The sequence below is a fragment of the Lycium barbarum genome, chromosome 1 (genome assembly GCF_019175385.1).
Source record: "Lycium barbarum isolate Lr01 chromosome 1, ASM1917538v2, whole genome shotgun sequence".
NCBI lineage: Eukaryota > Viridiplantae > Streptophyta > Magnoliopsida > Solanales > Solanaceae > Lycium > Lycium barbarum.
This window is the reverse complement of record NC_083337.1, coordinates 15,838,772-15,910,860: the sequence shown is the minus strand read 5'-3', so window position 1 is coordinate 15,910,860 and position 72,089 is coordinate 15,838,772. Positions and strand designations below refer to the sequence as shown.

Here is a 72,089-nt window from a genome sequence, read left to right as displayed (position 1 = left end):
ACAACTCATTTTAAAATGTTAATCAAAATAAATAATTGAGTAGAAACTTAAACTAACTTGAAAGAGCAAAAGAACTGGAAAAGAAAGATAACTGAAAAAGGTTTAGAAACTTTGTCGAACTTGTTTAGAAATTTTAATTCTAATTTGGAGATGTTTTCTGGGCTTATGTCCTAAAAAAAACAAATACTCCAACGCTTAAGCATATGGGGTTTGCGACGCGATACTTTCGTTTCCTTAGGTCGCCTAAATGTACTTCTACTACGTCTCACCGTAGGACTCACCCCTAAAATGTCTCTTAACTCGTTTGTCTGCGGTTAGAGAAGATTTAATTTTCACATAAAATTCATTGTACCATGTTAATTTGATTGGATTTTAGAAAATTTACCTAAAAATCAACATAAATTTGTACAAAATCTAGTTCTTATGTTTTTTTTTTTATAAAAGTAATACCGACATAAGTTGCACGAATAATTATATATTATTTTATGAAAATAGAATGTGGAATAAAAATGCCGATATTGACAAATGCACAGATTAAAATTCTAAATAGAAAAAACAAACTCTCATATATAGTAAGAAGTTTTTTATTTAAATAATAATTATTTTAAATTATACCTTGTCTACTGATTTGTGATATATCAGCCATTCAACAAGAAACAATCTTTACATTACAATTCTTTGCATTATTAATCTGGTATTACTAAGAGCCCGTTTGGATTGGCTTATAAGTTGGTCAAACCAGCTTATAAGCCATTTTAACTTATTTGGGTGTTTGGTAAAATAGAAAACTACTTAAATTAAGTTAAAAAGTGATTAAAATAAATCAAAATCAAGAAGTTGCTCAACCCCAATTTATATATATACATTTTTTTTTGGCTTAAAAGCCATTTTGGTTTGACCAACAACTTTATCCTTTTATCCCTTATATTTTCTGTTAATTCCAATACTACCCTCACTTCTAAAAACCCTTTAAGTACTTTTATCCAAACACGTAACTGCTTATTTATAAAATAACTTTCAGCACTTAAACACTTATGCTTAAAAGCCACTTTTTTCCAGCCAATCCAAACCAGCTCTAAATAATGATGATTACTAATAGCTTGTTTGGCCAAGCTTCTAAAATCAACTTATTTTAAAAAGTACTTTTGTTTAAAAGTACTTTTCAAAAAAGTACTTTTGGTGAAAAGCAGTTTGTGTTTGGCCAATTAATTTAAAAATCACTTTTGAGCATTAGTGTTTGGTCAAGCTTTTAAAAAGTGCTTCTGTATGTATTTTTCTCAAAAGTACTTTTCAAAAAAGTGCTTTTGGGCAAAAGCTATTTTTTTAACTTTTGAAAAACTGCTTTTTCTACTTCCCCGAAGCACTTATTTTCTCCCAAAAGCTTGGCCAAACACCTCACTTTTTTTCAAATAAGCACTTATTGAAAAAATAAATACTTTTTGGAGAAAAAATAAGTTCGGCCAAACAGGCTATAATACTTGTATTGATGCATTATTAAAAATAATATTTCTAGAAAAATATGACCTATTGTTACACGTTATTACTTTATCTTTGTACTAGATGGCGTATGCTCGTGCTGTGCATGGGCCCAATATTTTAGATTATAATGTATCTATGTGTATGTAGTTATTTTTTGATATTGCTTGATTTTTTTAATATAGGGTCTACTTTTTTTATATTGCTTTTTTTTTTTTTTAATATGGGGTTCACCTTTTTTTTTTTTTTTTTGTAACATGAGTTGGAGGTGAACGACGATACCACCTCCAATGCCCGTGCTGCGTACGGGCCCAACACTTTGGATTATAGTGTATTTATGTGTATGTAGCTTTGTTTGGGTAGTGTAAGATATATATACTATGTTCAAAACACGATTAATATAATATTGTAGTTTGTGCTCCGTATCCAAAACTTTATAATATTAGTGTTTGCTACGAATACAAAGTTTGTAAAAATTTATTAATACTTTTTAAAAGAGAAGACTTGTTTAAAACGAAACTATTTTCCTCTCTTTCAGACAAAATAATAGCAATATTTAAGCATCAGTTAATACTTTAAATTTTAATTCGATCAATTTAAAGGTGTAAACTATTCTATTGTTAACGTATATAGATTGGACCTAAACAATTCTTATTATTTTTTTTTTATCAAATTTTGATTTGGATAATTCTAATTCAAATTATTAAATTAATTTTACATATTTAAAATGAAAAAAAGTAGAAATTTGATTTTCTATTTAAACGAAAAACTATTATTTTTTAATTTTTGGTGAATATTCTTGGTTTAACTCATTTTACTTGTCATTTTGTCTTTTGCACGTTTTTTAAGGAAACGTCAATTAGAATTATAATTTGACTAATTTACCTTATTTATTATTTGATCTCCATTTAATATTATTTTTTCTTTTACGACATTAATCTCTTTTCACATTTATTAGAGTAAGAATAAAAATTAAAATATAAATATTTTAATTATATTTATTTTAGTAAACATAACAAATAAATGATATGGCGGAATAGCAAATACAACAGTTAAATATCTAGATTAGATCTCAGGCTAATATAATAAAAGAAAGGAAATTATATGGTTTGACTAGTTAACCTTTTGAAGAAAAGCAATAATATGGGGTCCACGGTTTTTGCTGTACAATAATTTCATTTTCTCTCACTAATGGGTTGATACGCATGTGACAATGAATCCACCATTATTGATTTAATGAGAATACTTTGGGAATTACATGAATAATGTTTGATTTTTTAATATGGGGTGCACGTTTTTTTTTATATTGCTTGTTTTTTTAATATGGGGTCCACTTTTTTTTTTTTTTTTTTGATATTGCTTAATCTTTTTAATATGAGGTCCATCATTTTTTTTTTACATGAGTTTGGAGGATTTTTTTTTTTATATATTTTTTTGATTTTTTTAACATGGGTCCACTCTTTTTTTTTTTTTTTTTTTTTTTTTTAAGTTGGGAACGGACGATGATCCATCCCCCAACCCATGCTTATATATAGTATAAATAAATATGTTTGTTAGTTATATTACTTATATGAGACTTCTTATGATAGTTACTGATTCATTTAGGTAACTTGACATAATAGTGTGAAATAATTATAGGTCAACTGATTCTCTTTTCACTTGCAAAGTCGTTCAAAGGCTCCTCGGCATTAAAAAACTTATCACTTTATCAGCCACAATCTTTATTTATAACTGCCCAATGATTAACCTAATCCATGTCCCACCTTTCTTAACAGCAATCTAAGAGCCATTTTTTCGGCACTCAGCCAAGATTTTTTTTTTCCAGTTATTTTTAAATAAAATTGTCACCATCAATTATGCATAGTTTAAATGTTTTAAAAGAAAATGAAGCATAAGAAGAATTGATTTTTATTTGGATGGTGATTTATCACCGATTACTCCACGATAATGTTACCACACTTCCGAGTGAAAGTTTTAGACTTTTCAGCATTATTGAGGGTGCCTATGTGGTTATTAAGTCACGATGCTATGATACCAAGTGACGAAGTTAAGACTTGAAGCTTATGAGTTCAGAATTTTAATTCTTTTAATTTTTTAGACTGCAAATTAATAATTTGTACATATTCAATAAATTTCTTAAAGAAAATATAAAATTTGAAAGGAAAAGAAATTCTGAGTTTGACTCATCCCGTAACTTATACTCTAGCTCCGCCCCTGATGATACTAGTAGTGAAGTGGCAACCAAATGATAGTTTCTTGAATTTAATACAACGATATACTCAAATGGGGTCATTACCAAATAACAGTTTATAAAACATGTTAATTTACGATGAAAGTATGAGTCCACTTCCTGATGTGTATGTTTTACTGTTCTTTTTTCTCCCAAGATATATGGCTTCAATTTCTAGAACTAATTGGATAAGATATAAATGATGATGTGATATGACTTATCTGCGCGACAGCTTATTTTCTACTATTTGTATGCCTTTGCCGCGCCGCTTTTTAATTTGAAGAAGTCGACATGGAAAATTGGAAATGAAAGTTTATATAAAGTAGAAATTGATGAAGACTTGAAAGTGACTGAATAAAGGTCGGTGTTCCCCTAGTTTATTTTCCAATGTACTCTACACTAATCATAAAGTCTCCCATTTGTTTGACTCAAAAGAGTGAATGTTGTTATGAAATATTGATCACGCTTAACTTTAGTTGTAAAAGAAGATAAATGGTCGATGTAATTATAACTGAGTTATGAATTTGAGGTTGATTCACAAAGAATGACGTTAGTTTTCAATCTACTTAATTCCCAAGTTATCAAGTTGAACGACTTGATGGTTGATTTTGGATTTTTAAATCATAATTGCTGTATGGACAAAAATTTCGCCTAACACATGGACTAATATGTGACTGACACGTGTTAGTTAAAAACAATGAAGTAGAAAGATCTAATGGTAATGCCGAGAATAGCATTCACGGAAAGGTAGCTAATACCGGCGACATGGCCAACGTAGAAGAACATCAACGGGAACAACATATGAGACTCTCTTGATTACGCATTAAATGGAGTTAATACGGTAACGACGAAATGGTTTCTGACTGCCAGAATCAAGGAATTAAATGACAATCATTAATACAACAATTAATGATTGCCGTTACATACACACAACGGGAAAGCCACCATATAGGACCAAATACTTATAAATAGGACTTTTGGCTTGTGTTTGGGCATCGAATACTTATTGAAAAAATAGATTATTCTTGATTACTTTCTACTTATTACTATTATTATTACTCTGATTCTCTGATCATCAAGCTCTTGTTCATTCTTGGCAAAGGAGAAATCCATTACTGTTATTCATCACAATTGTCATAAATTTACTTTTTCTCTTTATTTGTTTATTCTTTATCAACCTTTAATAATTTGTTTGTGTTAATTCTACCATTTTATCAAATCGCTAAGCTGGAGTGTTGGAGACATACTCTGGAGTCTAAAGGGTTTAAGCTGAGTAGGACCAAGACAGAGTACTTGGAGTGTAAGTTCAGTGAAGCACCTCAGGAGGCTGACTTGGAAGTAAGGCTTGGTACCCAGGCCATCCAGAAGAAAAGTAGTTTCAAGTACCTTGGGTCTATTGTGCAAGGCAGCGGGGAGATTGACGATGATGTCACACATCGTATTGGGGCAGGGTGGATGAAATGGAGGCTTGCTTCCGGAGTGCTATGTGACAAGAAGGTGCCACCAAAACTTAAGGGCAAGTTCTACAAAGTGGTGGTTAGACCGACTATGCTGTATGGGGCGGAGTGTTGGCCAGTTAAGATCTCTCACGTTCAAAAGATGAAAGTTGCCGAGATGAGAATGTTGAGATGGATGTGTGGCCACACCAGGAGTGACAAGATTAGGAATGAGGATATTCGGGATAAGGTAGGGGTGGCCTCGGTGGAAGACAAGATGCGAGAAGCGAGATTGAGATGGTTTGGGCATGTGAAGAGAAGAGACACAGATGCCCCAGTGCGGAGGTGTGAGAGGTTGGCCATGGATGGTTTCAGACGAGGTAGGGGTAGGCCGAAGAAGTATTGGGGAGAGGTAATTAGACACAACATGGCGCAACTAAAGCTTACCGAGGACATGACCTTAGATAGGAGAGTTTGGAGGACCCAAATTAGGGTAGAAGGCTAGTAGATAGTCTCGTTATCCGTTCTTATTAGTAGTTGCATTATTGCAATATAATTTTTTGTGCTCCGATTTCTGTTATTATCTGTTATTTCCTGTGCTTTGATTATCATGTGTTATCTGCTCTGATTTCTGCTATTATCTGTTATTTCCTGTGCTTTGATTACCCTGTGTTATCTGTGTCGCTTGCATTATTTCATTTCCATATCGCTTTGAATCTCTTATCCGAATCTCTTAACCTTATCTGACTTCTTTTTATGCTTTTATTGAGCCGAGGGTCTTTCGGAAACAGCCGTCCTACCTTGGTAGGAGTAAGGTCTGCGTACACTCTACCCTCCCTAGACCCCACGATGTGGGATTTCACTGGGTTGTTGTTGTTGTTGTTGTTGTTGTTGCTACCAACTGTGGTTAACCTTATTCAACTTCTTAACTATTTGGGCAAAGTACGATTTTTGAGTTTGGCGTCATCTGTGTGAATTCTACAGTTGCCTTGTAGTTTGGTCTCTATTTACTCAAGCATTATTACTTTGATATTTTCTTTTTCTTTTTTTTGCATGACAAGAGCTAAAAAAAAAAAAAAAATTTATCAAAGCCCACCGTTGCTATCAAAGTCTAAACTGGGAGAGAAGCTGCTGATCTACTTCGCCGTCTCAAAGAAGTATCGGTAAGCACAGTCTTCATACATGAAGAAAAAGGTGAACACTCTCCAACTTATCATGTCCAAAAGAAAGAGAAAAAAAAACACTTGTTGACATTGAGACTAGATATTCTCATTTAGAAAAATTAGCCTCAGTTGTAATTCATGCTGCAAGAAAATTAAGATATTACTTTCAATCTCATCCTACTTCCGCAGTCGTGACGTCATTTCGCACCCCGAAGTATTCTTCATAGGCGGGAATCATTAGGAAGATTAGTCAAATGGGCAATCAAACTTAGAAAGTTCAAAACAACCTACCAACCCCGAAATGCTATAAAGTCGTAAGTCTTAATTGATTTTATAGATAGTTTTAGTTCAAAGGTATCTTTAGATCTTGAGAAAGGGGCCATTATGGCTTCGGGATCATTTTATAAGATTTGGACCCTATATACAGATGGGTCATTAAATGAAAATGGTTTGGGATTAGACATAATTCTCAATGTTCTGGCCAAGGAAATTTTACACCAAGCCATAAAATATGCAAAAATAACTGACAACGAGGCCGAGTTTGAGACTGTTATTGCAGGTTTCAGATCCAAATATCTGAACACTTCCGTCGAGATTTAAGGAATTGGTACTATTAAGGTATGATGGAAAAGAATCTCAAGAATTTGTTAGGAAAATACAAAAATATCAAAAGTATGCAATGGCGATACACAATCCAACAAAATTTCTCCATTCGATTATCTCCCCGTAACCATTCATGAAATGGGGACTTAACGTTAAGGGATCATTCACAAAATCCCAAAGGCGTTTACGCAAACAAATTGAGCAAACATAAGTGATGAATTTTCTCCGGAAAGACATCATATGCCGTTTTGGTAATCCCGAAGGAAATTAGTTGTAATAACGGAACTCAAATCATGGGAACAAAAATCACCAGCTTTCTCGACAAACTCGAGATAAGAAGAATCAGGCGTTCACCATATCATCTATCCAGCACTAAGCAAACAAGATTGACAAACAAGACTACAATCAACATTTTAAAAAAAATTGTTAAATGGATTTGATTAAACTCACAAACGACAAATGGGGAGGTACTACAATGATAAAGCTCAAGTACAAAAAATCAAACTCGAAGACTTGTTTTTTTTACGACCGGAAACCTCAATAACTGAGATCCCGAGTGAAGGCAAGAAGATCATCGCCAACAATTGCAGCACAAGCAATTTGAAGCTTTGTCATTCCCAACAACATGGATACATTTTACAAGCTGAACTCTTTACCCGGGTTTCATCCTGACCAGAGTTTCTCGGGAAAGCTCTTAATGATGCAGTAAGTAGGGTATACATAATACATTACTTGAATATTCATACTTCATACTCGAACAATGGGGGACTATTAATAGGGACTGCTAGTTATCCCGATTAAGACCTCCGAATGGCGATATGTATGGAATGTAAGTATGAAAATGTATTTATTTCATCAGCGAAATTGCAAAAATCTCAAGAGTACAGTACCTTCAGAGTACTTTTTCGATAATTAGTATTGGTTTCGAAGTCGTAACTCTGACTGGTTAGCAAACAATTACGTTTGTAATACCAGTCGGATATATAACACAGTAAACATTGCACAAACGTGAGCCCAATTCATGGAGCAATTATAACTCCAGTTATTTAAAATTACTATTTGGTCAATGATTCAATTCCGTCAAACTCAATATGTAAAGCTAACACCCCAATGGTGCAATGAAAATGAGAAACCGCACTCAAAATATGATTCAAACAAAAAAGTTCATTCATTTAAGGGGGAGAAAGTACAATAGAAAGACACCCGGAAGTACTAAAAGTATAAATGGATTAACTCTTCTACTTAAAGATAGCAGGAATCTAAGAATCAACAATGGTGAGACAACAAGAATCTAAGAATCAACAATGGTGATCATAACTTCAAGCACCAAGATATAATTATCTAATGACACCACGAACCAAATCATCACACACTTTTTCAAGATTCTTAACATTCTTGGAGGAGAGAGCGATTCTAATCCCGGGAATCCTCTCCGAAATCTTCTTAATCTTCAAGACATGATATGCAGCTTAAAGCTCATTAGTGATAGCGTGAAGAGATCTGGTCAAATTGAAACCTGGAGTGAGAACTTCCTCAAAAGCCTTTTTTCGAGAATTAAGGATATCCACATTATGTTGAAGGCTTAACAGCTTACACCGGGAGTAGCAACGTTCACGAGAAGCTTCAACACTTCTAAGCCGATCCTGAAGATCAGCATAGGATGTGTTCAATACTTGTATTGCGTTATCCCGATGCCGTAACGCACCAACAACATCTTCCAGGCTTAGCATTAGAGCAGCTTCAATAGAGTCAGAATCACGAAAGTCAGACTTAAGATTTTTTTTTTTATATTAAGCTATTCGTTTTCCTTTCTCGTTTTAGCAACATGTGATGAAGAAGTCGCTGGGGCATGACCTTGTAGAAGCATCTCAGAAAGGTGAACCAAAGATAACTCCGCATGACCAGGAGACATTCCTGATAATAGTATAGATCCCGAAGAACTTTCCTGGTGGAGATGATTGACACTTCTCGGAGACCCACCCCTTACCGAAGACTCGGGATGAGGTGGAGGAGGAGCAATAGAATGACGAATACCAACTTGAACCTCTTCGTCATCATCTTCTATTATAATTACCTCCGTCTTTTGTTTTTTTCTCGAGGGTCCGGTCCTTTCTAAAGGAAGAGCTGAGGGAAGACTACAATAAACCCATAATCCAATCAAGAATGTCTGTGACCTCATTCGGGTTAACAGGATTAAGCATTGGGTTCCATGTCTACGGGAAAACATTTTCGGAGGGGCGATGAAGTAAATTTGTTCGAATTTTGATAAATCAATACAATTGATCCACATCGCCGGAATCAATAGAATCGATTAGGTTACGTTCTCCATGAGGAAACAAATGGATCAAACCACCCCGAAAAACAAAGAGAATATACATGTGGATCCTTGGTAAAAGGAAGATTAGCCTTAATAGCTAAATATTGAAGGCAATAGAATAATCGCCAAGTATCAGGCGCAATTTGGCCAAAACATACGTTGTAACGGCAACAGAATTCTTCAGTAACAAGAGGAATAGGTAACAAGAACCTAATAAGAAAGGGGAAAATAGGAATTAAAGAAAAACCATCATCATGGTGATGAAGTTTGTTACATCCCGTGTTTTCGTGCGTCAGAAAGTGTGCGAGTAAATGATATTAGTAACGGACACAAGGTTATTCCCCAAGCTTATAGGTGGTTAAAGTGATGGTACACATGTACCGTAAGGATTTGAAGTTAAACCAATCGAAGAAAATAAGTTTCGTCGAGGTTCAAAATTTATTTGAATGGAATACGGTCCAAGCTATGATATCCCGTATTTTTGGACTAGAAAATTTAATCGTCCAACATGAGCAAATTTACCCGAGCCCGGAGAATTCGATTATATCCAAGGATAAAAAAATCAGGAGCTCGGTGTATACAAGGAATGAAGTCCCAAAATTATTTAAGACGAAAAAGTGTGACGACGATGATTGAAAATAATATTTTATTTGTAGCAAATGAGGCTATGGACTAGATTTATACCACATGATTATGATAATGAGTATGGGAAGTGTGTTAAAATAATTTCTATTTAAGTCAATTGAGATCAAGGAATTAATTATGTGTGCAATTAGTCATATATGGAGTGTAGTGGAGACAAGACATTAATTAAATAATGGATAAGTGTTGTAAAGTAATTCCACCTGTTGCATGGTAAAAGAGCACATGGTGACTAATGTTTTAATTTGCTAGTCGTGGCATTTTTACATGAGAGCAAGTAAGGACAGCTTATATGTGTGTGGACCCCACTTAATTAAGAAGGAATATTGCTATGTGTCATCTTTGTTGAATAAGAGTTTTAGGAAAGAAAAGGCAGCAACCTTTCAACAAATACGTTAGTAATAGGAAGCCATTTCTTTTGAATAGTTCACACGCTAGAAATGAAAATGGAGCAGCAGCTTTCTTAACATTTTTGGACAATTTCTAAAAGAGGAAAGTGAGCAGGCGGCAACATATTTCCCTTCTTGGAAAATTAGCAACGTCCATATTGTATATACAACAATGTTTTCTTCATTCGAAGGAAGAAAAATCCATCCATTTTCAAGAATAACGTACGGGTTTTGTTATCTACCCCGACCTCATTGTTATATTTTGTTGCGTTGTTGAATCCGAGTTTTCTTCAAAGTGAAGTAAGATGGAAGACGAGTAATTCTTGGATTATAAGGTAAGAATTCTCCTGTTTAGATACATTTAAATTCGTCCAGGTCATAGTTAAATTGAGAAACGGGAACTACGAAATTAATTGCGGGAAAACGGATAAATTGTTATTGTTGTCATGTGGACCGTTTGGTGGTTGTTATAAATTGTATGGTGTGCTGGAATATCGTGGGATTGGCTGTAGTTGTTGTTGTTGTACTTGTTGTTAAACTATGTATATAGGAAAATAAAGAAGTGTATACAGGTATCGGTATAGGAATGTATATTGGGCTGCTTTAGAAGTGATTTAAGAATGTATTTAATTCTAATTTGATAGGAAAATATTGGTATTGTTGCTGTTGGTATTTTGATTGATGTTTTGGCTAGATTGGAATCTCGAGGATTATTAAGTTTTCAGGGGAAATGCTGCCCGAATTTTGTTAAGTGATGTGCTAGCTCAGGCTTTGGATTTTGAGCATGCTATAGTTAATACTTGATATCAATAATGTTGTTGTAGAATGGGAAGCCCGGGATCTGATTTGTGGTTAGCTTGGAGCGGATAAGGTATGTAAAGCCTATCCCTTCTTTCTTTTGGCATGTCCTAGATGTAAGTAAGATATGATATGAGTTTTGGGGTAATTCTATTCACAAGTTCCGAGTATGATTTATGATTCTTAATCACTTCTTGATGTTAGAACTCTCAGGATAGTCGAGCTATTGCCCTCGAGTATTTTATATGATTGAATAGTAAATGATGCATAAGAATTCCTATTCCTAAAGGATTCTATAATGAATAATGTCCTTAACGTTTAAGCTGTCTCGTATTGATTTGATACATGTCTATGATCCCTGAGACTTTCCTTTATATAGTTCGTAATGACATTTAGAGAGAACTTAATATGGCTATCATCCTGACACTCGAGAATTAAGTAGTCTACTTATCTATTGAGTCTCAAAAGATGATTGGTATGTATATGGTTACTCACTACTCTGCTCGTGCTTACTGTTACATCTTTCACTGAGTCCCGGGCCAGGACATGTTTTCGTTCACAGATCCACTACATTATTCACCGAGTCCCTCACTAGAGGGCCGGGACACGTTATATAATGTATATGATGATATGGGGATGGCGGCCAGGATGACACATGATGATCTTATTCACCGAGTCCCTCACTAGAGGGCCGGGACACGTTATATATATATATATATATATATATATATATATATATACATGATGATGATATGATTTTATTTACCGAGTCCCTCACTAGAGGGCCGGGACACGTTATACATATGCATATGAACATGATGATTCTCTAATGGTGACATTAAGTTTCATAATAAGTTAAGTCTGATATTGACACCATGATTTATGATTCAAAGGTAAGCCTTGTGGTTTTCTGGTTATTGTACTAGTTTTCTGTACTCCTCACTTCAGTATGATCCTGTTTATTGTATTTATGCTTTACATACTCAGTACATATTCCGTACTGACCCCCCCCCCTTCTTCGGGGGGCTGCGTTCATGCCCGCAGGTACAGATGCTCACGTTGGTAACCCGCCAGCTTGGGAGTCCTATTCATCTATCTTGGAGAGCTCCCTTGTTCCGGAGCCTAGATTTTTGTACAGAATCTCTGTGGTGTATATGTATTTTATCCAGGGGTACGGCGGGGCCCTGTCCCGTCATATGATACTGTTGTTACTCTTAGAGGTCTGTAGACATATGTGTGGGTTGTGTATCGATGTTGTTCAGTTGTGTCTATATGGCTTATGTTTTGGGACGTTCCCATTCGTAGTGGCAGCCTTGTCGGCTTGCGTAGATATATATATATATATATATATATATATATGTTTTGAGAAGTAATGTGTTATGATAGCCTTGTCAGTTCGTTTATGGCGGGGATGTTCCCTTATATATTATGAAAGCCTTGTCGGCTTATGTACTATAATGTTTGTTGAAAGTTGTACCTCCCGAGGAGACAGGTTGTTGTGATACGTCTAAATAATGCGACAGTTTTGAGACAACGTCTTGCCTTGGTATTGATAAGTCTGTATTATGCTAGTTGTGGATGATTATAGTTAACAGGTACATACGAGTGTCCAGCTCAGGGACTAGTCACGGCCTACGGGGTTGGGTCGTGACAAAATGGTATCAGAGAGTTCGTCCTCGGACTGTCTACAGACCGTGTCTAGTAGAGTCTTGCTTATCGTTGTGTTGTGCACCACATCTATAAACAGGAAGCTACAGGACATTTAGGATGTTACCTTTTTTTCATATCTAAGATCGTGCGATAGAGCCCAATCCATAGGAAATGAAATTCCTTATACTAACCTTTGATTTCAGCAGGAGAATGGCATCAACAGAAGAGAGTGATTGATGATATTGGAAGTTATAAAGTACGCTGGTAAGCAACGGTACAGAAGATGTATGTCGGGCAAGGTACTTAAAGTACGATTGAAATGTAAAGTCGAAAGTTGAAAGGAAAAGTAAACAGGAAAGTGTAACAGGTGCAGTTTGAGTTGGACATACGAGGTAAGTTCATCATTTTCATATTATTGTTAATATTGGAAGCCCTGTGTGGCCGTGATATGATATATATATATATATATATATATATATATGTTGGCCCTGTGAGGCATTGTTGGTATTTCCTGCGTGCAGGTTCTGGGATAGTAAGAAATACAGAGGGAACTCTGTCAAAATTTTCCTACGAATATAAAAGGAAGGAGATATTAGTTTGTAATATGTTTTGAAAGGTTGTGTCAATAGTAATGATAAGAGTTGACTAAGTGGTGAGTGTAGTTGACTGCGAGAAATAAGTTAATCGTTGAATTGATGGTAATTGTAATTATGAGATCAATATCAATATAGTAGAAAAGAAATGCTAGGACAATTTAGAAGGGTTTGTGATAACAAGAGGTGATTTAGAAAAGGCTAGCAAACCTTGATAGGGTGTTATATGAGGTACCGGCTGAATTGATAAGCAGGATAAATTATGACGAGTTTATAGTTAAAAGAAGTAGTAGTATGATTAAGATGGGAGTACAGAGGAAAATGAACTGTGACGGATGTGAATGTATTGGTAAGACGGGTTGTGAGGTAGTGAAGGATACGATTGACTAGGAAGGGTAAAAGGTTAAGTATGCTTACTCCACAGGGTGTAATTAACCCATAATAAGAATCGTGAATAAGATTAAGAAGTGTTGCACTATGGGATCGAATACGAACAGGATATAATGAAAATAATAAGGATTGTTATGAAAATAAGTAAAGCCTAGTGAGGAAGTGGCCAAAGATATGACGTGATCCATGTGACTAGAATATAAAGGTAAGTGTAAAACGAAAAATCGAGCTATAGAACAAATAAGAAAGACTTATCAAGTTCTGTAGGGAAAGTTTAAAATAAAGGGTACACGATAACGGAAAGGATAGCGAGTACGAGAAAAGAAAGAGTAACTGAAAGGAGGAAATAAGAAGAAAGTGAGATGACAGTGTAGCAATAGGTTATGACGTGTACAGCCGAGAACACGAGTAATATAAGTGACGGAACTGTGAAAGGCCAAGTTATAGAAAGAGGAGTAACGGGGTAGAATGAGTGCTAGAAAATGACTGATATGATAAGAATAGACGTGGAGGAACAAAATACGCTTTGAAAATGAGAAAAGGATTATGCGGAAGTAATGTGTTCCGAAGGATACAGAGGTAGCATAAGATTCCTCGTGTACAGAATAAAAGATAGACATAAATGGGAGAAATAATAAGGGAATTCTAAAGGAAGCATCTAAGACAGACGTAATTAATTGAGTACGAGCATGCAACGAAAGGGGAATATATAGTTATGAACATAAAGGTGTAGTACGATGACAAAGTGATAAGATAAGGCTATCATTAAAATGAATTCGATATGATTTTAAGTAAGTTAGAAGTCGGTGCTGAGCACACAACAAGGATAAAAGAAGCATAAGGCATAGAGGAGTACTGCTTGTACACGACTTCACCTCTAAAATAGCGGAAATCCTTAAGGGACAAAGACGGTAGGCTTGAGGAACAAATGGTGTATTATAAATTCATCAAAGGAAACAAATGATATAGGTTGGGATAAAGATAATATTTCAAGAAAACTTTGGACACTTATCGTCGGAATATAAGTGCAGATTAGAACGACTACAAGTACTAATTAACTATTGATTGGAATGAGTGGAATGTGGCCTTGGAGGAGTAGTTACATTGGTCACATTACTCGAGTACAAATTATCAGATGACATTTTGCACTATATATGGAAAGATTCTCGTCGCTTCGTGATTTAGTCAAGGTTTCGTACGTGGATAATCAAGTTATAAATTATAAAGAAAGATATGGATATGGTACAACACCAAGTGGATTGGAAAAAGAGATTGGAGACAGGGACATAGAGCAAAGTATAAACGGATAATTGTATAAGTACACCCTTAAGGAAGGGAAGCGGGTGAGAGAAATGCAAGGGTGAGATGGAGACAATCGACACTGCAATATATTTGGTATGGATGCTTGAGCTTCAAGCAAGATTCCTTGCTGAGACAAGTTAGTAAGATCTAAAAGCCAGCAATAAATGGATAGAAGTTAGGAGGGTATTTGAGGCAGTGTTGAGAATTATTGGTAGAGATCTTGAATGAAATGACATCAAAAAGTGGGTGCGTGTAAAAAAGAAAAGAGTACGACGAGAGAATGGTAATGAATAACTTAAGAGATGTCATGAAAGATAGCAATGCTATACTGGATTAGAGGCTAAGATGTAGGCAATAGAGTTGTTCGCTAATGATACTGCGACCTGTAAGCAACAAAAGGGAAAGGAATAGAAAATCTCCTATAGCAGGATATGAGAAAATCCAAGAGGTGAATAAAGGAAGGGAAAGGAGTATGACAAGATAGGCTACGAGCGAATTTTAGTACGGATGAGTTATGTAAAGCATAATGAACCAGGAGAAGGAAAGACTATGTCTAAGATTGAATATATTTTATACAAGTTGTACAAGAATAGTTATGCAACCTACGAATATTTGTATGCTAAGAATGAGACCAAGTGAGTACTTGATAAGAAGAGTAAGAATCCAGTAATAATAATGCGGTTGTGATATTTTGGATATATTAAGGAAAGGTGTAAGATGGTGTGAGCCAAATTACCGAAATAGAATTAGTGCTGAGGGCAAATGGGACATGGCCATGGTTGAGCCAAAGATTTATCCCAGATTGTAAGCTAAGAGAGGAGAATACAAGGTAAAGCATGAAGACTTGTGAGACGACGCTAAGGTATTTCTTGGGCTAATTTGAGTACCCTTGCGTATTCTTGTAAAGATTGCACATGATGTGTGACAGGAAATTTAAGAGCAAAACCCGACTAAAGAGGAAATACAAGAGTTAGAGTTAAAGTAAAAAAAACGACACGAGATAATGTGCCTAGAGTGTTGCAAGTTGGGCTAAGGGAATTATAAAATGGTTTAAGCAAGACGATCAGAACTAGCTGGTTACTAGAAGATGGTGAACTTATATGTCAAATTCTTTCAGAATGATACCAGTTGACGATAGTTACAGCACGGAGCAACTATGCAAAGTCATTATATGAGGGAACTCCAGCGCTACTTGATAGCCAACTCTAAAGATTGAGATTAAGAGCTAAAGGTAGAGCGACAGTTAAAGTCTTTTAAAGAAGTCGAGAAGGGATACATGAGGCCGAAGTTTCCGGAATATGGACTGGAACAACAGTGCAATGTAAGGTTATTAAAGTAAAATAATGTTACACCTTGGAAAATTTCATTTTATTCGTAGGGTCTGCGAAGGGTCTACAGGTTACCAGAGGCATGAAACACTCCAAGGATTGTAAAGTCTAATAAGTCAACGAGGGACATCTATGTGGTATAAAATCTTATGTAAAGATTAAGAGATAAGAAAAAGTGGACGATACATCTTAAGGGGGTAAACTTATAGAAGGAGAAGGAGTCGAGTAAACTTATAGAAGGAGAGGAAGTCGAGTTATGACTAAGTGCACCAGGGAGAGAATAAGAATTCAACAAATGAGCTCCCAATGCACTGCGAAATAAAGAGGAGAGTAAAGAACGACGTGGAATTATTACCTCGAGAGGCAAGAGCAAGGGAAAATATTACAAGAACGGTTACTTAGAGATCTGGAGTGCGTTATAATAAAATGAAGAAAATCGACCAATGAAAAAGGCATGCAAAAGGCATAATTCAATAAAAAGAACACTTGAGAAAGTATTGGGAGTGCAGGACTAGTTCAACATTCGAGGACGAATGTTCTAAAGGGGGGAAAGATGTTACATCCCGTGTTTTCGTGCGTCAGAAAGTGTGCGAGTAAATGATATTAGTAACGGACACAAGGTTATTCCCCAAGATTATAGGTGGTTAAAGTGATGGTACACATGTACCGTAAGGATTTGAAGTTAAACCAATCGAAGAAAATAAGTTTCTTCGAGGTTCAAAATTTTTTTGAATGGAATACGGTCCAAGCTATGATATCCCGTATTTTTGGACTAGAAAATTTAATCGTCCAACACGAGCAAATTACCCGAGCCTAGAGAATTCGATTATATCCAAGGATAAAACAAATCAGGAGCTCGGTGTATACAAGGAATGAAGTCCCAAAATTATTTAAGACGAAAAAGTGTGACGACGATGATTGAAAATAATATTTTATTTGTAGCAAATGAGGCTATGGACTAGAGTTATACCACATGATTATGATAATGAGTATGGGAAGTGTGTTAAAATAATTTCTATTTAAGTCAATTGAGATCAAGGAATTAATTATGTGTGCAATTAGTCATATATGGAGTGTAGTGGAGACAAGACATTAATTAAATAATGGATAAGTGTTGTAAAGTAATTCCACCTGTTGCATGGTAAAAGAGCACATGGTGACTAATGCTTTAATTTGCTAGTCGTGGCATTTTTACATGAGAGCAAGTAAGGACAGCTTATATGTGTGTGGACCCCACTTAATTAAGAAGGAATATTGCTATGTGTCATCTTTGTTGAATAAGAGTTTTAGGAAAGAAAAGGAAGCAACCTTTCAACAAATACGTTAGTAATAGGAAGCCATTTCTTTTGAATAGTTCACACGCTAGAAATGAAAATGGAGCAGCAACTTTCTTAACATTTTTGGACAATTTCTAAAAGAGGAAAGTGAGCAGGCGGCAACATATTTCCCTTCTTGGAAAATTAGCAACGTCCATATTGTATATACAACAATGTTTTCTTCATTCGAAAGAAGAAAAATCCATCCATTTTCAAGAATAACGTACGGGTTTTGTTATCTACCCCGACCTCATTATTATATTTTGTTGCGTTGTTGAATTCGAGTTTTCTTCAAAGTGAAGTAAGATGGAAGACGAGTAATTCTTGGATTATAAGGTAAGAATTCTCCTGTTTAGATACATTTAAATTCGTCCAGGTCATAGTTAAATTGAGAAACGGGAACTACGAAATTAATTGCGGGAAATCGGATAAATTGTTATTGTTGTCATGTGGACTGTTTGGTGGTTGTTATAAATTGTCTGGTGTGTTGGAATATCGTGGGATTGGTTGTAGTTGTTGTTGTTGTGCTTGTTGTTATACTATGTATATACGAAAATAAAGAAGTGTATACAGGTATCGGAATAGGAATGTATATTGGGCTGCTTTGGAAGTGATTTAAGAATGTATTTAATTCTAATTTGATAGGAAAATATTGGTATTGTTGCTGTTGGTATTTTGAAGATGTTTTGGATGGATTGGAATCTCGAGGACTATTAAGTTTTCAGGGGAAATGCTGCCCGAATTCTGTTAAATGATGTGCTAGCTCAGGCTTTGGATTTTGAGCATGCTATAGTTAATACTTGATATCAATAATGTTGTTGTAGAATGGGAAGCCCGGGATCTGATTTGTGGTTAGCTTGGAGCGGATAAGGTATGTAAATCCTATCCCTTCTTTCTTTTGGCATGTCCTAGATGTAAGTAAGATATGATATGAGTTTTGGGGTAATTCTATTCACAAGTTCCGAGTATGATTTATGATTCTTAATCTCTTCTTGATGTTAGAACTCTCAGGATAGTCGAGCTATTGCCCTCGAGTATTTTATATGATTGAATAGTAAATGATGCATAAGAATTCCTATTTCTAAAGGATTCTATAATGAATAATGTCCTTAACTTTCATAAGCTGTCTCGTATTGATTTGATACATGTCTATGATCCCTGAGACTTTCCTTTATATAGTTCGTAATGACATTTAGAGAGAACTTAATATGGCTATCATCCTGACACTCGAGAATTAACTAGTCTACTTATCTATTGAGTCTCAAAAGATGATTGGTATGTATATGGTTACTCACTACTCTGCTTGTGCTTACTGTTACATCTTTCACTGAGTCCCGAGCGAGGACATGTTTTCGTTCACAGATCCACTGCATTATTCACCGAGTCCCTCACTAGAGGGCCGGGACACGTTATATATATGTATATGATGATATGATGATATGAAGATATGGGGATGGCGGCCAGGATGACACATGATGATCTTATTCACCGAGTCCCTCACTAGAGGGTCGGGACACGTTATATATATACATGATGATGATATGATTTTATTTACCGAGTCCCTCACTAGAGGGCCGGGACACGTTATACATATGCATATGAACAGGATGATTCTCTAATGGTGACATTAAGTTTCATAACGAGTTAAGTCTGATATTGACACCATGATTTATGATTCAAAGGTAAGCCTTGTCTTTTTCTGGTTATTGTACTGGTTTTCTGTACTCCTCACTTCAGTATGATCCTGTTTATTGTATTTATGCTTTACATGCTCAGTACATATTCCGTACTAACCCCCCTCCCCCCCCCCCCCCCCTTCTTCGAGGGGCTGCGTTCATGCCCGCAGGTACAGATGCTCGCGTTGGTAACCCGCCAGCTTAGGAGTCCTATTCAGCTATCTTGGGGAGCTCCCTTGTTCCGGAGCCTAGATTTTGGTACAGAATCTCTGTGATGTATATGTATTTTATCCAGGGGTACGGCGGGGCCCTGTCCCGTCATATGATACTGTTGTTACTCTTAGAGGTCTGTAGACATATGTGTGGGTTGTGTATCGATGTTGTTCAGTTGTGTCTATATGGCTTATGTTTTGGGACGTTCCCATTCGTAGTGGCAGCCTTGTCGGATTATGTACTATAATGTCTGTTGAAAGTTGTACCTCCCCAGGAGACAGGTTGTTGTGATACGTCTAAATAATGCGACAGTTTTGAGACGACGTCTTGGCTTGGTATTGATAAGTCTGTATTATGCTAGTGGTGGATGATTATAGTTAACAGGTACATACGAGTGTCCAGCTCGGGCACTAGTCACGGCCTACGGGGTTGGGTCATGACAAAGTTTTATCCCGTTGTCAATAGCAGAAATGGCATCAAGATCTAAGTTGCACTCTTAAGCAACTGAAGTGATATTTTCAGGAGCAATAGAGGAATCGATGGCCTCTATAGGAGAGGAATGGTGAAAAACTCAAAATCATTAGAATAATCAGAACAAGCTGGGAGAAAGGCGTTAGCAAAAGTTTCCAGTCCAAAAGGGTCGGATGGAATTCCAGAAGGATTTTTTCAGAAGAAGAAGACATGGTGTCAGAGAAAATATGAAAAGATTGCAGAAAATATTGCTTACTTTAAGTGACTAGAGAAAGGAACGAAGATTGTATGATATTTAATCAATGATTCACTATTGTGTGATATATGATCAATTATTCACTTTCTTATATAAGTCCAGAAAAGAAGACGGAGAATTGGAACTGACGGTTCCAATAAAAAGCAGCCTTTATGACAGGTAATTATGAGGCGTTACGCGAATCAAAGAGACTCATCAGAAAAATAACTGTCTTTTCAATCTAAAGTACGTTCTATTTTCCCGCCAAAACTCAAGTGAATCCACGGGAACAACGGTTTTACCGAGAAGAAGAAGGGACTATATACATACATGGCAACAACTCATGTAATGAACATAAATGCAAAAATGAATGACGCAAGCATAAATTCGGAAGTACAACGCTATAACGGCAAGACATTGATTACAAGCGTTACAAAAATTGTTCAGATTCATGCAGTTTAAATTGCATGATGACCCTTCAAATACTAAATGTGACAAAAAATTCCGATCTCTTGATATTCCCGATTCAGTTAATATTATGTTCTTGAATTCCGATTTAAAAAAAATGAAATTAGGGACTAACGGGATAACATGAAATAGATACTGTTTCCAATATTCATAGAGGAAATCTTTATTTCCAAGTATTTGGAGATGCTGAGCATATATAAGCTCCATTCACCAAAATCATGTAAAAGAATCGGCAACATAAGGTATCTTTACCTTTTGTGTTTTAAGATTACTTTGTGATTGAGCAGCAAATATAGTGGTTAGACTTTCTTTTTTTACAAAGTAATGCAAATCTCTCATTATGAGTAAGGCTCTCTTTTTCAGCATTATGAGTGAAGAAATTTATTCGTAATGAATGATATGTTCAAATCATCTTCCCGAAAATATTTGGGGCAAAATTACAAATCTTCTTACAAGTATTCCGAGGTTGAAATTTTGGAACGGATTGATCACTCGGGAAAGGTTTTAATCGAAGGAATCTTACAATAGGTTTATTATAAAAAATAAAAGACGAAGTATGGATAAACAAAGTTCCATTCATTACAATCAACCCATAACAAAATTCTTATAAAAGCAATTGCCAGACACTAGCAGAGCAAAAGTAAGAGAAACGATTAAATATTGGGAGGAACGGAAATGTCAGGTGAAGAAGTGGAGAGACTAACATTTTCCACTACATTCCCAACATCAGAATCAACTGCTTGATTTCAATTTGGGACTTCAACGGATACAGGATCCTCTGAAATGATATCAGTATGATCATCATCAGATGGATCCTTCTTTTCAAAAATCAACCCATTACCTGCATCCCAGGAATCACTTTCTTTCTCAATATATTCTTCATCATATTTTCCTTCGGCATTTTCATTTCCGAACATTTTGCCAAGAAGATCACGAGCATCTTTTAGTTTTTATTCAGCAACAGCGAGGGCATTAGCATGATCAAATGAAGAAAGATCAAGGCTTTTTAGAAAATTAAAGCGAGTTTCAAAAATAGCCAAGCTAACAACATTTTGCTTTTCCACGACATGGGCATCTTCCAATTGCTAGGACTTCTGCTTATATTTTTCTTTCCTGTACATGAGTTGCCTCCCGCGATCTTGCAGATTCTCAAATTTTCGCAAAACCTTTGTAATAAATCTGTCCTTCTTCTCCAGTAATGTTTTCATTTCGAGATCTTTCTCAGTATACACATTCCCCATAGCAGCTATGTCTCTATTACTCTGATTTAAATCAATCAAAGCTCTAGTAAGATCCCCGGAATATTGAGTGCTTTTCACTTGTAATGATTTAAATTTAGCATCAAGCTAGCCGTATTCGACATTCCGGGAAGATAACGTGTCTCGGAGATTCCGGATTTCATTGCTTGCTTTCTCGAATTTAGTCTCACTTGCATGAGTTTCACTCTCAAAATTGCCGATGGCTATATCCTTCTCGAAGATTTCTCCTTTCAATTTTGGAAGGTCAGATACTTGGTCTTGAGGGCGCCTCACTTCAGCTTTAGCTTCTTTTAACTCCTCATCGGAGTGAATTTGCTTTGCCTTTAAAGTTGACAATTCCTGAGTTAGAGCGATGTTGTCCTCATTGAGCTTGTCAATATGTTTGGATTCACCCTCAGAACGTTCAAGATTTCCCGCCAAGTAAGTCTGAGCTTATGAAAAAGTTATCAAAAGTTATAGCTCATAAAAAAAAATCTAGTGGAAGAAAATTTACAAAAATGTACCTGGATCATAAGCCCAAAAGCAATCATGTTCATCTGATATGTGGGCATATCCTTTAGAACGACATGTTCTTTTGGCCCTATGAAACTATTGGCAAAGGTGCTCATCACATGGGGATTAGCCAATAAATTTGCCTCATCAGACAAATTGAAAGATCGATTGTGATTTACGGTGAGAGGGATAAAATACTGCATCCACTTGACTGCGGGATCATCAGCCCGAAGAGCTTCATCACCAGGGTCAACTTCATGCGAAAGATTATCTTTTTAAACAGGTCCTTTTCCTTCTGCATGATCAGAAACTTGACCTGAAGGAACAACAATAGTGTATGGGAAGGTTTTAGCTTTGGAGGAATTAGCAATCTCTTCCCGAGTAGCATCAGCTTTAGAAACATCCGTAATATTCACCCTGACAGCCTCAGTTTCGGAGATACTAGTGGCAATTTTGCTTTGCGCAAATATCTTGGCTGGTGATTTATCATCAATATTCACCACCTCATGGAGAGTGGTCAATGGATCCTTTTCATGAGAAGAAACTTCAGGAATGCCAGTTAACTTCTCAGTCTCCTTCATCGGAGAGTCCTCTGGGATATTGGTCACATCAATAAAAGAAAGATTAGTTCTTCTTCCTCTCCTTAAAATTAAAGACGACTCTTCCTCAGAATCAGTGCTTTCGAATCTATGCATACCTCCAGTCTTCTTAGTCATGGAAGGACTAGAAGAAAATTGTTTCTTCAGTCTCCTCTTTTTATAGATAGGTTCCACCTCTGCGTCCGACCTCCTTTTAATATTAGAATGGATATTGTCTAATGTCGAGTCTTCATCGTTTGGAGAATCAAGGCCTTTGACGATGTTTTTGTCTTACTAGAATGGCCTGGAAAAATTACGACAATAAGAATAATTATGATCAGAAAAAAGAAGATTAATAAAAAGTGAATACCTTTACTTTTTCCGGAGTCATCCACAGTACGAATGCCCCGTTGCACAACCATTGATTCCTAAGTTCTAACACTCGCCGAATATCGAATTATTGTTTCCATAAATACTTGAATATTTCTCGGAACATTCAGCTCGGGATTAAACGCTCTTGCATTCCATTTTTCCGGAAAGGTCACGGGATCACTACTCACTAATTGGCGAGTAGGAATAAACACAAATTCTTTAAACCATAAATGGTCATGGCTATGCTCAGGATCATCAAACAATTTATTTAGGCCCTGGACCCTGAACATTATCATAGAACCCCTTATAAAACAAAGGGTGTTCAGATATAAAATATGATCTAGGGTAAGATTAATGTTGGCAATTCGAGCAACATGTTGGTATAATTAAATCAAGCGCCAAACCCAGGGAGTGAGTTGCCCCAACACAAATTTGAAGACGCCGACATAACTGGTCGATCAACGGAGTTAACGATAAGTTAAACCCAATGGTAAAAGGGTAAAGATACACTCCAGAAAACCCAGGCAAACGAGAAGTGGCAGGTCTATCCTGTTCATGAACAATGATTTCCACAAAGTGATCCTTCCAATTATATTTCTCGATTACTGAAGGAACAAGTTCCTCGGTAATATGAGACTTAATCTCGGAAACTTTAGCCATTTTCTCCACATCAGTTTCATCTTCATTTGCAATCTTTAAATCACTAGTATGAGTAGGGTTTTTGGGCAGTACACTATCAACAGAGGGAAGATCTACCATTTTGATCTCATCATCACCGACACTAGAAATGACTGAAGATGGAGCCCTAGAAGCAGCAACAGCGGTAATAGCGTCGCCCATGAATTTTCTAGAAGGTAATCTTCTCTTAGGATTTCTAACACTCACATTGGGAGGGAAAGCGTCAACAATAACAGTCTTTTCTGGTGAAATATCTTAAGAAGATAAAGGGGAAGACATAGTTGAAAGTCAAAAAAGTCAAAGAAATCGAAGAAGAAGAAGTTGAAAAGATATTCAAAGATTGAAGTGTGAATTGGAAGCTAAAAATGGGAGGGAAAAAATTCGCTTTATAAAGGAGTCATTATTGCATTGGGAACCGCGTGAGAAAATGAAGGGCACGGTAACGGCCACGTGCCCCACATCTGACTTCATCATTAATGCAAGTTTTTTCGACTTCTACGATTATGCCACGTACCCATCACAGTAGTGGGCATGATCTAACGTCAGTTACAACGTTTTTTATTCACAACAAAACGATTCAAATGTCTAATCAATGAAAGATTGATGAAGATCAGCAAGACAATTCTTCGGGAACATCTATGAGATGAACCTAAAAAATTGAGGGACTATCTGTATGGGTAAAAATTTCGCCTAACACGTGGACAAATATGTGACTGACACGTGTTAGTTAAAAATAATGGCGTAGAAAGATCTAATGGTAATGCCGAGAATAACATTCACGGAAAGGTAGCTAATATCGGCGGCATGGTTAACGAAGAAGAACATCAACGGGACCAACATATAAGACCCTCTTGATTACACATTAAATGGAGTTAATGCGGTAACGACGAAACGGTTTTTGATTGCCAGAATCAAGGAATTAAATGACAATAATTAATTCAACAACTAATGATTGTCGTTACATACACACAACGAGAAAGGCACCATATAGGACCAAATACTTATAAATAGGACTTTTGGCTTGTATATCTGGGCATCGAATACTTACTGAAAAAATAAATTATTCTCGATTACTTCTACTTATTACTATTATTATTACTCTGATTCTCTGATCATCAAGCTCTTGTTCATTCTTGGCAAAGGAGAAATCCATTACTGTTATTCATCACAATTGGCATAAGTTTAATTTTTCTCTTTATTTGTTTATTCTTTATCAACCTTTAATAACTTGCTTGTGTCAATTCTACCATTTTATCAAATTGCTACCTACTGTAGTTAACCTTATTCAACTTCTTAACTATTTGGGCAAAGTACGATTTTTGACTCAAACAATTGCATAAACTCAATACAAATAAATAAAATAAAACAATCTTGCACAATAAATAAATAAATAAATAAAACAGAAAAAATAGGGTTGGTGGAAGTTACAAGGTTAAATGACCTAAGTTAATAATAAAAACAACAAAAAAATAGATAGCGACAAGAGAGGTGCTCAGATGGAAGCACCCTTCACCTCTAACACGAAAGTTGTGAGTTCGAGTTAACAAGGGAGCAAAATGAGGAGCTCTTGCAGGAGGGGTGAAAAAAGAAAACAACAGCAACAACAACAACAAAAAACCCAGTGTAATCTCACAAGTGGGAACTAGGGAGGATAGTATGTAGGCATAACTTACCCTTGCCTTGTAGAGATAGATCGTTGTTTCCAATTGACTCTCGACTAAAATAAAGAAAAGAAAATTTGTACCACTCATAAAGCGGTCTTAAGTAACAAGGTTTATAAAATGTTTAATTGCATCGAGTTAATTAAAGAAATAAAAAATACAAATTTATTATATAAATAATAATTATGAGATTGGTTTATTGTGAGCTTAATTAAGATTAGTGGATGAATTTAAATTTAACGTAATTGTTGATGAGTTTCACATCAGATGAAAAAGGGGATGTGTGATCTCTTTATATGGCCTTGAGCAATTATTTCCTCATGAGCTGACTTTTAGGATTGAATTAGCTTCAAGATAAATTTCTTTACATGATATATCGGAGCAGGACCCATCTCACTTGATGTTGAGCCCCATATTAAATTGCCCACACACCAAATATCCAATCCTGGATATGAGGTGGGGTATTGAAGAGTTCCCATCCGAGCCAAGTTTTGACTAAAACCTAGTCGAGTCAGGGCAAGATAAACTACAAGGGAGCCTTGGCTCGTTGTCTTGGTCCAACTAAAATTATTACTGCCACCACTTAAACCCTTTTTTTAAATGATTTTAACCTTCAAGTGCTCAATGGCAATCCTAATCCATGCCCCACATTACCTGGCAACGGCCCCGGCATCAACCACAAGTCATTTTCTTAGAGTTTTCGATTAATATTTTCTTGGTGGAAGAGGCAATGCATTTGACGGAGAAATAAAGTATAACTTCTGAATGTCAAATTGAAATAATTAACCAGATAACAATCATGCAAAATATTTAATGTTGTTAGAAACAAAACATATCACAAGAAAGGTACTAATATATTTTTTGAACAGTGATTTGTCACTGTTTATTGCAGTCCAGATCTGGTGTTACTACTTAGCAGTACAGTAGTACTTACTAGTGTAAAGTTTTGATTTTTCGTGATGCATTATTGTAGATGTTGATCCAAAAGCTATTTCTTTTATTTATAATTGTTGCTATGCTATGAAAAGATCAACAAAGTGTTCATTACCAAATAGTCATTGACAGTTTTTTATTTAAGGATATTCCTAGAATATTTGACCTATGCTACTTACAATTACCAAAAATTCTAAGCGGAAACTAAAAGTGTGGTTGGTTGAAGAGGCAAGTAAGTCAGAAAATTCAAAGAATCAACATCCCCTGAATCATTAGATTTCAAAGGATATATAAGGGTGTCAGAGTTTGGATTTCATATAGTTTAAAATAAAAATAAAAAAAGGGATGCACTGTATCAAAATGTACGAAGTATAATAAATATTACAATTTAAGGAGATATATTTTTCTTTCAAACTTTTAACTATTACTTAATATTAAAAAATTTAAGTTTAAACTCTCAGACACAGTTAAATAACGTGACGAAGGGATTTGTGTTTGTTTTTTGTTTTTTTCTTTTTTCTTTTCAAGAATGGCTTCTTTTCAGGTAAACTCATATTAAAAAATGATATTCTATCTTTAAGAAGTGATGACGTTAGCTTGAAATCTTGAATAATGAAGTGAAGACGGTGTTTTATCTTCATTCTTTTCTTTTCTATGCTATCGCTGCGCCATTTTTAAATTTGGAGGATTTAGGGGTAGATTTATTAGACTTTGAATTTTAAGGGTCAGATTTATAATTCTTCACATTTTATTTAATTTATTTAATTAATTTATTTAATAAGTTATTTTAATTGAAAGTGCAAGAGGGGTTTTGGGGTGTGTGTGTCGGGGGAGGGGGGGGGGGGGGATAAATTGTAACTTTTTCGCTCAGACAGTCGACTATCTGAACAAACTAATCGACTATAAAGTAATGTAGGAATAAAAGTGCAGAATTTAAATGACACCAAATATTTTATATTAGTTCAAATTCAATGTGAATCCTAGTCCAGTCCCCTTGGGTTGTAAGGGTGTTCTCTGCAGCTCTTTGCAAATGGTTTTGGTACAATGATTGTTTGAATGAAGCTCCTACATCTGCACTCAAACACTCGTAATCTTTTTGATACAATGCCTCACAAACTATACTATATCTCTCCTTTCTTTTTGTTCACATTAAATTACTCAGGAATACAATGTTTATGAAAAGTAACTCTTGAATTTATAATCCTTAAGTCGTGTAGCCATTAGACTCTTTTCAGCAGAGATGTCAACCCAATAGAATTGATCCTTGTAAATTAGGAATATTGAGGATCCTAATTTCCAAGAATAAAGCAAGAGCTTATTAATTCTGTAACGCTTCTTTCCTTCTGTAGCATCAGCCTTATTTAATTGATACTTATTTCCTTGTGTGTGCTGATAGCTATTCAATGTTGTACAGCTGCTTTCCTTGTGCGGTATTGACCTTGTTTGAATGGTACTTGTTTCCTTGTATATGCTGATTTGATTCATACCTCGAATCTTTATGATTTGAGCTGATTGATTTCTTGAGTAAAATCTGATCCTTATTCCAAAAATAAGCATGGGCTTATTTTCTTTGTTCTTCATGATAATTTCCTTTGGGAAAAGGACACAAATGGCCGCTAGGCCCAATATAAACCCACGCCCTAACCTAAGTTTTCCCAAACCCAAAAAGTAGTCCCTAAACAAAATCCCATCCAGTAGCCAAAATCTGTAGCAAGCCTTTTGTGGGGACTAAATGTCACCACAAAAGATTTTAAAAGTACCCACTAAAGGCTGGCCGGACCAATAGCTGAAGTGCTTTTTTAATTAAAAAATAAAAAAGTCAGACTTTTTGTGGCGACTAAAAGTCGCCATTAAAGGCTTGCTATAGAAAAATTAGGCTTTTTAGTGGCAACTTTTTTAGATCCAAAACGTTTATAATAAGTGTATATTTAGTGAGAAATATTCCAAAAAACTCTGAGGTGATTTTTGTATATAATATTTTATCATTTGTGTATAAAAATATGTATCAGTACCTATCTGTAATGTATAGAAACTGTATAAAATATGAATCACTAAGGTATGTATCATTTTTGTATATAATATGTATCATTTGTGTATATAATGTGTATTATAGAATAGAAAATTGTATCATTTTGTATATAATATGTATCATTTTTGTATAGAAAGTGTATATATAATTCCAGCATGTGTATATAAACTGTTTCAGTCTTGTATAGAAAGTGTATCATAAGTATAAAAAATGTATTATAGAATCCGTATCATTCTGGTATATAATATGTATCACTATTGTATATGTGAAAAAAAATCATATCATTATTGTATAACATGTGTATAATAAATATATAATTAACGTATAATTTATGTGTAATAAATGTATAATTAATTTCAGCATATGTATGTAAACTGTATCATTCTTGTATATAAAGTATATATATAATTCTAGCATATGTATATAAATTGTATCATTCTTGTATATACTACTAAATATACACATATTATACATATTTTGGGATATTTCTTACTAAATATACACATATTATACATGTTTTGGGATATTTAACCTTTAGTGGCGACTTTTTTAATTTCCATTAAAAAGCCTGATTTTTCTGTAGCAGGCCTTTAGTGGCGATTTTTTTTTTTTTTTTTAAAAAAAGCGCTTGGGTTGCTGGGCCGGCCAGCGCTTGACATTATTTTGGACCGGCCGGCCATTTTTTGGCATTATTTTGGGCCAAGCGAACTCCTGGGGTATTAAGTCCAAATATTAACCAAATGTGACATTACTTTGAGCCATTGGACACACATTATCCTTTTCCCATTTCCTTTTGCAACAGACTGAGCTTCACTTGGGCTTTTATTCCTTCGCAGCTGACTATACTCTTCTCGTCCATTGGGCTTTTGTATGTCCAATGGATTTGGTGGACCTTTGAGTTCCTTTGAATATAGTACCTACAAAAACAATTTGTCATCATTAAAATCATAGCACTAACATTAATATGCCTAATATCTAAATTAAAACTACTGAATTCAAATCAACTCATTTGCTCAATAAAATTCGTCCCTTGGGGGTTGTACAGCAAATAGATGAAAATTTGATACAATTATATTTTTCAGTGCACTGTTTACTCAACATAGCGTGCAAAAAGATTTTGCTAAGACAATGCTTGACTTGTCTCAATTGGATTTAATTATGTGTATTTGGATTTGGTGGTGGTAATTTTAAACGTTACTTTTTAACCTGAATTGATAATTATTCACCACATTCAACAACGTATGCAAAATTTTGCTCAAGTGATTTAGACTTGTTCAATTCAATTTATCTTGCTCAAGCAGTGGCGGAGCCAGAATTTCCGCCAAGGGGTTCAAAATATAAAAAGTAAATATAAGAAGAAGTCTACGGGGGTTTAACATCTATTATATATACATAACAAAAAAATTTAACCTTATAAAAATAATATTTTTTTCCGCCGAGGGGGTTCGGATGAACACCCTCGGCTCTATGCGGCTCAGCCACTGTGCTCAAGTGGTGTCGAATTGTTGCATAGTTCAATTTAAAAATTGAATTTGTATCTCAAAGTGGTTATTTTAAAGTCTCACTTTCAATCTTTAAATTAATACTATATTTTTATTTATTTAGTTTATTTATTTAGATTATTAATAAGTGAAAGTTCAGGGTACGACGAAGGATATTCCGGTAATTTTATCTGATCCAACTGTTTTTTCTCCTTTTATCGCACTAGATTTTTTCTCACTCTAAAACCTCTGGAAGTCTCCATCTTCCTCTTCACCCTCAATTCGTGTCTCCGGAAGTGTCCATCTTCGTTTTCACCCTTGAGGTATGCTTCTTCCTCTTGCCCTAATTTTCTTCAAATTTACCAATTTTATGGTTTAAATTCATTGTTATTGTCAAAATTTCCATGAACTCTCTCTTCAATGTTCTTTGGCTTTTTTTCCATTGTACTGTTGAGCTATTGTCTGCTGCTTCTTTCGATTTTCTGGTGGGTTCTTTTGGTTGCTTCCTTTCTTCTTATTCTTTTTGTTTGTTTGCTTAGCTTTCTGGTGGTGGGTTTACTTTAAAAAGTCAAAATTGTAAAATTTTGAAATGACAAACCCGGTTGAAGAATACAGTGTTTAATTTTTTGTTGCGTTTTGGGGCTAAATTTACTGCACTTGGAATTTGGTGATTTAGTAGCCTTCTTGCTAATTTTGGGTAAAAAGTTGAGTTTTAGTTTTGATGTTGTTCCTTTGAAACCATTACTCTAAGCAGGACTATAATGAAAATATGGAGCTTTGTTGACTAGGTTTTCTAATTTGATTGCTCGATATCGTCGGAGAAATTTGATTTATCTTTATAATATAATATAATATATAAAGTAGAATCTTAGTTTTGATGTTGTTCCCATGAAACCATTACTCTAAGCAGGACTATAATGAAAATATAGAGCTTTTGTTAACTGTGTTTTCTAATTTGGTTGCTCCATATCGTCGGAGAAATTTGATTTATATTAGACTATTAATAAGTATATTCTTGTGACAGTTTATAGCAAGAATTCACAGCGAAAGTTCCTGTTTTATTTGCAAGCTTAGATCTGTGTATCTTTCTTATCTTCAACAATTATTGCTCTCTGCATTTTCTGCAAAAAAGGAACCAACTCCCTCTAATTCCCATTCATTAAGGCCTCTGCTTAGTTGTAAATTTCAACCACCATCGGTTAGACAGTCAGCCAGTGAACACTCTTGTTCAATACGAAACTATAGATGATAGGAAATTGATCTTTAGCAACCCCATATCAGACCATTTATAAGACCACACGTTATTCTTTTTTCACCTGAATATCAAATGAGAACCATTATGGTAAGTTTACCTTGCGCTGCAGTTTGGTCGACCAGATACAACTTATCCTACAACCTTACACATTTCCATCCCCTTTCTCTCAGAGATGACTTTGACATCTAGGACCGATAGTAAAACAACTAATATAATTAACTACAGATATCATATCATATGCACTCTCAAGGATCAAAAAGAGAGTATGAGACCTATTGAAATAATTCACAAGAACATTCTCCTCTAGCTTGAATTGAGACTTCAGACTCAGGAAATTTACTTGAATATGCACAAAAGAGACAAAGAGGCCCACACAGATATCAAAAGAGATTTCCAGGACCAAGCTACTGCTGAGGCAACTGCAATATCAGTTCTTCTATTACTTGAATGAATAATAAATAAATAAATAAATAGATAAATAAACAAATAATTCCCATTTCTTTCAATTTTTTCCTGTAGCTTCTTCAGCAATATTAATTTAGTGCACAAGTAAGAGTGAATTGATGACTGAAATGAATTCTGAGGATGTCGTGAAATTCTGTTTCTAAATCTGTTGTACCTAAGTTCGCAGACATACACACCTAATAACAATTTCTTGTCGTAGAAAGAAATTGACTGGTGTTATGATTGGGATTATAACGTGTGAATCTGTTTCTGTAATAAGCTATATCGGTCTGCATTGTTGTATTATTTTTGACTACTTATTTTCATTTTTGAGGTTTAAATAATAATGGTCTTAGGAATTGAGGCTTTTGAAGAAGTAGCTGTAAAAAGTAGCTTGAAAAGGTCTACGAGATAGCAGTCACGTAAATGCCATTTTTGCTTTGTTCTATATTTTCGCGTTTTTGATAATTCGTTGTTGTTGAGAAATTAGGGTGTTTGGTGAATCTGTTTGTGTATTAGGCTAAGCCGGTATTTATTTTCACAGAAATGTGGTTTTCTTGCATATTTAAGGTTTATATAAACTTTTTGAGAACTCAGTCTTTTAAAGCTAACAGTTGCTGCTGAAAAGTTGTTCTGAAATTGCAGCCATTGGTGTAATATTTTTGTTTGTGTAATAAGCTATACCGGTCGGCATTGTTGTAGATTTTTCGACTACTTATTTGCATGTTTCAGGTTTAAATAAAGGTTTTAGTATCGAGGCTTTTGAAGGATTAGCCGTAAAATGTTGTTTGAAAAGGTATACGAGACAGCAGTCACCTAAATTCCATTTTGTTTTGTTCTATATAATTGCGATTTGGACAGTTCTGAAAATTGACGGAGAAATTAGGGGTTTTGGTGAATCTGTTTGTGTAATAGGCTATGCAGGTATGCATTTTCACATAAATGTGGTTTTCTTTTGCATGTTTAAGGTTTATATAATCTTTTTGAGTACTCAGGCTTTAAATTAAAATTTGTGTAATTTTTTGTTTTTGTTTTGCCAATTGGCTTAGTATGGGAGGTTTTGTATAATTTTTTTTTCTAACCTAATAGCAAATGAACAAAGAAGAAAGAATATATGTGGGGTTTCATTATGCAAACTTGGAAGTTATTTATTCTAATGGGATTCACTTTTCTGTAATAAATTTGGGTTTTAAAGGCTGAGGTTAAGCAAAACCAAAGTAGTACTGATTCTGGTTTGTATCCCTTTTAATTTGTACCTTTTTGATTGCAAGTCATTTTATGTTACTGTTGTATATTATATAAAATCACCTACATTTTCCATCCATTTAATTGGCATATAATGGTCCTACAATTTTGATTGCGCAGTGTTTGGAAAGTAAAGTTGCTTTAGGGGCACAGAGGAACACTGTTGTGACTTAAAGGTAATTTTGCCTTTGGTTTCACATTATTATTAAATGACTGAGTTAGTCTATATATCCAAATTTGATTAGTTTATTTATTTAACAATATGTGAGGAGATTAAGAGTCTATTTGATTTAGATTTATTAGAGTAATTATTTAGTAACTTCCATGTCAAAAGCCATCTCAAGCGAGAGATACCATCAATGTGAGTATAATTTTTTGGGCAGAGATACCACCAATCTGATTTCTGTAACTATTTATCTTCATATTTTATTACTATTTTTTGTTTTTAATTATATGGGTGTGTGTGCTGTAAGAATATATTACTATGACAAAAAAAAAAGAGGGGGGGGGGGGGGGGGTTCTAACTGAGTACTTTGAAATCAGATGTCTGACAAAAAAAAAAAAGCATTATTTCAGGAGAACCTGCTCTGTTCATTCAAGAGACACCTTCTTCTTCTGGAATTGGTTGGTTAAATCAAACTTCGTTTTTACTTCGCCGCTCTATTTACGTTAGATCTTACAAAATTAAAATATTTCAGGCCGCAAATCAACACAGGTAGGTTGTTGGAATATCAATCCACTACCTTCCTATCCTACTGTTTGAAAAAAGGTCCCAAATTGTAGATTCTGCAAAGCCAAAAGATTTCAATATGAAACCCCAAGCTTTTGCTGTATTAATGGTTCAGTAAAATTAGTTTCACACCAACTACCTCCTGAATTAAAAAGTTTCTACTATGGCAACTCCGATGAATCCAATCATTTCCGTACTTATATTAGAACATACAATAATATGTTTGCATTCACTTCACTTGGAGTAAAGTACGCTAAGGAATTGGCACAAAGAACTCAAGGAATCTACACATTTAAAGTTTAAGGACAAATGTATCATTTTCTTAATAGCCTCAGTACTACAAATAACAATGCAAGAAATTTACAACTTTATTTTTACGATAATGAGAATAATATAGTTAATAGAATGGCCTTTTCAGAAAACCTCAATAGATCTGTTATTGCGAAATTAGTCGATATTCTAAAAATTAATCCATACTCCATTTTTCTAAAATCTCTAACACATATTCCAAATTTATCCAACTTCTACATCGCACTTAAATGTGATTCTGCTTTGGACCAATGAACATACAACTTACCCAGTGTTTCAGAAGTTGCAACTATATGGACTGATGAAGAATTAGACAGTCCTGCTTCTACACCACATATTCGTGTTTACACACATAGCAACACTAACCAACTGGTTCACTATTACTATTGTTGTTACGATGCATTACAGTATCCTTTGTTGTTTCCTTACGGTGAAAATGGTTGGCATTGTGGTATTCAAAGAGTTATACAAAAAGCAAACTTCCCTAGAAATTCTTCTTCTAGCAAACATCAGGACATTCCAAGTGTATCCAACATGTCTTCAATTGATGGATTTCTTGATATTGAACAAGAAATTTTGCAGAAAGAAAGACAGAAAAAGAACACTGTATCTTGCCGTGAATATTACTGTTACAAACTTCAAATTAGAGATGATGAAGAAAATGATACTTTACATTCTGGGAGAGTATTCCAACAGTTTTCTGTAGATCAATACATAAAAGTGGAAACACAAAGATTAGACTTCTTGTTATTCAATCAAGATTTATTTCGAATTGAAGTATTAGCAGGACTTATTGATCTTTTAAGACTAGGAGAAAGAGAGGCTTCAAATATTGGCAGAAAAACATTCCTTCCTGCTAGCTTTACTGGGGGTCCTAGAGATATGCGATGTCGATACATGGATGCCATTGCATTAGTACAACTCTTTGGAAAACCCGATATCTTTCTGACCATGACATGTAATCCTTCATGGCCAGAAATAGAAGATTTCTTACTACCAACTGATGACATACAAAATAGACCCGATTTAATAAGCCGAGTATTTAAAGCAAAACTAGAAGAACTAAAATCTGATATAGTTAAAAAAAGTATATTCGGAAAAGTTGCTGCTTTTATGTACTCTATAGAATTTCAAAAAAGAGGTCTTCCTCATGCACATTTCCTTATTATACTTGAAGATGAGTATAAATTATTGACACATGAGGCTTATGAAAGAATTGTTTGTGCCGAACTACCAAATCCTGATACAAGTCAATATTTACATTCTTTGGTTATTAAGCATATGATGCATGGACCTTGTGGAACTTTAAATCCTACAAATTCGTGCATGAAGAAAAAGGGATATTGTAAATTTAAATACCCCAAAAGTTATGCCAATGAAACATCTAAAGGTCAGAATTCATATCCAATATATAGGAGACGAGATACTGAAAAATTTGTGAAAATTAGAGCCTAATATCTTGACAATTCATGGGTAGTTCCTTACAATCCATATCTACTAAGCAAGTTTAATTGTCACATAAATGTTGAAGTTTGTGCAGATATTAAAGTTGTTAAATATCTCTATAAATACATTTGTAAAGGGCATGATAAAATTGCTTTCAATCTACAAAGTAATGACACTAATAATACAGACATAGATGAAATAAAGGAATATAGATTAGGCAGATGGGTATCACCTCCAGAAGCTATGTGGCGTTTGTTTGCGTTTCATATCAATGAGATGAATCCCAACGTATACCAACTTCAGCTACATCTTAAAAATCAACAATTTGTCTCCTTTAAAACGATTACAAATCTAAATTCAATACTTAAAAATCCTACAACTCGAAGAACAATGTTGACAAAAAAAATTTCAATGAACGAAAAAAATTAACATGCCATAGAACTTAGCTTATTGTACAAAGAATTCCCAGAACATTTTGTTTGGTCAATGACTGATAAAATGTGGTCACGTCGAAGACAAGGTTATGCTATTGGACGTATTATTAGTTGTCATCCAACAGAAGGAGAAAGATACCACCTTCGACTATTATTGATGAACATACGAGGACCAAAATCATATGAAGATCTCAAGACTGTAAACGGAAAATCCTATAACACATTTAGAGAATCTGCAGAAAAAAGAGGATTCTTAGCTTCTGATAATAACTTAATTGAATGTATGTTAGAAGCTGTAAATTACCAAATGCTTATAGTCTACGACGTTTATTTGCTACACTATTAGTATATTGTAGTCCTGCTAATCCAAAAGAATTATGGGAAAGATTTGAAAGCTCCATGTCTGAAGACTTTACAGCTATGCCAAACATACAAACAAAAAACATTCGTTATTTAGTTCAAAACCACATAAATGATATAGTGCATTCAATGGGACGGAATATCAATGAATTTAAACTCACATCAGAAAATATTACATCTTTTACATCTTCTAGAATAATGCAAGAGGCTAGAGACACCCATTTAGAAAGAAACATAATTGTAACTGAAGAAGATTTATTACTATATAAAAAACTAAATAAAGAACAAGAATAAGCGTACATCACCATACTTAATAAAATATTCTCAAATGAACTAGGAGCACTCTTTATTGATGGGTCTGGAGGAACGGGAAAAACATTTTTATACCGCGCTTTATTAGCTACTGTACGATCAAAAGGATTTATAGCTTTAGCCATAGCAACTTCTGGTGTTGCAGCTTCAGTGCTCCCTGGAGGATGAACTGCTCACTCACGTTTTAAACTTCCTATTGATGTAGGTGAAAATTACTGCTGCAATATAAGTAAACAGAGTTCACTTGCATTTTTAATTCAAGATGCAAAACTAATAGTATGGGATGAAGTATCAATGGCTAGGAAAAAACTTGTTGAGACTTTTGATTCACTCTTGAGAGATCTTATGGGTATAAATACACTATTTGGTGGAAAAGTCGTAGTTTTTGGAGGCGATTTTAGACAGACTTTACCTGTTGTGAAAATCGGAACAAAAAAGGATTTCATACGTGAATGTTTATTGTATTCAAATATCTAGGATCATCTTCAAAAATTCCGTTTGACACAAAATATGCGTGCATGCAAAGATCCTACATTTTGTGAGTATTTACTAAGAATTGGAGATGGAAGAGAAGAAGTTAATGAACATGATAAAATCGAGGTTCCAAAATCATTTCTTATTCCTTTTACGAATGAGAAAGATTCATTAAATATTTTATTCAAAACTGTTTATCCCAATCTAGAGATGCTCATGTCTGATACATCCTCCGTAACATCACGTGTTATCTTAACGACCAAAAATGATTTCGTAAACGAAATTAATCAGATGTTCATAGATGAATTTCCCACAACTGCTGTGACATTCATTGGAATTGATGAAACTATAGAGCCAAAAGATCAAAGCCAATTTGAAGACTTCCTCCATACTTTGAATCCTACTGGTTTGCCTCCTTATAAGTTAGTTCTAAAGCAAAATTTTCCAATTATACTACTACGCAATTTAAATCCTTCTGAAGGTTTATGCAATGGTACACGCTTAATTTGTTCTGATTTCAAAACTCATATTATTAGTGCTAAAATTGCAAGTGGTGACTTTAAAGGCAAACATGTTTTTATTCCTCGAATACCATTGTTATGTTCACAAGATGAAAAATTGCCTATTCAATTTAAAAGAACACAATTTCCTATTCGACTATGTTTTACTATGACTATAAATAAAGCTCAAGGTCAAACATTAGATTCCGTAGGAATTTATTTACGTGAACCTGTCTTTTCACACGGGTCAACTTTATGTCGCTTTATCAAGAGCAAAAAGTTCAGACTATGTAAAGATATTAATCTGACCCGCAACAGTAGACGATCCCGATGATCATTCTACCTACAATATAGTATATAATGAAATTATCCATAAAGCATTCTCTTAGGACTTTGAAAAAACTACTAACTATTCATATAACATATGTAAGTTATTACTTGCATTTACATTTTTCATCAACCTTACTTCCTTTATCATACTATTCCATTGTTTAACCCACTTTAATTATTTTTCAGGGGATATAAAATGACACAGCGACTTGATATATATGCAACCACTCCTGAAATACCAGACTGGACCTGTAAAGTGCAAGTTGCGGATATATGCAAACCAAGAGAGTTCTCACCGAAAGATAAAATATTTAAACATGATCTTTCAAGATGAACAGGTACTTCCTTTTTCTAGAAAAATCAATTATTTAAGTCTATGTATGTATCATATTTTCAAATCAATTACTTACATTGACTATGTATATCTGTTTCGTTATTTTTTATGAATCATTCACAGGAAGACCAAATAAAAGCTATTGTCTACGGTGATTTTATATAGAATAGCATTTATGACATGTTAATTTGCAAGATAATGACTACCTTGGTAGTGGCAGTTTGGTGCAGCGATAGACTAAAACTTATGTTTTATTTGATTTGTTTTTTGGCAGCTATGCAGCATGTGGTTTTCCACAGCAACATCAATGCTGAAATACCAGAAGCTTACTAGGTACTATTTTTTCCTATGTATTTCAGAAACGTGATTGTAGCCTTTTAGTTCTTCTACAGTGTTGCTATTGGACTTTGTCTTCAGGCCACTCCACTTGATCACAGGAAGCCTAATCTTTTATATATACTTACTATCTTTTTGCATCTCCAGCAGATTTTGATACCCCATGTGGGATGTTCCCAATAGTTGTTCTTGAATTTTGTCTTATCTAATCATCTGTTTTGGTTACTCCAATCTTGGTACTTAAAATTCAGTACTAAATCTCTTATTAACTCCTTATTGGTCCTCTTCTGACAGTTTTTTTGTGTGGAATTATTGGTATGGGGTGACATTGATTTTGGTTTCTTGAGTATTAGTACTTGTTTTCTTTACTTGGGTTTTGTCAAAATATGATTTTTATTTTGAGCAAGATTGGATTTTTATGATATTCTGAGATTTGGGTTCAAGAGCTGAAGTGAAGATATTTGTTGGCGATTGTTTGGATTTGTCCAATTTTGTGAGAATCTTGGTTTCTTGAGTATAAGTACTGGTTGGCTTTAGTTGGGTTTTGGCAAAATATGATTTTTCACTTAGTCTGATGGTTTTCTTGGGAGTATGATGAAAAATTGGACTGAATTTTGAGCAAGATTGAATTTTTATGATATTCTGAGATTTGGATTCAAGAGCTGAAGTGAAGATATTTGGTTAGGGATTGTTTGGTTTTGTCAATCTTTTTAGGATCTGTGGGAACTGAAATGGAGAGCAATTCTAACACTATTGTCTGGTTTAGGAGGGATTTGAGAATTGAGGATAATCCAGCTTTAGCTGCTGCTGCTGCTAGAAATGGAAGTATTTTACCAGTGGTTATTTGGTGTCCTAAAGAAGAAGTGAATCTCTAATTCACTTGGAACAGTCTTTGAAATCTCTTGGAGCTGAACTTTGCTGATAAAAGCTCAGAGTACACTGTCTGCTCTCTTGGAGTGCGTGGATGCTGTTGGAGCAACAAAAGTTGTGTGTAATCATCTATATGGTAAGTAGTAACCTTTGGCTTTTGCTGTTAGAGTTACTGTTATAGAATCTGTGGAGAAAACATCATGTTATTAATAGCTTGTATTATGAGCAGATGTGATAGATCTAATCCATTGAACTGTCTTAACAAACAAGCTCCAATTAGCTTTGTTATTGTTCTTGACTATAGATAGGTTTTTCATCCGGCCCATATGTCCAGAAATCCGTCTTCTTTTAAAAATGGGTCTACTCGAATATTTGAGTTCCATGTGCTCGATATCTGATTCTGATACAGTACATGATCAATTTTCCGTTTGATTTAGATCCTGTTTCACTTGTTCGTGACCACAATATCAAGCACAAGCTGGGAGAACTTGGCATTATCTGTTCAGAGCTACAATGGGGACTTACTGAATGAACCATGGGAATTCATCTCTCTCATTGACAGGATCAGTTAAAATGTGTTCGATTGAGGAACTGGGACTGGAAAACAGCTCTGTTGCAGTGTGAAAAAGTGCATTAACTTCAGTCTTTTTAATTTGGAGCTGTGGACTGTTTCATAGGAAGCTTTCACTAAAACGTTTTCATCTTTCTGCCTTTTGCAAACCTATTTTTACTACCTATATTCTTTGTCATTTTCCTGAAGGTAATTTTATGTAGAGTTTTTGGACTCAGAGAATCCAAAAATGCTTTGATAGAACAAAGCACAACACCTGCCGCTGTTAAGTCGTAAATGTATTCAGAACTTAAAAAGTATAGTATAATGCTGATTTTTTCTATTGACACTTTTGTAATGTTAGATTTTCCGGAATCCTTTCATACCTAAAGGATTCCTTTTTGCCTATGCTTTCTTCAGTACCAACTTGACATTTGATTGTTGTTTTGCATTAAAAAAATTTCTTATAAAAAGATATATGTTCTCTTAAACGCACTAACAGAAAGGATTGTGCTTCTCAACTTTATCCAAGTAACATTTAATATGTAACATGTCTATCTCTTTTAGTGCAGGCACCAAAAAGTTGCATATGATCTGCGTTTGAACCTTACGGTCTCATTAAGTAGTCTTTTAATGCTCAATATGATTTTATTACTTGTAACCTATCGGGCCACCTAGTTTACTTTATAAGTATTAGTTTTAAGCTTCGTTGGTCTATTGTATATAATAAAATATGTATATTTAGAAAAAAAATCCATACTGTAGAAATGTATAAGAGATGATAATGGTAACCATTAAAAAAAAGTGACTAGGATCTAACCTAAGGTCTAAATACCTTTTAGCTTTAGGTTTAAATTCAGTGACAAAATATAAGTTTGCTTATATAGTCAAACCTCTATATAGTTGCCATTCAATATAACAACATTTCATTATAACGGCTTGATTCTCTTCGGAATCGATTTTTCATATTATATTTTACTTCTCTATAATAATATTCTACTTATAACAGCAGTGACATTTATTATAGCGGTACACTCCTTATAAAATTACCTTTCTATAACAGTCATACTCAAATATTATGTAATCATATTATGTATAAAAAAAAATATTGAAATATTTATGGTAATCATCATTAATGACATGAACACAGTAGAAGAGTCAATTGTTAAGTCTTAGATAGCCTTTAAGGGGAAGCTATTGAATTCTCTTTTGCTGAAAGTTCGGACAAATTTTTTTGTCAATTTAAGCGCTATATTATCACTAAGAGACTGTATACGAAAAAACCTACAATTGCAGAATTCTCACGTCAAACTTGAAATGATTAAATTATGTTCCTTATATTTTAATTCTTTATCGGCATAGTACAACTAGTTATGAATTTATTGGTAATTTATTTTTCATTTCAATTTTTAATTAATGAAATATGAAAATCAGTTGAGATTTTAAAATTAACAAGTATATTGTATTCGTTTATAACATAAAAAGTATAGCGAAATAATTGTTTGTGTATTTTTGTTATAACAGCTAAATAAGATCAAAATATCAAATGTCAATATATATACATAACAACACCTCACTAAAGCAGTCATGAAATTTTCGGACAACTATTACCGTTATAGAGAGGTTTAACGATACATTAGAGATGCTAATTCCTAAGATGCTAATCTCTATCATTGGTCGTGCTTGAGTAACCAAATGCAAATGTAGGACTCCTTAAATAAGTTATTCTCCCGTTAAATGTTTATATTTGGATGTCAAGCGATTAGTTACCCGAAATATCTTAGGATAGTTTATTCGGATATTGCTCTTTAATTTTTATTAATTAAAAAAAATATTTGCGTGTCTATCTACTTTGAAATAACTTTAAATATGTGGTGTTTAACATTAGGCTTGACAGATCGTAACTTCACACATTTCACGCAAAATGCATGAAGTTACATTTGCCTGAACTTCACGCAGTTCAGATAAAATTTCTGAACTTCAATCATATGTGTTTGAACTTCAATCATATGAAACCTTAGACATCAACATGTCTTAAGCTATTTTGAAGTAGATAGACTTGCAAATCTTTACGCACCAGAGATAATGGATAAGAACCCCCCTAACTATCACGTTTTCATTAATTTCATACTTAAACTATGTCTTGTTCAGTGTTTTAAAAGGCAGTTCTGGGACTCGCCTAAGGGCTCGCCCCGGGGTGGAGCACTAGCAAAATGCCCCAAGGCTCACGTGCGGGGCTTAATTCCTGCGAGGCTTATGCCCTAAGCGCCCGATTGTACGCCCTAAACACGCCTAACGCCCAACGCTCGGGGCTCGCCTAACAGTTCTTACACAATTATATGTCAAATTCTTTAATTAAAACCGTTGACCCGCATAATTCTTTAACAAATGATTGATACTTAATAATTTTTCATTTACCGAAATAAAAAGATTGGGTATAACTCAAATAACAAGTCGTAGTATTGCATATTTACTATATGAGAACATCGTGAGGGTGAATATCACTTAATATTTCTTTTAAGAATACATAACCGAATTGTGAATTTTCACTTGTCATTGGTCTTTTGTCCTATGTATCAAAATTATCATATTTTATTATTTCTCTATTTGAAAGTAATTTTATTTTTATTCATGAAGGAATTACGTTTCAATTATAATACTGATAAAGTTGTTTATAGGAGATACAATAAATAGAATGATAGTAATAGTGTTTTAACAAATTGTGATTTTTTCATTGTTTGAAAGTTAAGATGTTAGAGTTGATTTGCATTTCATAATAGCTTTTATTTCATTGTATTGTTTATACTTGTAAGGTTATATATATATATATATATACACTTTTCTTTTATTGTTTATGTAATTTTACTTATTTAAAAATATTTATTATAATTATATTATTTTATGAAATACAAAAAATTAAATACCCATGGGGCTTACGTCTCACCGAGGCATATGTAAAACGCCCCGCCTTACGCCACTGCCTTTTTAAACAATGATTTTGTTTACGTTACTCTCCTGAATTATAACTTTCAAATGCTAACCGATAACTTTCAAATGCTAACCGACCCACCACGTGGCTTGACAGATGACAAAGTATGTATTAACATCCTTAGAAGCAAATGAGGGGCAAAAAGAGCCATTTACGTGGCTTTTATAATGAATAATTAAGCCAGAAAATCAGATTTCTATTTTTTTTCTTTAGTTTTTTTTCTTTCCATAAATGAGGGGATCTTCCTCATTCTCTTCACTTTCTCTACATCTGAATTTTCTTAGGTATGTAATCGTGGGTTTACATTTAAAAAACTTCCCTTTCTTCTGTAACCCAAAGACACGATAAAATCTAAGATTACAGACTAAAGTCATGATGAAATCGAACCAAATGGAGTTGATTTGCTTCAATTTCTCTAAAATCAGGGACCTCTCAATAAAATGGGACAAGAATGATGTCCCTTTTATATTTTTCTCTTTGCCTTTTCTTATCTACCCTTTTCTGTTTTTTTTTTTCCCCCTCTAGTTTTACTTATTTAGTTAGGATTTATGTTAAAAATTAATATCTAGACGAAATATGGAAAGAAAAAAATAACATGTCTAGTACCGCTTCACACATTTTCTTAAAAGCTTTTTGGAAGAGTGAACATACGTGCATAGCTAATATGACGAGTGGAGTTTTAACACTTGAAAGTTATAATTCAAGGGGTATCGGATACAAAAGATAGTTTAAATACGAAATCAATAAAAATATGATACTATAGGTGATAAGAATCAGGTTACTTGAATTAAAGCAAGAAAATAATGTGGAAGCGAAAATACAAAGATTAAAGACGGAATCTAAAGATATGCGAAGTTCAATAATAAAATCTCCAAATTTCAAGATTAAGTGATAAGGACCCTAATTGATCTTAAGTATTCAAAATTAGCGGATTAAACTTAATTATTATACTAATATAGTCAATTCAAGAACTTATATCAAAAGGTGATCTAGACCCCTATTTCGAAGAAATTAGAATAATAATTAGTATAAGACAAATTACCTTCTTTAATTTACGAATAAGAACCAAAGTTATAAGTTAAGAATTAATCTTAACTCCTAAAGAATGTTTCTTGTAGGATTGTAAGATAAATTCATAGTCATCACACACAAAGGTGTAAAGAAGAAAAACTCTCAAATAATAATAATGGTGTCTAATGAAAATAACAAAATTCACTCCTATATATAGGGAAAAATTATCCCAAATAGTATGAGCTTCGAATCTACTTTTATGAAAAAAATAAATACTAAAACTTAACTAGAATACTTTAAACTAGGAAAACATGTAAAATAATTTGCAAACTCCTTCCCTAATAAAATAAGGAAAAAGTAGCAAAGTTTGCACCAAAAAGACGTGAAATTCCATGTTGGGCGTGACTTTTAGCCCCCAATTTGGGCCAATTTTCAACTCTTTTTAGTGAGCTCCTATTGGGCTTTATGTAGGCCCAATCTTTCTCCTGTTGGATTTGAATTTGGACCATGAAATACACGTAGCACTTAATTCACTCTTCGCTACAATTTTCGGGCTCATTTTTGTGCTTTTCTTCCACAATAAAGATTTTCTTGATTTTTCATTGAATCTCGTCAACCGTTAATATCTGCACGCTACCGTGGATGCTATCAATAGGGTTTTTTGATCCATTATCTCTAGTTTAAAGGGTAATCTCAAAATTGAGTCTATGTTCACTTCAGCCTTAATTATCTCCACATTTTAAGTCGGGTCATTTGCATTTATGTCCCTATTGTGTTGGTCTTTAATTATTGTACCTCATAACAAATAACTTTTTCGTAGAGTATAAGTTTATATTTTCACATTATAATATCCAGCATATCTTTTATCCTTAAAGAACTTATGCCGTACTAGACATAATTTCAATTGCTAAAGGACAAAAATTAAAGACCACAGCATTTGAAGGGAAAACATTAAAGATCAGCTCATATGAAGGACGATTCACGCAATTTCTTCTTTCTTTAAGTCTTGTGTTTTGTATCATTTTTTTTTTTTGTGTGGATTGCCCTTCAAAGGCACTAGTCTTTAATTTTTGTCGTTCGGCTAATACCATAAAGTTTGGGGTTCGAATTCCGGTTCAGTAAAAAAAAATATCAAGGCAGAGTTTTGTAACAAAATTAGGCCTATTCGAGCAAAAGTTAGGCCTTCAGGTAGAGTTTTGCAAAATTCCAACTGAGTAAAAAAATAAATAAATTATCTTAATGCAAACCTCTACCTTAAGGTAGAGTTTTTCCTTCAGGCATAAGGCAAAATTCTGCTGAAGGTTTGCCTTGCGAATCCGAACTATACCTTGTTTTTTTTTTTTTTTTTTTTTTTTTTAATTTTTAATTTTTAATTTTTGACTGAGCAGCAGTTCGAACCCGGAATCAAGAGGTTTGTAGTGAAGGATAAAAATTAAAGACCACCAATTTGAGGGGAAAAATTAAAGACCACCCCCGAACAAGGACAATCATGCAAATTGCCTGTTCTGTTTTTAGTAGTTTCACTAATTGGGCTATGATAAAACTACTTTACTGCTATTTGTGGGTCATTTGCGCGATTGTCCTTCAAAGGCATTGGTCTTTAATTTTTGTTCCTTAGATTGTTGATCTTTAATTTTTGGCCTTCGCCTAATACATCGAGGTTTTGAGTTCGAACTTCGGTTCATTAAAATATAAAAATAAAAAAGAATTTCGAAAGGCAGAGATTTGTAGCAAAATTAAGCCTATTCGTGCAAAACTAGGCCTATTCAGGCAAAGGCAATTAAGGCAAACCTCTGCCTGAATAGGCCTAACTTTGCTCGAATAGGCTTAATTTTATCGAAATAGGTCTAATTTTGCTACAAATCTCTGCCTTGTGATTTTCTTTTTTAATATGTGACTGAATGCGGGTTCCAACCCAGAACCTATGAGTTTTTAGTCGAAGGAAAAAAAATTAAAGATTTCAAATTTAAGGGGAAAAAAATTAAAGACCAGTGCCTTTGAAGGTCATTCCGTACAAAAAATGGCTATCTGTCTTACATGGGCCGGAAGGAAGGCCCAAGAAGTTGAGACAGTCCAATCATACTTTGGATAAGGAAAGAAAAGGTGTTAGAAATGGAAATAAACTTTTAGAAGCTAAATAATTTGAAAATTCTCTAGCTAATTCTCACGCTGCCATTTTGTTTCACTGATAACATAGGAACTTCAAGTATGACTCCCTGGAGATAGCTAATCTTCTAACTAATGATAATCCTAACTTGAAGCTTAACAAAAGTTTACTCAGATTCAAAAGTTATTACTTAACAAAAGTTTACTCAGATTCAGTGTTATTATACAATTAAGTAATTTATATTAGTAGTTACTAATTAAATCTTGACGGAATATTTGGTGGAAATGATCGGAGCTCAGTTGAAGTGCTAGACCAAGCAGATAATCACATAAAAGGCGGAACTTTCGAAGCTCACAAGGAAATAAAGAACAATTGCATTTCAACTAAGAGAAAAACCCAAGTTCAACATAAGCCATCTGGCCCATATTTACAAATGTCCTAGGCACGTGGAAGCTGACTTCGGAACATTACTTTTTAATATTGAAAAAATACTCGGCTATAGAAAGACTACCTTGAGTGATATTAGCGAAATCATTCTCCAATATATGTAATCGATCTTTATCTTTCTTGTTGAACAACCAATCGAGGGTTCTCCGTATTTCATGAGCTGATTTACACCTTATAATATGATCAAGTAATTTGTGGGAGATGAACCTCTTTGGGATGTATTCCGTCTTGGCATTAATCTGCTTTTACTTCTTGCATGTGTTGTTATTCTCGGTCCGTCGGCAGGAGAGCTTGTGTTACTCCAATTGACAACTTCCCACAAATCCTCTTCAACAAGGTAGAATCCCATACAGGTCTTCCACACTTTGTAGTTGGATCGGTTTAATAATTTCATCCCTAGACCATTAGCACGACCACTATACCACTACCCGTTCTTGAAACAAAAATATCCAGAAGCCAACTTATGGCAATGGCTTTGATACCACGTGTAATGGCAGAAGACAAAATAATTAGAGAGATCTTCGCCCAAAATCGATAATTAAGGTTTGAGGATAAACTAAAGAATTAGAAGAAGCTTTGAAAGGAGAAGGAAGATTTATGATAGAAAAACTTGGTTTTAGAAGAAAGACTTTCTTGAATTCGCGTTACAAATGCCTCAGGCCACTTGTTACGATCCAAAATCTTAGGTCGTTATGACACTAGCCCCACCGTGCTAGTAAGCCAGCACAAGCTATTAATATACCCTTATTAAGTGGAAAACTTAAAACGAAAATAAGTCATACAAGCCAATTTCAAGTCTTAAACAATCTTAGATAAAATACTTAAAAGTTATTACGCTTAACCCCAAAAAATCTAATGTCACACATATACAAGGACTACTAAGAGTAAAAATAGTCTGAAATATATCAATAAAAACTGTCTGGAATGAAGAAAGACAGAAAATAAGTAAATGAAGAGAATCTGGAGCTGTCCAGAACCATAGTGTTCACCTCGATCTTTCAACAAGGCCTCCTAACGGGCAGCCTGGTAGTCTCGCGCTCCACTAATACTAGGGACTGAGTCTATACACAAAAAGGTTCAGCAAGTGTAGCGTGAGTACAATAATCAACGGGTACTCAGCAGCATCGTCGACCGACCCAGTCCAAAACGAAGACGAGGGTTGGTTCAATACCATAACCACACTAGTATGCTATTAGTCCGAAATATAGGATAATTATATTTTGAATAGTTAAACTCACATAACTGGTAGATATCAAGATAAAACAAGTCAATATGAATATTCACAACAAAAACCGCATAAAGAATAAATGGATGTTGTGCAATGCAATGCAAGCCTTTTACTCTACATCTTGATATACACACATTTGAATGCCAACGAATCGTGACCCATGAGGCTCATATATCGCCGCTTCAGAAAGTCCTCGGATCACGGATCGCTACGATAGCACCCTCGGATCACGATTTTCCACATATCATGTCTCAAGAATCTGTCACCTAGCCGACTGGACTCATTTGTCAACAGAACACGCTAAAGCATCATCACTGAACCTGTCACTTAGTCGACCAGACCTATTTGTCAACGGAACACGCTAAAGCATCATCACTCGTTCGGAACTAGATCCCCTCGGGATCGCAATCATATCCTCAAATAGTGTGCTTGAAATACATATAAAGTATGAATATAGCATATATCAAATCAAGAGCATATACGTACGCATAGAATCCACTCTTAGGTTCTCTATATCATAAATGCTTTACCTTTTAGCTTCTTTTCATTCCAACGAGGATATATGAGTGATATGCACAAAATCAGATAAGATAGGAAATAATAAGAGACATAAAGTACGGGCATCAGACGCCAATCACAGATCCAAAGGATCGTACTAATCTACCAGCTAATGCCCAAAGCATGGCATTCATACCAACTATACAATCGAAAGTGCGCAAGTACTCCTAATATGAAGACCGGTATCCGATATTGATGCTCCTCACCTCACAAGTATTGAAACCCCCTTAATTAACCCATAACCCTCTTATTAGATTCATTTTAGCCAACCACAAGTTCAAGAAAAAGTGCAAGGTCTCAATTTGCCTGGAATGCCGAATCTCGAATCACAAAGCCTGCTTGCCATTCTGAATGATCTATGAATGATCCAAATATAGCCAAGTATGGATTATACTTTAGAATAAGAACCCATTAACACCCATATTGATATATAAATCCAAATCCCAAATTAAACCCTAAAATTAGGATTCCGGACCCAAAAGGGCAAAACAGTAAATTGAACCTAGAATCATGTTACTCATACTTAATATAACTAATAAACCAAAAAACATCCATTAATAATCCCAATTTCTTGCTCAATTACCAAAACCCCAATTCTTAGGTTAGGTTCCAAAACCGCTTAATTTCCTCTTTAATTCATGCATTCTAAGCGTGGATTATGAATCTAAATTATGGGAATAATCAAAAACCAAGTTTAGAAGACTTACCCAAAGGTTTATCCTTGAAATATCCTCAATCTCCTTCAAAATTGCTCTCAAGACTTAAGGGTTTAGAATGAAATGTCTAAGGATGAAAGACACTATAATAAGACATTCTGTCCAGGGATTTCTCGCTCTTGTGCACTCACTTTCGCACTCACGGACTAGCTTCGGTTGAAGAAACCTTGTTGAAGCGGAACTCATAAAATATCTCAGGCTTCCGCTGCAGCGAAACTTCCCTCGGAGCCGCGACGTCGCTCCTGCGAAAAAGTTTTCGTAGAAGCGGAACCAGGCTAGGTTACCCTAAACTCGCTCCAGTGGGCCCCCCTCTAGTTGGGGTGATTCCGCAGGGGCGGGACTCCATTCACTGAAATAAATATACCAGAACCAGCAAAAAATCTTGTTTTGACTCTCACAACCCAAAATCCCAAGACTATCCCGAAACCTTCCTGATACAAACCGAATATGCAGACATATGTAAAAACATGCTACGAACTCACTCGTGCACTCAAAATTCCCAAAAGGGATATCGTTGACCAAGTCAACTCCAAACGGCCAAAAACCAATGTCACGACCCAACCCCGTGGGCCGCGACTGGCACCCTAGCTGGGTACCCGTACATACCTACCTGACCGAATTTCGCATCGTACAGATTTTTTTTCAAACGGATATTACAGAAGTAGGCCGATACAGATACGGCACGCGCGCAAGCATATATATATATATATATACCTGAACATGCAGACTTTTACAGATAAGCCGATAAGGCTAACATACAGACGAAACCCGTAACCCACACATCTATCTACAGGCCTCTACAGACATACAGAATCATATGACGGGACAGGGCCCCGTCGTACCCAAAATTTCCATACATGCAGAACATACGGAAAACAGAAGATATATACCAAAAGTGTATGCTCCGGATCAAAGGAGCTCTTCAAAACAGCTGAATCAGAACCCTACGCTGGCGGCGTATCACCTGGTGCGTCTGTACCTGCGGGCATGTAGCGCAGCCCCCGAAGAACGGGGGTCAGTACGAAAAATGTACCGAGTATGTAAAGCAGAAACATAACAGATACAATCATAGTCCGAACCGGAGTCACAGAAATATAACGGACAGAACCATACATCAGACAGACGGACAGAGTCATGATGCAGACCGACATACAGAATCGTGGTCCATACGGATAAACAGAATCATGGTTCAGACGACAGACAGAATCATAATCCGGACAGATGAGTAGAATCAGTATTCATACAGACGTACAGAATCGGAACCCATACAGATGTACAGAACCAGAATCCATACGGACATACAGACATAGTCGAAATTCAGGCGGACAGACAGAAGTATACCAGACAGAATTATGCATGCAGAGTCATACTAAATCATACAGAATCATACGGAGGCACGTGCTTATATAAACACTGATGGCACATGCATACAGACTTACAGATCCCGGCCCTGTCTGGGGGCGCGGTAAACAGAACCCGGCCCTCTTAGTACGGGACGCGGTGGACAGACAGAATCAGATCAGATCATATCATATCAGATGCCATCCTGGCCGCCATCCCCATACACAGATCAATATATCATAATCATACAGATATAACAGATCCCGGCCCGCACACCGAGGGACGCGGTGAACAATGCAGAGGAATATGCACGATAACAGAACCTGGCCCGGGACGCAGTGAAGGGATGCATTGAGACAGCCACAAACAGATCCATGAGAAACCACATACATACAGACTCACATACAGACTCAATCAGACTGAAGGGTGCCAAACGGCGAGTCAAAATCAGAGTATACGGATAGTATGCATAGTACGCGCCTATATCCTACTTGGGAAGGCACGACAGATTATTATCAGAATCAGATTCTCAGATGTTCAGAAATCATTTTGTAAGAATTTCATAAAAATAGTTGTATCATGATCAAAATAATAGTTCAGATGGTTTCTGAGAAAATCGGACAAAACGGAAGTATTTAAAGTATTACAGAAGATATCGGGCCTTGCGGGCCCGCCTCGGACCAACCCGAGGCAACATATGTAAATTATTGATAATAGACCTTATGAGGTCATCCATAATCGTTTGGAAGTGTTCCGACTCCGTTTAGGGAAATTTTGTACAAAAACTCACTTTAAAGGCAATTTGTAAGAAAATAGATTCAATTGAATTGAAGGAATTGGAGCGGTTTTCCGTCTCGAATTCCGGGGAACGGAGTCGTACTTAAGGCTCGCGGCCGAGCCTATCACATCCAGAACATGCCTAGGAACAAAGGGAAATGCTTCACATACCTCGATAGCGCCTTACGCTCGCTTGGCGTCGACTTCAATTTCGTCCAAAATCTAGAAATGGTCAAGTTTACCAATTAGCAATTTCAAGCCTTTAGAACTTGAACTTTAACTCATACTTTTTTTACAAAAATTTGGGCAGCATCTCCCCTATACATACCACATCCCCGAGATTGACTCGGCTCCAAACATCAACAACCAACCAAACAACAATACCAACATCATCCATAAGTAATCAAAATGCGTTCTACATAAATAATCTTCTTTCCGCATAGTTTAATAACTTTCATTCAAACTTCACATTGTCAAACTAGTATCCACATTTTCCATATCCACTAACTAATTCAAGATTGTTCAAATGCATTCCAATAGCCTTCCAAACAATATTCATGAATTCAAGTATTCCCCCCAATTCCATATTCTACCCAAAGTTCCTACCAATTGCAACGAAACTTCCAAATCACATTGTTTCTTTCCAAATTCGTTACCAACAATCGTAATTCACATTTAGGATCTTACTTCCACACTTATATAAAAAATCATATAAAATTCACATAATTTCTCATAATTTCATACAAGAAATTCCAACACCAATTCAAGTCATGAAGCCTTTATTTGCGACACAAAGGTCACAACGACACAACTAACAAACCAAATAAACTTGAATTCATTTCTCCCCCACACCCACATAGCTCACGGCCAAACACACCATTTACACACACACAAACTATGCACACACACATCATACTTCCATAATTCTCATCTAATTCTAATCATTATAACATATATACTTATTCCATAACATGAAACATAGAATTCATACCTTTCCTTCAAATTCCAACTTTCCGCAAACGTGGTTCTTCCGCCAAACTAGTTATACCACGTTGAAGAGCGTCTTGAACTTGTTACTAATTCAAGAAGAACAAGATTTTTGGATTGAAGGCTAAAATTTTTTTTTGTTCTTGGTTTGGCCGAGAGGCCTCTTAGGCTTGAGCTCTCAAGTTTTCTTCTTGTTTCATGAATTTTCTAGAAAATGAACACTTGGCCCCTTTTATTATAATTCTTGATCACATGATAAATCACATGACCAATTTATGGGCTTGGGCCTTTAGTTGGCCGGCCACCCCAATTGGGCCTCTAATTTGTAAGATTTTTTTTTGGGCCAACCCGGTTGGTCACGAGTTGGGCCTAGCCCACTGACCTTTCGACCTTAAAACATCCATATCTCCTTGTACTGACGTCTCCTGGGAGTCCACGACCTACCGTTGGAAAGCTATTTCAATTATCTACAACTTTTATATCTGGGTATTTTCCCAAATTCCAGACTTATAATGCCGTTTTTGCCCCTCCAAGTCAGGTCATCCGAAAACGTTTTCTTAAAAATGTTCGTTTGGAGGGCTTCCACTTTGATTTGGCCCCAGGGCCCTTCACGAGTTGTGTTTAAATTTACATATACGATTCATATAACTTTACACATGTCCCAAAAAAAAAATCTTGGCGTGTGGGCCCCACCCCACCTTACAGTTAATTCGACGTTCGAAAATGCAGAATATAACAACCAACTTTCCAACGAAATGACCAAAATGCCCCCGAGTCCCTCGGGATCTGATCCAGATACACAACAAGCCTATATTTGACGTTCCATAGCTAATAGAACCGACAAAATTTCCAAAATGACATAGATACCCCGATGAAGCCTAAAGTAAACCTGACACTTAAAGATTATTCAACTTAGCAAATTTTTCCAACTTAAGAAATTTCAACCACCTGGGGAATTTCGCCAACCACGCCCACTACACAGCAATCCAAAACAAGAAAAAAGGGTTGGGGGGTTGGGGAGGGGGATGTCTATAGGGGCTGTTGACACCCAATTTTGTCCCGCCTCTCCTCCGAAATACATATTTGCGCTTCTAATATTTAAAAAAAAATAAAAAAAATAAAAAAAATAATAAAAAAATAAATAAATAATAATATATATTATGTTTACTATAGTTGTTAGTCCCTATCAATGACGGCGTTTCATTATTCTGTTACAACTATTATTATTATTATTATTATTATTATTAACGACTATTATTATTATTCTTAAATTACCATTATTACTAATTGTCATTAATTATTATTCTTGTTATTTCCATTATCATTATTATTATTATTATTATTGTTAATTACTAATCACTATTATCAGCGTTATTTTTTGTTATTAATTATTATTCATCATTACCATTGTCATTTTTTTATTAATTATTATCATTGATTTTATCAACAATTGTTATTTATTATCGTTATCGTCATAGTTATTGTTATTATTATTATTATTATTATTATTTTTATTATTATTATTATTATTATTATTATTGTTAGTATTATTATTATTAATTATTATCATTATTCCTATTGTTATTTTTGTTATTAGCTGTCAATATTTGTTATCTACTATTATTATTATATCTATTATTATTGTTTATCACCGTTATCATCAGCATTATCAGTATTACCGTCATCATTTATCATTATCATTGTTGTTAATTATTAGTATTATTATTATCAGCAGTATTATTACCGCTAGTCATTCGTTACGGTTATTTAGTATTATTGAAACTGGCATTTCTCGGCATTTTATCAACTTCCGCACACACATCACACTTATTTCGCACATTTAAAATGATAGCGTTTATTTATTGTTAAAATATTATTGCACGGTCATTGCAACAGCATATAATTCATTATCCGGGTCTTTTACAATTGCACATTTTTCGTACCAGGTGATATTCCGGCACCCTTAGTACATCGTTAATCAAAATGGGTCTTTTATTCAAGTTTCGAAGACGAACTATTTCTTGCACTCGGTCCGCATTTTGACTTACCGGACTCCAAATCAAAGCCCGATTGACTCCTGATATTTTTTGGACTAGTCCATATCCCTTATCTCAATTTTTGGAATAATCCGTATTTTAATTTATTAACCTATTCTTTTAATACCCGGTCTAAAAATTGACCCAGTCCACAAATGGACCAGGCCCGATCCATTTTCGTTCAAAATAAGGGAAAAGGGTTTCCCTTATTCCCTTTCACCGCCTCTTCTCCGCCTCCCTCTTCCCCTTTCCTCTTCTTCATCGCCACCACATCTTCGTCCGCCGCCTCCTTTCCGCCTCTTCTCTTTCCTTCTTCCTCCTCCCATCACCGCCTCCAACCCCATCGCCACCGCCGCGCCTCCTCATTTCCCCTCTTTCGTCGTCGACTCTTCCCACGCTACACGCACCTCCACTATCTCCCTCACCCCACTGCTTCATCACCCACACCCATACCTCCATTTTCACCATCGTTACCCGCACCATCCTCTGACACCACGTTACCCCCACTCGCGTCTGACATCTCCACCATAGCCTGTCCCCCACGCGTCTATTCCCTCTCCACCTCCGCCTGCTCTGACACCACTACATCTCCACCTTCTGTTGTTCCCCGCTCCCTTTCCCTTTATTCAACACAAAAATAAATGGTAGATCTATAAATGAGGGAGAAAAAATTCGAATTAAGGGGGGGGGGGGGATTTTTTTTTGGATTCAGAAAAAATTCAAAAAGAGCCGATTTTCTTTCAGTTCCAGAAATCCCCTGTGAAATATTTTGTTTAGTTGTCACAATATCGCAAAAAATATCGAACAAAAAATACTAAAAGGATTTTTCGTCTGTTCTGTGTTTGTTGCGAATCCGAGTTTCGCAACCTCGAATTTGAAGTGTTTCGAGTGCGAATCGAAGACCCGCACCCATTTCGCTGCACTCGCAAAAGGTAGCAACCCCCTTGTCTATTCATTTCCTATTTTCCTTTTTTTTTTAGTTACCTGTATGCATATATGTTTATGTGCCAGCTTAGTTAGCAAAAACATGATTTCCTGTGTTAGTTTAGTTTAGTAGTTAAGCCTGTTTATATGTTAGTCCCAGCTTAATTTATCGAATCCTATATATTAGCTTAGTTTAGTTTTATGCAGTCAAATATGTCTTATGTGTTATTATGCCCTGAGATATTAAGCATGATCTAGTTCTTTTCTTAGCTGGTTCAGTCAAATACGCCTCAGAAATTATGTTGGCTCTAGTCTGCCTGTATTAAACATTCATATATTGGTTTTGCTTTAGTTCATCATGATTTGTGTGATGTTCTTGTTATGGTTGATCGATTGGCTATTGTATAGCAAGATTCAGATGTTTTTTTTCGTAGTCTGGCTGCGAGGTACATGTTGGTCTAGTTCCTGCCTATCGTTCGCTTAAAGCCTGGTTTTGCTATTGTTTGCTGTTGTTCTGTTGCCAGGATAGATGTGGTGTCTTCGCATGTAAATTAATTTGAAGTGAGGCTGAAACTCTAGCATGACTGCCTGATATTGGTATTCATTTAAGTTTGATGTAGAAACTGTTTTGAGTTGTTTTGTGCTGAATCATGTGTCTTAATCCTTTAATAGATATTCCTTGCTTGTTTTTCTTATACCAATTTGAAGAGATGCTTAGATAAAAGCTTAACCCCAAAGTGATCCTAAATTGTTAAGAGGGTGCTAGTGAACTCACGTTGGAATATATGGTAGTCTGTAATGCATTGGTACTGGGCATAGTTGTTTAGTTTACATATGTGTTTGTTTGAGCATGTCTTGTAGGCCCTTCTGACCACTTATGCCCATTTGCACATCTTTCCTTTTTGCCCCCCCCCTTAAGTGTAGAAAGCATATCTCCAGTTCCAGTGATAACATTAAGTTATGCGAAATCAGATGACTGCTAGGATTGAGCCTCGATTCAGAATTTCTATGTTTGTTGCTCTCTAACAAGATTGAGAAAGTTTTGTTTACCTTGCTCAAATATAAGAGTTCTACATAATGTTTGGCACTAGCATAAGCTCATCCCTCATGCCTGTCCCCAGCATGCCATCCTCAAATCACCAACATGTACTCAATATGCATGAACTTCGATTGCTAGTATGTGCCTTCACGTAATTGTATATGCTTGCATATTCTTTTTTTTTTTCCTTTTAAAATGACTTGCTGTTTGAATGCTTGTTCGAATATCTAAGGGTGATGTAAACCCTTTTTTCTGTGAATTGTGAACGGGTTTCAGTTCTCTTTTTTTTCCTTTTGTTGAGAACCTGCTTGGGGGTTGTTTGGTCGTCTCTTTATGCATTCAAACACATGCAGAAATCTCAAACCTGTTTTCCATAGTTTGATATCTTCTTTTCTGGGTGTACTTAAGTGTACATTTTTAGCTTTTGGTTGTTTTGCTCAAGATAAAACAAAAATCTGGAAAACAGTCCTCATCCCACTCATATGTCAAAAAATGGAATAACTTCTCATCTTATGAATAACATGTTTGAAATTGCTACTTATGAACTTGAGAGTGAGATCCGACAAGGAATCTCGTGCATATCGGCATAGCTAGTTGAAATATTTCAGAACATGAGTTGATTCTGTGTTTCGCATTGGCTGTTGTATGGTGATTGTTTGGGAATATCCTCAATATACTTATAAGCATTTCAATTTTATTAAGGCAAGGGGCATACACTTGATATACATGTGATATATGCATCCAGGTGTACATATCTTAGGAATATCATGTATACGACTAAGATTGGCAGAATACATAAGGCCCATATTTTCCTCAGTTTAGAAAACTGAAGCCAGCGAAATTGCTATTGAGTTAGATATTAAATTTTCAAGTATCATTCACTATCATGCCGTCATATCAGTAAAATATGTATTTGTGCAAGAAATAATATGTTGCAAATATTGGTTTGTTTTTTGAGAACTTACAATATATATATATATATATATATATATATATATATATATATATATATATATATATATATATATATATATATATATATGTTTAGCCTCCGTTGATTACATGCTAATCCTTTTCTTTTCATTTTTGCATGATCACCACATACGAGTCCGAGTGACTCGTTCTTCGTCCATATTCGGTGTTGGGCTAAAAGCCCAACAGAATCTTCTACGTGTTCAAGGCCCAACAGTAGCAGATCAGTCATCCCTCAAAATGGGCTGAGCCCATGTCCGACTGCAGCAGCCCCTTTCTTACAAAAAATGGGCTGAATCCATCTGAATTATTTCCCCCTTTATTTATTTATGCATTTAATTTGTATTATGCAACTAACTCTTTGTTTGTTTTGTTTTCTTAGTTTAGATAAATCCTAATAAATTAGGAGGTTAGTTTTAGTGATGGGTAGTTAGTTTAAGGAATACTAACAATTAATTTCATAAGTTAATACTATTCTTTTCATGCTTCATTTTATTTGGGATAATTAATTTGCAAAATGGCATGACTATATATTTTAAGTAAAGGGAATCATGTTTTCATTATAGATGTTTCAAAAACGTCACTAATATGCAAGTATAAATTCAACTATATTTTATAGATAACTCTTCAAGTTTGAATCAATCATGCATATTTTTAACTAAGCATAATTAATAAGCAAATTCACTTCCCTTTGAATTCTATTTATAAGCTTAGATTTTCTACATTGCTACATTCACAGAAAGTTCAAAATTGCTAAATCTCTTTCTTGAAAGCTATTATTTACAGGCAAAAAATTGTTATATTTCCTACAAGTTTTATCTTAAAATGCATTTATTATATTTCATATAAAGTCTTAGCAACATTTTAAGCCTTGTTTAAATGGCATCTAAAATCCTCTTTTATGCAAATCATCTTTTTATAAGTTTTATTGTTAAATTGCATTTGATTTAAAGCCTTAGTTATATTTATGAGTTTTATTTAAAATGACATCCAAAGTCCCTTTTTTTTATATGAATTTTCATCTTAATTAATTAACCTAAGTTTGGCCGGACAACCGTAGTTAACGGATTCTAAAGGATGCCTAACCCCTTCCCTTTAGGATAATATAGAACCCTTACCCAGAATCATACTGATTAAGCAGACTATTAACGGAGGTTTAGCTAGATTTACCTTAGTTAATATCTAGGTGTCCTAATTCACCGTTAAATTAATTAGGTGGCGACTCCTTAAAACAAACAAAGAGGAATCACCAATATGTTGTACTCCGCTTCAACCCGATTAAAAGGGGGTATAACAGGGGCAATAGGCAAAAACAAGAAGTCTACCAAAACGGCCTAATGGGTTGTTACACGACCACCTATTTATACTTGTCTATGGATTGTTCTAGACAATTCTATCATCTTCTACAAATATTTAATATTCTAAAATATATAGTCATTTCAAATATCAAAGATAGTACTCCATAACTTTCTAGAAGCCCCACTAAACTAGAATTTTTTATAGTTTCAAAAAATCAATTGTAATTTTTTATACCAACGAGCCGAGTCGAATATTGCAACTTATTGCAACTTGTCTAAGGTTAAAGAAGGTTTTGCAAACTATGATAAATATAGCGAATACTACAAAAAAATGAGTAATTTTTGGAGGTTAAAAGTTGTAATTCACAGCCTCTTCTAGCAACTAGCAGAGACCAGAACCTCCACGAATTGCAACTTTCAACCTCTGCAAATTACCTTTTTTTATAGTGGAATAGCGATAGCATAACAAACAAACAGGGAAGAGAGCTCATTGCTTCTTTCTATTACACGTATGACAATGGGTTTGAATTTGCGAAGCCTTGTGAGTGCATTACTTTGCATCTACTAATTTAGTGTTGCATCCATAGACTTTTTTATTACCTGTTTGATAAATACTCATTCGCCCCACTCCCCACACTCTCCAAACAAAATCGAAAAAAACTACTCCATTAGCATGAAATTAGGCGTAGGTTGACGTTCTCATAGGCCAGCTATAACGATCTATTTGGCAGTTACCAAGCTATTCTTAATTTTTATCCTAAAACCTTCTTGATCAGTAGTGCCGATTAATTTTATGCGGGAGATGTTTCTGTTTAAGTTAACTCGTAGTCGAGTTAAAAGGAAATTAACAATCAAGTAGGGCCACAAGGCCCAGTACTTCGCCACAACGAGGGGTGGACCGCTGCAACGTGTTCGCCCCAATGAATCGCTATTTGCTATAGCGGGCTGCTCATGACTAAAAGCTTCCGCTATGGTGGATCCCTCCGGCGAAAGAGACAAACTTTCTTGAGCCCGCCCCCGCGGTCGATTGTTTGCCGTAGCAGTGGCTCGCTACAGCAGCCCTACATTCACCACAACGGATGACGCTGGGCAAACCTAGTATTTAAAGTTCATTTTCGGATTTGACCTCATTTTTCACCCAACTCTCAAATCAAGCCGCCATTTGGGGGCATTTCCAGAGCAAATCTCAAGGAACCTTGGGAGAGGTAACATCTAGACCTTATTTATTTCATCTTTTTTTTATTTCTTCCTTCATTTACTAAGTTTGGATTATAGGGATTAATAAAAATTGTGATTTCCCTAACTTGCAATACCCTAGGGAGGTAAAATGGGTTTTCATTACTTAGAATCATGACATTTTTTAAGGAACTCTTAGGTTCCTATTCTAGGTTAATTAACCAACCCCAAATCCTATTCTTCCTCTATTTTTGCAAATGGGTTAAGTCTTGGGTTTCTTGAAATTGGGGATTTAAAAGAATAGTTCTATTTATGACTTGTTTTGGTGTAGATAACCATGAAATCTAGTTTATTAGTCAATGGAAACTTAGAAGGCCTAATTTGAGGAAAAGTTCAGATTTTACCCTTGTGGGCCTGGACTGTATTTAGATTCTCTAGACTCTTAATGGGTATGAATAACTTAATCATTGACATTTACTCAATCAGATTCCTTTCTATCCCTAGACCTCTCCGTCTCGGCTTCCTTTTCAGAAATGGAAGATGAAGATCAAGTGGAAGTTCGCGGCACCTGCTCGGCCTTGAGGTAGGTTACCGTTTACTTGAATTAGACTCCGATTAGGATTCCATACCTGTGCAGTAGATATTGAAGGAGAAAGCATGTCTAGGTCTCCAGGCATGGTGTTGGAATGGATAGTACTAGGTTGGTACTATTATATGTGGCTTGTTGATGTACCGTGAATTTACGATACATTAGATGCTAGTTCTTTATACTTTTGTGACTCTTCAAATTCTTTATACTTTTGTGACACTTCAAGTACTTTTGGTGTTTCTTTTCTTCTTATGTTTGTGTCATTTTGTAGGATAATAAGTTTGGAGAAAATGGAGCAAAACAGGCCAAGGATGTAGGAAAGCATGAACTGCGAACCGCAGGTTATGCCTGCGAGACACAGATGGAACGCAGAAGGTGATAGCCATTTCAGAAATACTGGGAAATTGAATGTAGCACCTGCAAGTCGCAGGTGCCACGTGCGAAACACATCTGATGTCGTAGATGCTGCCAACCACTCAGTGGAAAAGACACGACTTGCGAGAATTGGGTGCAACCTGCGCTTCGTAGGTTGCACCAGCGACACCACCTGCGGCTCGCATGTTATGCACGCAGGGGTATTTTTATCCAAAGCCGGTGCACGTTTTTGGGATGTTATAAATACTCTCCTAGGGTTTCGTAAAAGACATTCTCTTTTCCATTTTTGTTGTCTCTTAGTATTAAAAGCATCTAGTGTTGGTGGTTGAAGACTTTAAGAAGAATCTTGTACTTTTGTCATCATCCTCCATTAAATATTGTAAGCTTTATGAATATTTACTTCAATCTCATATTTTATTTAATGAAAATCAGTAGCTAAACCCATTAGCTAAGGTTGTGAGACAAAATGTGTTAGTTATGTGATCGAGGTTTTGTATTCAAACTATATTTGTATGTTAAAAGGTGTTTTCTATTAACTCTTCATGCTTGAACTATTCTTAAATGGTGGCCAATATTTTTTGTGCTTAAATACTTTTACTTTGCTTGGAAAAGAATGTGTAAGTTAGGAAAAGAGTTAATAGCAAGAGTTTGGGGGTTTAAACCCCATCTAATAGCTTGAGCTAGGAATGGGAAATCTACTTGAGACTAAAAATGGGTATTCATATTTGCAACATTCTAAGGCTTAGAAAAGCTTAGCAATGACATTTACTAATTTGGTTGAAAGACTTTTGGTAAAACATTAAGCAACCTATTGTTTACTACACCTAAACATATAAATAAGTTAAATTGATACCTACTTCCATTACTTTCCTTTGAAACCATAACCTTTGTCACTTTACCAAAAGATTATACTTTACAACAACAAATCTCTAGAAATTAGTTAACAATCTTCAAATCAAACATTATCATACCCCCCCCCCCCCCCCTTCGTCGAGTGTTACACTTAGTAAGTACATTTCTTCATTGCATTCTCTGTTGGATTCTACCCCAGCCTCACTGGGTTCTATATTTGACCAAGGACCGTTTATACCTATTTCAAAGATGTCATTTGGGCGTATCACTCGTTGTCTCGTGATTCTTGTTGGGTGTCTCATTGGTTGTGAGTGTTAATGACTGTTCAGGATGACTGAGTCCGTGACGTATTATTGAGTTCTATTTATGATTCTAGTTTACCTTATGGTTAGACTTTGGTTAGCGAAGCATATTTAGGGTCAGTGATTGTTGAGAGAAAGCATGTTACGCCTCCGGGTATGAAGTTGGGATGGATTATCTAGGTTGGTATTGTTGTTTAATTGTGGCTTGTTGCCTTATTGTGATCTATTTGCTTGTCGCCCCGTGTGTGATACTAGAATTGATGCTTAGTTGCCTTATCATGATTGTGAAACCGTATCTCTCATTTATTGGATAATATCTAGTATAGAGGAAGGATTTGACGTATTTTTGATATTGTGATATGTGTCCATGTGTGGCACGATTGGGTTGATATAATCTTATTGGAATTGATATATTCTCACTGTCATTGATATCATTCATGCATTCATACTCATGCATTTGGATCAGGTTGCACGCCGCAACACACACACACACACATATTTAGATCGGGTTGCACGTTGTAACATATATTTGGAGCGGGTTGCATGTTCCGCAATATATATTGGATCGGGTTGTGCGCCATAGCAGGTACATGGACTTCACGGGTCCTCTATGGGTCATGACTGTTGAGGCGTGAAGGTATTCTGCCCGGAGCATGTGTGTATGAAGATTACATTGGCAATTGCATATCATTGCATTGCATATGCATTCATTATCAAAATCTCATTTTACATCCTTTGATCGGATTTATTGGTTGTACTTGTGTTTGTGGTTATTCTGAGGAATTGTGGCAAACTTGTGTTTAGGTGCTTCACCATAGGCTATGATTCGACTATTTGATCTTTTTGTACTAGAGTTGCTATTCTTGAGACTGTGTCTGTGATGGTATTTGGTTTAGTAGGTTATTTGTATATGGTATCCTGAGTCCTTATATTTTTCACACTTGCGGTGTGAATTGCCCATTTATCTTTGGGGGGGGGGGGGGGGGTTGAAGAGTCCCCTATTGAGAGTAGTCTTATTGTGAGTAGTAGGCGCGAACTTGATCTATGATTGGTTTTAGTGAGGTTATTAAAACTTGATGACGTGGGTAATATTCGTGTAGCTCTTGTATTGTATTGCATGGTTTGTGGATAGAGGATTAGAAGTTCATATTTAGGCTTGAATGCTAAATTGTAGCTTAGTGGTAACATCTTCGCCGTATTGAATTTGTAAATTGACTGAGTAACTACCTACCATACTTATTTGATGTTTACTATTGTTATTATGTTTTCCTAATCATTGTCAGCCTATGATACTTACCAGTACGAGTGTTGTACTGATACTACTCTTCCTACATCCTATTTGGGGTGTAGAGTTGTTATAGGTTGAGTTCCTGGATTAGTAGCTTCCGAGGATTCTCCGGTGTCCATCTGGAAGACTTCTGTTAATTCTATTCTAAAACAGAAGTTGTGCTCTATTATATTATCATTATTCAGTTGTAAATCTTAGACCCGATTTTTAAATTTGGTTATTGTAAAATTATTTCTTGTATAAATTCTTATTTCAATGAATAATGGAATTTGCTAGTGTTGTGTCATTCTTTCTTTATATAAAATGAGTGTTTTGGTAAAAGGGTTCGCCTCCTAGGTGGGATTTGGGGAGCTGCCCACATGATTCGTGATTTGAGTCGTGACGCCAGCTCTGAATTTATCTAATCCTAGTAGGACATATTTACTGTCACTTGTCCGTTTTGTGGGCCCATGAATATCAGACCAAAGTGCGATGTGATATTGGGTATATTGATTCAACGTTTGGTGTTAGCTTTTTGGACTACTAGTGTTAATATTTGTTTTCTCCCACTTGGGAGAAAGAGACTTAACATTCTGGAAGCATGACTCACAAAAAATATGTAACTAATTCAGTTTGAGTGGGCATACGTTGAGTTGAAAAATTAAAGGAAATTTATGTGTTCGATCTTAATTGAAAGAAGTTGAGTATCTAATTTAACATCTTAATGTCACATCCTTAGTCTTCAACTAAGCGCACGTGCGACACTTGACAACTCGGTCACGTTCTTGCACAACTTGCTCACGATCTTGCTATGCCAAGTCAGCCTAGATTACTACACTCAAGATCGCTAAGGGAATAGTAATTGAGAACGACAAGAGAAATTTGCTAGAAGGAAACTTTTTATTATAGAAGACTTAATTGATTTTGCTTGATGGTTTACAAATGAATGACCCTCCTATTTATACTACTCATCTAGGGACTAGTATGTAAATAATAATTATTATACAATTCCCTACATATTTACAATAATCCCCTATTCTAGAAATCTCTACACAACTAGATTATTCTAAGGACTTTCCATGCAATTCCATAAGGTTCTAAGGTCTTCCATGAGAAATCTCCATATTTCTCTAGAACCTTCTCACATAAGCTAGCCTCCTCTCCATGTAAGCATCCACATAAGCTTCCTGCATGGCAAAAATAGTTCCACGTGGCGCCTAGGTGGCATGATGACGTGGCGGGGCATCACATTCTCCCCCACCTGATGTTGCGACGACCACGGCGCACTGCTGCTGCTCAAACTTTTGACTCTTGTTTTTAAATTGCCACAAGTCTTCGTATCGTTCACATGTGACCTCTTCCGGTAATTGCCCTTTCCAATGCACGAGAATAATGGTAGTGGCTTCTTGCCCTTGTTTCTGCCTAGCCTAGTAGTCAATGATAGCTTCAATCTCCCTATCGTGTGAGGTGGTAACGGTAATCGGTGCATGACTTGACCTTTTTCCTGTTCATGGTCCAACTCAATCTTGTGATCCTGCTCAAGCCTAAGAGGCAAGCGTTTAGGTAGCTCTTTGTAAATACCATTTTTGTTTTCTTCGAGCAAATTATCTTCCTCCAAACTTGTAATGGTTGTCATGAATGTTAGCTCCTCTTTCTTGAGTCCCTCGACAAGCTGCAAAGCTGAAAGTTGTGCATGGCCCTGTTCATGCGACATAGTCACTGTAGGCACCATGCAAGCGCCTTCTCGCTCCATGACCAAGAGACGTTGGAGGTAGGGATCGATCATCGCATGGCAATGTGTAAAGAATTCTTGCCCCAAAACAATGTAAAAAATATCCATAGTAGTGGCGGTAAAATTTGTCATACCTTTCCAATCGCCCAATTTGACACAAACGCCATTAGCTACACCACGAGCATTTTCTGGCTTAGCATTCACGGTCTTGACGAGGGCGTTAATTGGAGTGAGCTTTAACTCTAGTCTCTTCGCTGCGGCCTCGGTCATAAAATTATGAGTCGCCCCAGTGTCTACCAGTGCATGAGCGGGCTTGTTATTGATGGTGAGATCCACATACTGGTTTTTATTATCATTGGTTTGACTATCTTACTTCGCGACAGCGCCACATAGTCTAATCGTCCCCAACTGTACGATTCCCGTACTCTGTGTTTGCGTCTGCTCGTGACTTGCACGTACCATAGCGCTTATGCTCTTCAGGTCAGGGCAATTTTTGAAGCTGTGCGGCCCTCCGCATAAGTAGCATCCCTTTTTCTCGTTCTGCACCTTCTTTTCAGTATAGCCCTGACGACCACCTGACTTCTTGCCGTCGAACTTATTTGCATTTTGAGTCTTGGAGTATTGTTGTTGCGACTCCTTGCTCTCGCCACGGTCTCCCCAATCTTTGGAATCGCTACCCCTTGACTCATTGCCTTGTCCTTTGCTGGGCTTGTCATTCCTGAAGTCCATCAAAGACTCGGCCTCCACTATGGCTTGGTCTATGTCAGCGACTTGACGGTGTTGCAACTCCTGCTTAGCCCAATTTTGCAACCCGTCTATAAAGTGAAACAACAAGTCATCGCTAGTGACGTCGGGAATTTGAAGCATAAGAGTGGTGAACTCCTTGACATAGTCGCGGATGCTCCCTGTCTTCTTCAACTCTCTAAGTTTGCGCCTTGCCTTGTACAAGACATTATTTGGGTAGAACTGTCGCTTGAACTCATTCTTGAACTGATCCCACGTGTTGATTGTGCATAGACCTCTGTCAGTATCAGCGACCTTTCTTCTCCACCATAGCATGGCAGTCTCTGTTAGGTACAACACAACGGTGTTGATCTTGGCCTCATCGTCCCTTACTTTGCTATGCTTGAAATAGTTCTCTAAGTGCCAAAGAAAGTTCTCCACCTCTTGTGCATCATGAAACCCTTTGAACACTGGTGGCTTAGGAGCCTCGATCTTAGCTTCCCTCGACACAACAACATTGTTGGCTGCCTCGGTCACGCCAACATTGACCTGCTCTTCGAGTGCCACTATCTTTGCCTTCATGACATCGATAGTACTCAACGCCTCCATGAGTCTGCACTTTAAGGCAGTGATGGTTGCCAAGAGTTTTCACATTTTTCCTCAAAGGAGAACCTACACCTAAACTTACAAGACTAATGAAAGAAGCTAAGAAAGAAAATAAAATAATAAGAGTGACTAATCCACAACATGTCAAAAGAACAAAATTTTCAAAAATGTTTGGTACTAATAGAGTTAGTCTCTTGCATGTGAAATTGAAATATGAATACCTCTCCAAATTGTTGTGAAAGTTAAAAAGCAAGGTGCATAGGAAAGAATGATCTTTGTGACAACTTTTTGGCTCATTTTGTGACTCTTTACCTACTAGTGTGTTGACTTTGGATTATGAGATATTGCACTAGTTGTTCTTGCTTGGGAAGTGAAATTAATCCATCTTGACTAGTTCATATGCCATGTGTGTGAGTGTTTGTTGAATAAATCTTGTGTTTACTTTTATCATCTAGAACTTGCCCGGTTAGTCTTTCAATATTAATTTTGATCATATTGGTTGGAGAGATGACCTTGGGCTATCTTTGTATGTTTGAAAAAGCCTCTTTAGCCTTTCTAGCCTACCATTGCATAAATAATATCACTAGTAACCCCATTTGAGCTTATGACCTTGTCTTTGATTGCCACATTACAAGCCTTTACCATGTTTGATGAAAAGTCTCTCTTTTGAACGTTTCCCTCCTTGAACATGAAATTGTGAATTTGAGGCCAAAAGCCTAAGTTGGGGGTGTTAGTGTTGCTTGAGAGTGGTGAAGGTTGGTGTTGTAAAAAAGTCAAAAGAAAGGAAGAAAAATTTGAAAAATATAAAAAGGTTGCAAACTTTTTGTGCAAAAAAATGTATGTTTGTAAAAAAAAAAAAAAAAAAAAAAATTGGCTGGTGGCATCACATGCGACTCGCATGTCATACATGTGAATCGCATGTCGCGTCGCATGTGGTGACAGCGAGTAAAAATTTTTTTTTTTCTTCCGTTTCTATTTTTATGTTTTATTTTGATTATGTGCAGCGAGGACACTGCAACATTTATAGTTAGGGGTGGCATGTGCTAGCACATTATATTTTGGAACTTTATAAAGGAAGTTGAAATAATTGGGGAAACTAGTATGCAAAGGAAGGAGTGTTGTTTTGAAATGAAGAGGAAAGTGGACGAAAGGTTTTGTGTAGTGTTCAAGGAGGGCGTAGTCACTTGTATCCCAAATACTTATCCTACCCTTCCCTAAGCCTACATTACAAGCTTAAAAAGTCCCTATGTGATCTCCAACTGAATGTTATTGAGTTAGTGATGATTGAAAATAAGGGCAAGCTTATGGTATGATATTTGTTAGCACTAGAATTTCTTTGTTGAGTGTGAGTGACTTTGTGTATTTGTCCCTTGTGTCGTTGTTGTGAATATAGTGATTTTGGGACTTTATTTCTTGTGAGGGCATATGAATTACGATAGATTGGTAATGTTGAAAAAAAAAAATCAAGTTGAGTCGACTGAGCAAATCTAGTGAGCTAGTGGTTTTGAGTCACTCATTGAGGCTTGAGTGTTGTTGCTTGATGGTTTTAAATAGCTATTGCATTCTTGAAATTGTATTTTGAAATGAGGGTGGTATTTGGTTGAAGTTTCACATGCTTGTAGTCTAATTGTTGGTACCAACCAAAGTCATGTTTTTGTGCTTAAAGTGGTTCCTCATTGAGATTTTTGTTTTGATTTGCTTCAGGACAAGCAAAGACTTTAAGTTGGGGGTATTGATGAGTCGTGAAATTACGCGATATTCGATGCTAATTCCTTAAGTTTTTGTGACTCTTTAAGCACTTTTGTTGTTACTTTTTGTGTGTTTTATGTTGTTTTGTAGGAAAAGATGCCCGGAGAGCATAACGGAGCAAAATGGATCAAAATGAACCAAAATGGAACAAAATAGAGCAAAACAAGCCAAAATAGAAGAAGCGTGACCTGCGAGTCGCAGGTCACACATGCGAGCCACATGTTCTGCAGCAAGTTTGACTTTTTAACTTGGTTTTATATGATTTAGAAGTGATCGGAAGAAACCAAATTAAAATAAAGTCAAAAAGAGACCAAATTGGACAGATTTGCAAAACTGTCAAAACTGGACAGTTTTGCAAAACGGGACAGAACTGCAAAAAACGGGCAGAATTGCAAAAACTGAAAGTTGGGGCATATTTTATCAATTTTTGGACTTGGAAAAATCTGGGCATAAAAGAGAAGCTTAGGGCAACATATCATTTTTATCTTTTGCCATTTTGCAAGTTTTGGAGGCTAGGGTTTTCACCTACACCATTGGAAGAGAAGATTGGAGCACTTTAATGAGATAATTCTTAAACCTTTCTTCAATTCCTTGTTTTGTATTGAATATTTTAGTGTGTAGTATTTCATTTCTAGACTTGAATCTTGTTTATGAAAATATTCTTGATTAAAGTTTGGATTGAAACTCTTGTTTTGCTTATGTATTGAATGATTCTTATTGCTATTGAAGTGGGTCTTTGTTGATTTAATTAATCTCGTTCTTGAATGTTTCCAAAGGGATTAGCTAACCCTAGGACTCACCCATTTACTTAGATTGAGCTCGGAAGAGGAAATCTAGGTTGCGAAAGATTAATTAACAAGAATTTGGGTCATTAAACTCATCTAATAACTTGAGCTCGGAAGAAGATAGTTACTTGAGGTTAAATGGATTGTGCCTAATATCACACTCTAAGGCTTGGAAAAGCTTAGAGTGAAATTCATTGATTTGGTTGGAAGACTTTCAATGAGATTTTAGATATCATTATCTATTGACATAAACTCGTTTTTAGTTGTAAAATCGTGAAATACATTGGATCGTTACTTGAGTGTAATTTCCTTTGTATCCAAACTTGTGGCCATTGATCATTTTACTTGCTTTCTAGGTTAGTTTACATTTCCGCATTAGTCATAATTTTCTCAAAAACCCAAAATATTATCTATCGTTTGGCTTTAGCTTAGTTGGTGAAAGTTCCTTACTTTCTTAATCGCCTAGCATATTGTTCCCTGTGGGATCGACCCCGACTCATAGTTGGGTAAATATATTGCATACGACCGTGTACACTTTCTCTTTGAGGAGTGTATTTGGACGTTATCACTTAGTTGGTGAAAGTTCCTTACTTTCTTAATCGCCTAGCATATTGTTCCCTGTGGGATCGACCCCGACTCATAGTTGTGTAAAATATATTGCATACGACCGTGTACACTTTCTCTTTGAGGAGTGCATTTTCGACGTTATCAAAAATGGCTCCGTTGCCGGGGAATAATTTGGCGTATTTGAGTTAGTTTGGGATTTAAGCTTGCTTGCTTTGGTCCAAACTTGTGAATATTTGTGTTGTTGTTTCATTGTTTTATTTGATTCTTATATATATAAAAAAAAATTAAAAAGAAATGGCATCATTCCATGAAAATGGGTCGGATGGAAGTTGTTCATACTTTGATGACCCTTGTCCCTATTGTGAAGGACCCCACTCTTGGCAGAATTGTTTAAAATCTCCCGGGGGAGGATTGTGCGCACAATCTCGAACCCATGAGTGGAGCATATGTGATAGATGTGATGGTCAAAATGACCATTGGGCTAATTGTGCTTATGTGTCCTTTCCTTCCCCGAACCCCCACTATGACGATTCTACTTTTTGTTGTGACAATGATAGGGAAATGGAAGTGGAAGAAGTTGAGAATGGACAAAATGGAGAGTTCAAGCTCATGATGGAATGCCTACTTGAAGGAGGGAATGAAAAGCAAAAAGCCTTGGAGGAGTACTTGAAAACTAGTCTCCAAAATGGCTTGATGAATGAATACAAAAATCTTCCGTGGGCATTTGAACAAAATCAAGAAGAATTCTCAAATGCTCAATATAAGGAGAGAATGCCCATGTTGGAGGCCAATCATGAAAAGGAGGAATCAAGAAATGAAAATCCTCCAAACGAATCCATTTACATTAGAGATGCCAAAGAAGAAAAGAAATTAGAGTCAACCGTTGTCTTGAGAAAAATGGTGGAAGTTGACTCTAGTTTGGGGGAAAATGAGAATGTCAAATTCCGGAAAAATTTGCAAATTGGGAGGTTGAAGTCTCACTCCAAGCATTTTTCAACATTGGATTTGTATGGTGATATGGGAATTGAGCCACATACATCCATGTTGGATGGTGAAGAAGAAAGACAAGTGCCTTACATCTTGCAATTCGAAAGAGTAAGAAGGCAAAATGGCATTCCTCATTTGAAAGCCAAGAAGTGCAAAATGAAGAAATTAACGTTTGGCTTGTTCATCTACTTACCACCCCCCATCGCTCGTGGTCACAAACTTGAGTCCAAGTTGGGTGCCCAATTCATAAGCTCCAAATGGCGAGAAAAGTGATAAAGGTAACCGTCGTGTCGCGACGTTAAATCAAGCGCTTGGTGGGAGGTAACCCATCGTTTTAAAAGTTTAAATCGTTTTTGAAATTTTATTTTTTAGAATAGTTTAGTTTATGGTTTTTGACTAATCTGCAAAGTTTCAGAATTTTTGGAGTTGTTTTGAGCATGTCGGATATCCGGACAGCCCCCAAAACCAGTAAAAGCTGCAAAAAAAATGTTTTCTGGTGTCATAACCTGCGATTCGCAGGTCATACCTGCGAATCGCAGGTCGGGTCGCACATTGTGACAGAGAGCAAAAAAAAAAAATCGGGTGACATCACCTGCAACTTGCAGGTCGCGTCGCAGGTGGTGACCGAGAATTAAAAAAATCCTTTTTTTTTATGTTTTGTTTTGATTATGTGCAGCGAGGACACTGTAATGTTTAAAGTTGGGGGTGGCACGTGGTAGCACATTATATTTTGAAACTTGCTTAAAAATTTTGAAAATTTTATTCTTTTGACATGTTGTGGATTAGTCACTCTTATTATTTTATTTTCTTTGAAGAAAAATATGAAAACTCTTGGTTTGTTTGGTACTAATAGAGTTAGTCTCTTGCATGTGAAATTGAAATGCGAATACCCCTCCAAATTCTTTCGTGGAAGTTATAAAGCAAGGTGCATAGGAAAGAATGATCTTTGTGACAACTTTTTGGCTCATTTGGTGACTCTTTACCTACTAGTTGTGTTTGCTTTGGATTATGAGATATTGCACTAGTTGTTCTTGCTTGGGAAGTGAAATTGATCCATCTTGACTAGTTCATATGCCATGTGTGTGAGTGTTTGTTGAATAATTCTTGTATTTACTTTTATCATCTAGAACTTGCCCGGTTAGTAATGTGGGTTTAAATGACACAATTTGAGCCTGCATAAGGTGCTCAAAAGGGATCTCGCTAAGATAAGGTGCTAAAATGAAATTTTCTGTCAACTTTGAGGGTTTGTTCATGTATTTGGGCAAGGTTCTATCTTCTATGCATGCCCCACAATAATGTACTATTCCTTTTGCTTCCAATTTTGGCAATTCTTACTTCTTTTTTAATTTATTATAAAAGGAAGTAAAATTTTCAAAATAATTTAATTTAAATATTTTATTTTATTTTGAGAAAAGACATGTTTTAATCCCTGAACTTGACACGAAAATTCACTTTAGCAACAAAACTTAACTTCTATTTATTTACCCCCCTTAACAACTTACGTTTCAATTGTTTTCCACCCCAAATGCTGACGTGGCAAAAAAAAATTAAGAGAGTGAAAAACAAAAAAAGTGAGCCCGCTCATATATATATATATATATATTATAAATTAAAAAATAAAATAAAAATAAAAACCATCACTATCTTCTTCACAATCCCCTCCTACTCCACAACCCCACCCACCATCTTCTTCCCACTCCACAGCCCCGCCCCCAACTGTTTTTATTCTCACTCCACAGCCCCGCCCCCCGCCCCCGCCACAGCCCCCAACTGCTTTTTCTCTTTTTTCTAAACCCCTCGGGTCCTCTTCCCCACCACTGTCGCCGCCGCAACCACCACCA

At 35.6% G+C, this 72,089-nt stretch overlaps 2 long non-coding RNA genes across 2 annotated transcripts; one reads left to right on the top strand and one right to left on the bottom strand.

Moving 5' to 3' along the window:
* The first annotated feature begins 30,363 nt into the window (after nucleotides 1–30,363).
* Nucleotides 30,364–40,455, top strand: LOC132632420 (uncharacterized). The gene is made up of 6 exons (XR_009579385.1): nucleotides 30,364–30,502; nucleotides 33,244–33,299; nucleotides 38,205–38,356; nucleotides 38,627–38,685; nucleotides 39,455–39,694; nucleotides 39,996–40,455. It is a non-coding gene; the product is annotated as an uncharacterized LOC132632420 (long non-coding RNA).
* A 9,496-nt stretch (nucleotides 40,456–49,951) lies between these two features.
* On the bottom strand, nucleotides 49,952–52,443 carry LOC132631130 (uncharacterized). The gene is made up of 3 exons (XR_009578815.1): nucleotides 52,274–52,443; nucleotides 51,454–51,504; nucleotides 49,952–50,143 (listed from the first exon to the last, which is right to left on the bottom strand). It is a non-coding gene; the product is annotated as an uncharacterized LOC132631130 (long non-coding RNA).
* Nucleotides 52,444–72,089: the final 19,646 nt, after the last annotated feature.